Source organism: Episyrphus balteatus, chromosome 2 (assembly GCF_945859705.1).
Source record: "Episyrphus balteatus chromosome 2, idEpiBalt1.1, whole genome shotgun sequence".
Classification (NCBI taxonomy): domain Eukaryota; kingdom Metazoa; phylum Arthropoda; class Insecta; order Diptera; family Syrphidae; genus Episyrphus; species Episyrphus balteatus.
Window position 1 is genome coordinate 48,768,671 of NC_079135.1, and position 69,541 is coordinate 48,838,211.

General features: G+C 31.8%; 11 protein-coding genes across 12 annotated transcripts; 5 read left to right on the forward strand and 6 right to left on the reverse strand.

Moving 5' to 3' along the window:
* Positions 1-5,544: 5,544 nt before the first annotated feature.
* Positions 5,545-5,993, reverse strand: LOC129912410 (endocuticle structural protein SgAbd-6-like). The gene is made up of 2 exons (XM_055990624.1): positions 5,832-5,993; positions 5,545-5,772 (listed from the first exon to the last, which is right to left on the reverse strand). The coding sequence occupies exons 1-2, from the start codon at positions 5,957-5,959 to the stop codon at positions 5,604-5,606; spliced, it is 297 nt and encodes a 98-aa protein (XP_055846599.1). The 5' UTR covers positions 5,960-5,993; the 3' UTR covers positions 5,545-5,603.
* Positions 5,994-10,278: 4,285 nt separating this feature from the next.
* On the reverse strand, positions 10,279-10,950 carry LOC129912411 (larval cuticle protein 65Ag1-like). Its single transcript, XM_055990625.1, has 2 exons — positions 10,642-10,950; positions 10,279-10,543 (listed from the first exon to the last, which is right to left on the reverse strand). Exons 1-2 carry the CDS (start codon positions 10,764-10,766, stop codon positions 10,345-10,347), a joined length of 324 nt encoding a protein of 107 aa, XP_055846600.1. The 5' UTR covers positions 10,767-10,950; the 3' UTR covers positions 10,279-10,344.
* A 2,617-nt stretch (positions 10,951-13,567) lies between these two features.
* On the reverse strand, positions 13,568-14,141 carry LOC129912412 (larval cuticle protein 65Ag1-like). The gene is made up of 2 exons (XM_055990626.1): positions 13,927-14,141; positions 13,568-13,857 (listed from the first exon to the last, which is right to left on the reverse strand). Exons 1-2 carry the CDS (start codon positions 14,049-14,051, stop codon positions 13,659-13,661), a joined length of 324 nt encoding a protein of 107 aa, XP_055846601.1. The 5' UTR covers positions 14,052-14,141; the 3' UTR covers positions 13,568-13,658.
* Positions 14,142-18,153: 4,012 nt separating this feature from the next.
* On the reverse strand, positions 18,154-19,073 carry LOC129912415 (larval cuticle protein 65Ag1-like). Its single transcript, XM_055990631.1, has 2 exons — positions 18,522-19,073; positions 18,154-18,453 (listed from the first exon to the last, which is right to left on the reverse strand). Exons 1-2 carry the CDS (start codon positions 18,644-18,646, stop codon positions 18,255-18,257), a joined length of 324 nt encoding a protein of 107 aa, XP_055846606.1. The 5' UTR covers positions 18,647-19,073; the 3' UTR covers positions 18,154-18,254.
* A 4,435-nt stretch (positions 19,074-23,508) lies between these two features.
* On the reverse strand, positions 23,509-24,306 carry LOC129912414 (larval cuticle protein 65Ag1-like). Its single transcript, XM_055990630.1, has 2 exons — positions 23,917-24,306; positions 23,509-23,837 (listed from the first exon to the last, which is right to left on the reverse strand). Exons 1-2 carry the CDS (start codon positions 24,039-24,041, stop codon positions 23,639-23,641), a joined length of 324 nt encoding a protein of 107 aa, XP_055846605.1. The 5' UTR covers positions 24,042-24,306; the 3' UTR covers positions 23,509-23,638.
* A 3,295-nt stretch (positions 24,307-27,601) lies between these two features.
* Positions 27,602-28,072, forward strand: LOC129909428 (flexible cuticle protein 12-like). The gene is made up of 2 exons (XM_055986514.1): positions 27,602-27,799; positions 27,880-28,072. The coding sequence occupies exons 1-2, from the start codon at positions 27,672-27,674 to the stop codon at positions 28,070-28,072; spliced, it is 321 nt and encodes a 106-aa protein (XP_055842489.1). The 5' UTR covers positions 27,602-27,671.
* Positions 28,073-33,443: 5,371 nt separating this feature from the next.
* LOC129912413 (endocuticle structural protein SgAbd-6-like) lies at positions 33,444-34,438 on the reverse strand. Of its 2 annotated transcripts, XM_055990629.1 has the most exons (3): positions 34,154-34,438; positions 33,832-34,076; positions 33,444-33,731 (listed from the first exon to the last, which is right to left on the reverse strand). In XM_055990629.1, the coding sequence occupies exons 2-3, from the start codon at positions 33,972-33,974 to the stop codon at positions 33,536-33,538; spliced, it is 339 nt and encodes a 112-aa protein (XP_055846604.1). In that variant the 5' UTR covers positions 33,975-34,076; positions 34,154-34,438; the 3' UTR covers positions 33,444-33,535. The 2 variants fall into 2 exon arrangements, with proteins under 2 accessions (XP_055846604.1, XP_055846603.1); XM_055990628.1 differs by having other exon boundaries at positions 33,832-34,438.
* A 9,295-nt stretch (positions 34,439-43,733) lies between these two features.
* Positions 43,734-44,123, forward strand: LOC129912416 (larval cuticle protein 65Ag1-like). Its single transcript, XM_055990632.1, has 2 exons — positions 43,734-43,849; positions 43,925-44,123. Exons 1-2 carry the CDS (start codon positions 43,734-43,736, stop codon positions 44,121-44,123), a joined length of 315 nt encoding a protein of 104 aa, XP_055846607.1.
* Positions 44,124-51,225: 7,102 nt separating this feature from the next.
* LOC129912424 (larval cuticle protein 65Ag1-like) lies at positions 51,226-51,637 on the forward strand. Its single transcript, XM_055990640.1, has 2 exons — positions 51,226-51,359; positions 51,439-51,637. The coding sequence occupies exons 1-2, from the start codon at positions 51,244-51,246 to the stop codon at positions 51,635-51,637; spliced, it is 315 nt and encodes a 104-aa protein (XP_055846615.1). The 5' UTR covers positions 51,226-51,243.
* Positions 51,638-54,521: 2,884 nt separating this feature from the next.
* Positions 54,522-54,936, forward strand: LOC129912426 (larval cuticle protein 65Ag1-like). Its single transcript, XM_055990642.1, has 2 exons — positions 54,522-54,631; positions 54,703-54,936. The coding sequence occupies exons 1-2, from the start codon at positions 54,522-54,524 to the stop codon at positions 54,899-54,901; spliced, it is 309 nt and encodes a 102-aa protein (XP_055846617.1). The 3' UTR covers positions 54,902-54,936.
* Positions 54,937-68,698: 13,762 nt separating this feature from the next.
* LOC129912427 (larval cuticle protein 65Ag1-like) lies at positions 68,699-69,112 on the forward strand. Its single transcript, XM_055990643.1, has 2 exons — positions 68,699-68,838; positions 68,914-69,112. The coding sequence occupies exons 1-2, from the start codon at positions 68,714-68,716 to the stop codon at positions 69,110-69,112; spliced, it is 324 nt and encodes a 107-aa protein (XP_055846618.1). The 5' UTR covers positions 68,699-68,713.
* The last annotated feature ends 429 nt before the right edge of the window (positions 69,113-69,541 follow it).

Genomic DNA, 69,541 nt, shown 5'->3' on the forward strand with positions numbered 1-69,541 from the left:
CCGAAGATGTCCCGAGCATGTCCCGAAGATGTCCCGAGCATGTCCCGAAGATGTCCCGAAGATGTCCCGAAGATGTCCCGAGCATGTCCCGAAGATGTACCGAGCATGTCCCGAAGATGTCCCGAGCATGTCCTGAAGATGTCCGAGCATGTCCCGAAGATGTCCCGAGCATGTCCCGAAGATGTCCCCAAGGTGTCCCGAGCATGTCCCGAAGATATCCCGAACGTGTCCCGAAGATGTCCCGAAGATGTCCCGAGCATGTCCCGAAGATGTCCCGAGCATGTCCCGAAGATGTCCCGAAGATTTCCTGAGCATGTCCCGAAGATGTCCGAGCATGTCCCGAAGATGTCCCGAAGATGTACCGAGCATGTCCCGAAGATGTCCCCAAGGTGTCCCGAGCATGTCCCGAAGATATCCCGAACGTGTCCCGAAGATGTCCCGAAGATGTCCCGAAGATGTCCCGAGCATGTCCGAAGATGTCCCGAGCATGTCCCGAAGATTTCCCGAAGATATCCCGAGTATGTCCCGAAGATGTCCCGAGCATGTCCCGAAGATGTCCCGAGCATGTCCCGAAGATTTCCCGAGCATGTCCCGAGCATGTTCCGAGATGTCCCGAGCAAGTCCCGAAGTTGTCCCGAAGATGTCCCGAAGATGTCCCGAAGCTGTGCCGAGCATGTCCCGAAGGTGTCACGAAGATGTCCCGAAGATGTCCCGAAGATGTCCCGAAGATGTCCCGAAGATGTCCCGAAGAAGTCCCGAAGATGTCCCGAAGCTGTGCCGAGCATGTCCCGAAGGTGTCCCGAAGATGTCCCGAAGATGTCCCGCAGATGTCCCGAAGATGTCCCGAAGAGGTACCGAAGGTGTCCCGAAGATGTCCCGAGCATGTCCCGAAGATGTCCCGAACATGTCCCGAAGATGTCCCGAAGATGTCCCGAGCATGTCCTGAAGAAGTCCCGAAGATGTCGCGAAGATGTTCCGAGCATGTCCCGAAGATGTCCCGAAGATGTCCCGAAGATGTCCCGAAGATGTCCCGAAGATGTCCCGAGCATGTCCCGAAGATGTCCCGAGCATGTCCCGAAGATGTCCCGAAGCTGTGCCGAGCATGTCCCGAAGGTGTCCCGAAGATGTCCCGAAGATGTCCCGCAGATGTCCCGAAGATGTCCCGAAGATGTCCCGAAGATGTCCCGAAGATGTCCCGAAGATGTCCCGAAGATGTCCCGAAGATGTCCCGAAGATGTCCCGAAGATGTCCCGAAGATGTCCCGTAGCTGTGCCGAGCATGTCCCGAAGGTGTCCCGAAGATGTCCCGAAGATGTCCCGCAGATGTCCCGAAGATGTCCCGAAGAGGTACCGAAGGTGTCCCGAAGATGTCCCGAGCATGTCCCGAAGATGTCCCGAACATGTCCCGAAGATGTCCCGAAGATGTCCCGAGCATGTCCTGAAGAAGTCCCGAAGATGTCGCGAAGATGTTCCGAGCATGTCCCGAAGATGTCCCGAAGATGTCCCGAAGATGTCCCGAAGATGTCCCGAAGATGTCCCGAAGATGTCCCGAGCATGTCCCGAAGATGTCCCGAAGATGTCCCGAGCATGTCCCGAAGATGTCCGAGCATGTCCGAGCATGTCCCGAAGATGTCCCGAAGATGTCCCGAGCATGTCCCGAAGATGTCCCCAAGGTGTCCCGAGCATGTCCCGAAGATATCCCGAACGTGTCCCGAAGAAGTCCCGAAGATGTCCCCAAGGTGTCCCGAGCATGTCCCGAAGATGTCCCGAGCATGTCCCGAAGATGTCCCGATCATGTCCCGAAGATGTCCCGAGCATTTCCCGATGATGTCCCGAAGATGTCCCGAAGATGTCCCGAGCATGTCCCGAAGATGTCCCGAGCATGTCCCGAAGATGTCCCGAAGATGTTCCGAGCATGTCCCGAAGATGTCCCGAGCATGTCCCGAAGATTTCCCGAAGATGTCCCGAGTATGTCCCGAAGATGTATCGAGCATGTCCCGAAGATGTCCCGAGCATGTCCTGAAGATTTCCCGAGCATGTCCCGAAGATGTCCCGAAGATGTCCCGCAGATGTCCCGAAGATGTCCCGAAGATGTCCCGAAGATGTCCCGAAGATGTCCCGAAGATGTCCCGAAGAGGTACCGAAGATGTCCCGAAGATGTCCCGAGCATGTCCCGAAGATGTCCCGAACATGTCCCGAAGATGTCCCGAAGATGTCCCGAGCATGTCCCAAAGATGTCCCGAGCATGTCCCGAAGAGGTATCGAAGATGTCCCGAAGATGTCCCGAGCATGTCCCGAAGATGTCCCGAACATGTCCCGAAGATGTCCCGAAGATGTCCCGAGCATGTCCCGAAGATGTCCCAAAGATGTCCCGAAGCTGTGCCGAGCATGTCCCGAAGGTGTCCCGAAGATGTCCCGAAGATGTCCCGCAGATGTCCCGAAGATGTCCCGAAGATGTCCCGAAGATGTCCCGAAGATGTCCAGAAGATGTCCCGAAGATGTCCCGAAGATGTCTCGAGCATGTCCCGAAGATGTCCCCAAGATGTCCCGAAGATGTCCCGAGCATGTCCCGAAGATGTCCCGAGCATGTCCCGAAGATGTCCCGATCATGTCCCGAAGATTTCCCGAAGATGTCCCGAAGATGTCCCGAAGATGTCCCGAGCATGTCCCGAAGATGTCCCGAAGATGTCCCGAAGATGTCCCGAAGATGTCCCGAAGATGTCCCGAAGATGTCCCGAGCATGGCCCGAAGATGTCCTGAAGATGTCGCGAAGATGTCCCGAAGATGTCCACAGCATGTCCCGAAGATGTCCCGAGCCTGTCCCGAAGATGTCCCGTGCATGTCCCGAGCATGTCCCGAAGATGTCCCGAAGATGTCCCGAGCATGTCCCGAAGATGTCCCGAGCATGTCCCGAAGATTTCCCGAAGATGTCCCGAAGATGTCCCGAAGTATCCCGAAAATGTCCCGAGCATGTGCCGAAGGTGTCCCGAAGATGTCCCGAGCATGTCCCGAAGATTTCCCGAAGATGTCCCGAGCATGTCCCGAAGATGTCCAGACGATGTCCCGAAGATGGCCCGAGCATGTCCCGAAGATGTCCCGAGCATGTCCCGAAGATGTCCCGAAGATGTCCCAAAGATGTCTCGAAGAGGTCCCGAAGATGTCCCGAGCATGTCCCGAAGATGTCCCGAAGATGTCCCGAAGATGTCCCGAAGATGTCCCGAAGATGTCCCGAAGATGTCCCAAAGATGTACCGAAGATGTCCCGAGCATGTCCCGAAGATGTCCCTAACATGTCCCAAAGATGTCCCGAAGATGTCCCGAAGATGTCCCGAAGATGTCCCGAGCATGTCCCGAAGATGTCCCGAAGATGTCCCAAAGATGTCTCGAAGAGGTCCCGAAGATGTCCCGAGCATGTCCCGAAGATGTCCCGAGCATGTCCCGAAGATGTCCCGAAGATGTCCCGAGCATGTCCTGAAGAAGTCCCGAAGATGTCCCGAAGATGTTCCGAGCATGTCCCGAAGATGTCCCGAAGATGTCCCGAGCATGTCATGAAGATGTCACGAACATGTCCCGAAGATGTCCCGAAGATGTCCCGAGCATGTCCTGAAGAAGTCCCGAAGATGTCCCGAAGATGTTCCGAGCATGTCCCGAAGATGTCCCGAAGATGTCCCGAAGATGTCCCGAAGATGTCCCGAGCATGTCCCGAAGATGTCCCGAGCATGTCCCGAAGATGTCCCGAAGATGTCCCGAGCATGTCCCGAAGATGTCCGAGCATGTCCCGAAGATGTCCCGAAGATGTCCCGAGCATGTCCCGAAGATGTCCCGAGCATGTTCCCAAGATGTCCCAAAAAAGAAGATGCAAAAAAAAAAATTTGAAAACAAATTCATATTTTACTACGAAAAAGTTTGAATAAAAGCCATTTAAAATTCTTTAATAACATTTTTTTTTTTCAAAATCCTGAGTTGAGGACCATTCTCCAAAAACTCTTGATTAAATTCAGTGTATCTAAATTTTACAGAAAGAAACGAGATTCTGGCTTATTAAAAACGTGTATGTAAATATTATGGGTGTTGCCGTTGTGTCCAATATATTTTGTTTGTGTTTGAAGGCAGTTTCTAAGAAAATTGCATTTATCGCTTAAATGATGGAAGATTGTCTGTTACTCCCATATCTTTTTTTTCCTTAAATTACCTAGAGAACCTTTTTGGTTTCATTTATTTTATGAAATTTATGCAAAAAAAATTTTTATTAAAAAAAAAATTAATTTTAATTTTAAAAAACAATAGACACGTTCGGGACACATTCGGGACACTTTTGGAACTTATTCGGGGCACGTTAGGGAAACGTTCAGGACACGTTCGCAACACACTCGGGATACGTTCGGTACACATTCGGGACACATTTGGGACTTATTCGGGACACGTTCGCGACACATTCAGAACACCTTCGGGACACGTTCGGACACATTCGGGACACGTTCGCAACACACTCGGGACACACTCGGGACGCGTTTGGGACACTTTTGGAACACGGAAAATAAAACAATATCGGTTTCTGTGTCTGCTCTTTTGAGCTTTTATTAATGAAGAAAATTGTCACGAACGTGTGAACACACACGGTAGGTATTCATGTCGGTATTGAGGTGGTTTACAATTTGTGAAAAGTCCTGAAAAATTCTCCGTCCACTAGACCCGTTATTGTTTTTTATATTATAAGCTACTCTTCACAAATCCAAACCGATAATCTTAGTAAAATCTTTTGTAAAATGTGTGCCTTTGTTCAAAACGCGGAGTGTATGCATATTAGGGTGTGTCTATTTTGTATGGCCGAAAAAAAGTACTCTAATTTTGCAATCTAATAGTGGTCAAAACTTTTATTAGGGCATAAGGTTTAATAATATGTAAAAAAAATTATAATATCGTTCGCCTTTGGCTCGCTCAAATCGGTTGAAGTTGTTAAGAAAAAAACGATTTTTTATGAAAAAATGATGTTTTTTTTTCCTTCGCTTATTATTTCGAAGCTTCTTTACTAAGTGGTCAATTCCAACTAAAATAAGCTTAAAAGTCTTTTCTTGGAATTATCTTCCACGTGGAAAAAAAACATATATTTCAAAAATCTTTATAGGTACCTAAATACAAATTTCTTCGATTTATTCCTATATTTTGAGCGAGCCAAAGATATTAATTAAAATGAAATTTTTAAACCCAGGATTTAATTATAATAAGCAATGCAACTTTTAAAAGCTATTACATTTGAAAATTCCATACTTTACCATTTTGACACACACTAATGCATATGCATATATAAATTTATACGACCGACTATAAAAAAATCATCTAGTACCTACTAAGCCTCCGAGGCGATTTTAAAGAAAGTACTAATTTTAAAAAAATTGTAAATCACCTGTATAACAAAAATGATCCTTAAGGTTCCTTAAAAAAATCTATATTCTTACTGGGCTACTCAGAGTTTAAAGGCTTCACCTAAGGGATCACAACATAAATAAGAAAATTATTATTTTAAGCAATACGCTTACTTGCTTCTTTATTAAATTATAAAATACTAATTTTAAATCACAAATGTTTGTTGATTTGATTATTCAGCTTAAGCAATTGGATGGAATCCATTTTCATCAGCTGTGAATTTAAAGTTCACTGGAGTACCGTCTGGTGCTATCCATGAAGCATCTCCCGATACAGTGATAACATTAACTTCTCCAACTGGCTTCAAAACTCCAGCTTCATTACGATTAATGCCATTACTGGTCTCGAAACTATAAGAAATACATTTTTTAATCTTCGTTAAAAACTCAACAAAAATTTAGCGACTTACTTAAATTCGTAACCATTGATTCCATCGTTCTTACGATTATCACGGAGGACAGTAGCTTCTGCATCACTGGAAATAGCTGCTCCTGAGCAGACTGCAATCAAAGCAACGAAAACAATAACGAATTTCATGTTGATAGTGGAATGTTTGTTGGAACTAAATTGATATCTTCATCGAAGCAACTCTTCATATTTATATGATTTTTGTTTGGTTTTCACCAAAAAAATATGATGACTTCAAATAAAAATAATGTCAAAGTTTGACTAATAATTTCCAAAAGGTTATAATAAATGAGATAAGATTATTAAATGTTTTATTAATTTGTTTTTCATATTTTCTATACAAACAAAAAATAATAAAAGGAAAAACAAACAACCACAATGGCAAGTTAATGTTAAAAGACAAAGAAAAAAAAAACATATAATAGAAATACAAATTACCAAAAATTAAATATTTTTATTTTAATAAATAGCCAATGAATATATTTATTGATTGTCAAAAAATTGGTCATCGAAGAGACTTATTGCCTGTCTCGTATTAATAGAGTTTTATTGTTCTCTACCTGTGCAAAATTAATTTATGACTTTGTTTGAATTATTAAAAAGCTTTGATGCATTCGTTAGCGGTTTTTAAATTGAATGATGATTTGATGTATTTGGTTTCTGGTATTATTAAAAAAACCTTGACTTATTGAGTACGTAAAGAGAAGTTCTATTCTTCCGAAAATACTCAATTCAAAAGATTTTGTTGATGGGTTTAAGGTGTGCTTTAATCCAAGGCCATGTATGAAAGTATTTAAGGGAGATGATTTTACTTTACTCGGTATTCTGTGAAGGTTAGAACTAGACCCCCTTTTTGTCGATCTGCCGAAAAATATTGCAAAAATCCTTTTTTTTTCTTGCTTTTACGCTTTTATACTATTTTTGGTAAATTATTATTTTTACCATATAAGCCTTTGGTGCTTTTTGGCGTTGCAAAGGCATTTCTGGACGAAAAGTCATGAAATTTAGTACACTGAAACATATTAGTATGAAAAATACGAAAAAGCTTCTGTTCAAAATGGTGCTATTTAGTGGACAGAATAAGCGGGTATAGAATCTTTTTCGAAACTGTACATATATTAGCTAGAAATTTAGCTTATTTGATGTCAAAAAGATGTTCGATCTTGTATTTAAGTATAACTGATCATATTTAATGAAAACAAAAAATCAAAAATTTTGAAAATCAAAGTCCAAAAAGTGCCAAAGTAGTAAAAAGCACTTTTAGAACTTTAATTATGCTATTTCTTGGATTTTTATTTGAGTTAGCACAGTTTTTACCATCTTTCATCTTTTTTATCTCTGTTTTAAAACATAGTGGGAAACAATATATCACCAAAAAGCCAACTTTGTATGAAAATAAATAGGGAAAATGTCAAAAATTTTGCTAACTTGAACAAAAAAAAATAGAAGAGCATAATTAATAATTACGTCTAAAAGTGCTTAATTACTGCCACTTTTTGGACTATGTTTTAAGATTTTTTTTTTAATTTTTGTTTTAAGTAAACTTTTTTAAATTTCAAAATAATTCAATTAAGCCCTGATTTTTCAATCGTCAGTTACACTTTCAGAAGAATAAATGTCAATATAAAAACTTTTATTTGAAGATTTATAGGAAAAAGCCTTTTTTTAATTCTTAAATTCTCAATCAAGTTAACACAAAAAAGGTTACATTCTTTTAGTTTAAAATAATATTGAAATATAAGAATTGTTAATGCATCGTTCAGTGTGTAAAGGCCAAATTGATTTATATTTTTATTTTATATATAAAATATGTTGCTCTATTATTTTTCCTTAACCCTAGTTTACGGATTGGGGTTCGTGCGAACCCCCACGCATGTTTAAATGGTTATAACTTTTTTCTAAATCGTTTTTTCAACCTGGGATGAAAACTCAGTTAACGAAATTCATTTTTGTTTACGTTTTTTGTATTTTTTCCATAAAAGCGATTTTATATAATTTTCTGGAATTTTTTTCTGAAAAAAAGTCACAAACCAAACTTGGGGTTCATGCGAACCCCAAGACTTAAAATGGACTATTTTCAACAATTTTTATTATATTTTCTCAAAACCAAACACGTGTTATCATAAAAAGACACCGCAACTGTCACCTTAATCAATAACAGAAAGAGACAATGCATCAAATTGTTGAAAATGAACAATTAGAGGTGCATAAAAGCTTTGGGGTTCGCTCGAACCCCAAGTTTGGTTATTGCATTATTTTGCGTGCCGTAAACTAGGGTTAATGTTGAATATATGACCAATAGAACTCATAATACAAGATTTTAATCCAACAACTTCGAGATTTAGTTCGAGAGTTTTCAAACTATTCAAACTAACAAAAACTTGAATAAAAAACTCTCAAAATTGACTCGAAATTGTTGTTTTAAAAAGCTTATAGTTTGGGTTCTATTGGTTGCATATTCAAGATAAATTTCTTCAGGCTCAGGGAAAATGACAGAGCATCATATTTTGCACTTAAAACACTTATTCAAGTTACAACATTGCGACAATCTACATAAAATTTTAGATGCAATAATGCATTGTATCCGTTTCTGAAGAACGCCAGAAGGATAAAACTCTTGCACAACATTATGTAGGACTTAGTTACATCATAAAATAAAAAATTCATTTATGGCCGCGTAACGTCCACGTTCCATACAGATTTGACCATTCTCCTTTGTTTTTTTTTTTCTAAACGAACTAACAAAGAGAGTCCCTAACTCCGACATGAGATTTTTTTAGATTTTTGACATAAATTATAGAATATCCAAACAAACATAGAAACCAAAAAATTAGCCTATTTGAACTAATTCCAAGACTGTACGAGGATGTTTTTTAAGTGCATATCCTAAAATTTACCCTTTCTCCAAAAATACCATTTGTTCATAGATTTATATGTTTTTTCATTGCATTTTGTTTTGATTCTTAATGATAATGGATATGAAAACCCTCATGCAAAATTTGGTTCCTCTACCATAACTTTTAAGGGTTTTTTGGTAGTAGGTAAGATTGCAACTGTTATAATAATATAGGTTGACAGATGAAAAACAAATATAACTTTTTTCAGAGACGTTAGATTGCCTTGATTTTAGATATTGAAAATCTCTATTTCGCGCTTTGACCTTGAAAATCGCGACTTGCGGACATGAGATTTTTCTAGACTTTTGAGGTATGCTATAGAATGCTAACACGAAGGTATTGAGCAAGAAAAAAATTCTATTAGCATTAACTCCGAGGTTAACCTCTTTTATCACCTTATTTGACTGTATTATACAGGGTGTCCCACAGTCACCGCCCCAAATGAGAACCATGGATTCCTGAGGTAATTTTAAGTCGAAAAACTTAAGAGGTAATTTTCTCGTTTTCGTCCCGTTTTCGAGTTACCACGGTTTTTATGATTTTTGCTCTCTTGTCCTTTAACTGGCCTTATCTTTGCCAAACTACGTTTCATTCGAAAGATTTTTTTTACAACCAATCAAGAATTTATTACAGTTTTAGTTTGTCTCAAAACTTTTATTCTGCGGACAACCGTTTCTCCACAATTTTGCATCAAACACAATTTTCTTCGTTTTTTTCAGTTGTTTTTTACACTTTCATATCATTTTATTCAAAAAAACACGTTAATGAGTATTAATTTTTTGTGCTTTTTATTAAAGCCCAGTTTATTTTCAAAAAAAAAATAATTTTTATTTCATAAAAAAGTAACTGAAAAAAATAAACAAACTGAGTGAATTAAAAAAAAATAATTTTTAAATACAAAATTAATTTAAATGAATTAAAACTTTTTCTGAGCTTTATCTATTTGTTCTTTTCTTAACCACAATAGCTCAGAAAAAAGTTTTTAATTCATTTAAAATTAATTTTGTATTTAAAAATTATTTTTTTTTTTTAATTCACTCAGTTTGTTTACTTTTTTTAATTACTTTCAGTAGCCTTTTTTATGACATAAAACTTATTTTTTTATGAAAAAAAACTGGGCTTTAATAAAAAGCACACAAAATTAATACTCTTTAACGTGTTTTTTTTTTAATAAAATGATATGAAAGTGTAAAAAACAACTGAAAAAAACGAAGAAAATTGTGTTTGATGCAAAATTGTGGAGAAACGGTTGTCCGCAGAAAAAAAGTTTTGAGACAAACTAAAACTGTAATAAATTGAAATACTATTCAATATAGACATTAAGTGGCTTTCTTGTGTGCTGTGTAAACATATGCATATGTAACATCTTAAAATGAGAGAGTAGAGTGGCTAGCAAAGACTATACAATCTATTTATATATACCATAAAAACTATACCATAAAAACTGCACTACCCTTTAAATTAATAACGTCAATAGAAAAAACTTTGTACATTTTTTTTTAGATTTTTTTCATTTCATATTTCTTAAACTAGTTAACAATTTCATCATTGACCTTATCCTCAACAGAAAAGAGTCAACAATAATTAGGTGAAGATTTCAGAGGGAAGGATAATCACTTAAGCAGATGGGGCAACTGGCAAATGAGCACCTGAGGGTTGGAAACCGTTCTTGTCGGCGATGTAGCTGACGGAGTAAGTGACACCATCGTCACCGACGTAGCTGAATTGTCCCTTGACGGCAATAGCTTCATCTTCTGAGCCAATGTTCTCCAAGTGACCGTCTTCGCTGGCAGATTTGCCATCGCTGGTTTCAACACTGTTTTTGAAAAAAAAAAAAAAAGATTATAATTAATTTCAATTTTTAGAATTTTGACAAAGACTTAAAGTTAGAAGGTGACAGTTATGTTTACTTACGCGTATGAGTAGCTTTCAGGTCCTACTTCGGATTCTGAGCGGAGGACGGTAGCGTCAGCAGCAGATTGTGGTGGAGCGGCCAAAGCCAAACCGAAAAGGGCAACGAAAACAATGACGAATTTCATGTTGAGATTTTTGGGGTTTTTGGTAGTGCTAGACCGTTGAAAGCTAGAGACTGAGTGATTTGTAACTTCTAACACCGCATCAATTTATAGTCAAATGGCAAAAGTCATTGATGGTCAAAATCTATGGTGCGTAAGTATAGGCATAGGGTAAAATTAAAAATTATCACCTTATTAACAATGCAAATTTTGAGATTTTATTGGACCGGTATGTAAACTTTGAATTTATTTGGCTATAATGTGTAGGACTACATCACGCACAAAAAAACTAATTTTCTTTGTAAATTATGCGTGAAATATTGATGATATGTAGTTTATTTTTCTTGATTCTGGTTTGTATGTGATCTTCAAAGGCCTTTGGTTGTATCGATTTCATTAAAATCAATCAATTAGTTAAAGATTCACTTTTAATCCAGTTTATTTTATATCGATATAAATAAATCAACAATAATACCATTGTAATGATTTTTTTTGGAGTTACTAGGCGCACATTTTCGAACTTGAAACGTAAAAACCGGTCGCTGAGTTACAAATGCCTCAAACTATACAAGGGCAAGGCATTCTTGAGGTAGGCATGAGGAAAAGAGTTATAACTTTCCACTATAAAAGAACTAAAAATTTACTGTTTAAGTCCATTATTTCTTATTTCAGGAGTTGTTTCAACAAAGTAGAAATATATAACCATTCTTGAACTTTTTTGAGCAAAAAACTGATATGTTTTTTAATTAGATTTTTATTTAGCTACTCTGGCACGTGCAAAAAACTCTACCATTTAGTTTTTGGCAAAACAAGTTCTAGCAAGTTTTTTTTTAAGTTATCTTCTTAATATAGCTAAAGAAGTTGCAAAGTTATGTTCTAAGAATAAGTTTCCTTAAGTTTTATTTTTGTTTTGACAGATTTATTTATTTTTCTTGCATTTTACAAGAAGATTTTTAGCCACCGGTGTACAGGAATGAGTTTGGTATCAATGAAAGGCGGCGTTATGTAAGTGTCTACAACTCCAGACCCACATTCTTCAAGTAGGTGTCGGTTTCCTTATTCACGATAGTTCAACAAATTTACGCATCAAATTTCAAACCGTATAAAACATTTTGAGTTAGACGTTCGCCAGCCCTTAGTCTGGTAATAGTTCTTCAATAGGCAGAGAGCATTCTGCAGCACAAGTGAGGGTTAGAGATCAAAATTATAAATTTTTTTTTTTTAGTTTAGTCAAAAAAAGAACTACATATATATACTTTTTTTTGAGAACCATAATTCAATGCTTTATTAAAATTTTAAATCGAGTTATTTATTTCAAACCAAATGATTTCAATAAATTGGTTCTGAAATAATTAACTTATTCACATTAAATACCTTTTTGAAAACTATTTCTATGTCTTCTAGTTTTTTTAAATTTAAAAATTGAAAAAGTACATTTACATCGGAAAAGACTATACAACAAGCAAGCAGCATTTTTCAATTATCAACATATTTCTTAACCAAAAATATAAAAACAAAGTAATCCAAAAAATCCATCGAAAAAATATATTTATACGCCACAGTGTCTTATATTAACTATCAAATAGCCCATGAACTTTTTAGACTCTGTAGAGGATTTTGTTGATTTTAATTTTTGATAAAGTTATTCATAATAACGGTCAAATGAACATCCAAAGTTTTCGGATAAGAGTGTCAAACGCAACGTTGTCAAAACCGCAAATACGAAATAACTCGATTTTTTATTTTTAAAATGCTTTTTTCTGTTACGTCTTCAAAGTTAATATTAAAACATCCCTATTTCACTAATGGTTTCCAAAATAATATTTTACATGTTTTGTCAGTTTCGTCGAAATAAAAAAATAATCTCAGCAATTGCTTTGAAATGGTTTTTGAGTTATTGAATTTTCAGTCGAAATAAGTTTGAAGTTAGCGAACAAAATCTGAACTTATTACAAATTTAAATAGGTTTGGCTGACCTCCAAATTCGTAGCTTTTTAAATGTTTTTCAACTCCACAAACTTGGATATTCAAGGTTTTGTTAATATCAAAATTCAAAATCCAAAAAAATTTAAATTTCATCTTTTTAAACTTTAAATTGAAAAAGAAAATGACTGAGTGGAGTTACAAAATTAATTTTTGCTCAACAAATTTTGTTTTCCAAAGATACAATTTCGAGGAAAGAAAAAAATTTAATTCAAAATTCACTTCCTTTTTGCAACTAAAATATGGAATTCTCTGGCTTTAGGAAGCTGTTCTAGAGGAATTTCTACAGAGAACCCAATTCAAATTTATTCAACTCTTTCTTGCTAAAAATACTCGCGTCATAGTTACTTAATTGGCTATAAAATACTAAATTGTTAGTAAACTTCCAAACATTTTCACATTTAAAGGCGAATTTGTGGTTAAAAGATTTTTGTTTTTTAACTACTTTTTTTGTTTTGTTTTTGAATAAAATTTGCAGCTTATTTGAATATTCTTGAATAATAATTATAAAAGGGAATTGCGTATCAGATTTCGAATTGACTTCAACCTTGATCAAGGTTGAAGGGTTTTTGCAAAAATTCCCAAAGCTTGACTTCTTCGTCAAGACTTTGAGATTTCTGGTTTACTAAGCACATTAAGTTAATTAATTGTGAAGGTTAAGAACTGAAACTGATCCATGTTTCTATTATCTAAATTTTAATTTTTTAGTACCCGGATTTATAAAACAACATCAGAAGTGGAGCTTTTCATTGGACTAAGGTTTGGTGTATACTCTTGATTAATTTGAATTGAAAAACAAAAATTATACAATATTTTTCTTTATTTCACTAGGACTAGGCAACAAGTCTTATCATTGGTAATTTTCTCATTTGATGACAAAATATAACAATAAATAGTCAGGGTAAACAAATCACAAAAAGTCAATTTTTAAACTTAGACTTCTGGGGCAACTGGCAAATGAGCACCGGAGGGTTGGAAACCGTTCTTGTCGGCGATGTAGCTGACTTGGTAGGTGACACCATCATCACCGATGTAGCTGAATTGACCCTTGACTGCGATAGCCTCATCTTCGGCTCCAAGGTTTTCAATGTGACCTTCTTCGCTGGCAGACTTGCCATCGCTGGTTTCAACACTGTTCAAAAAAAAAATATATAAAATTAATTTCAAATGTCACAAGGACCAAAAGTTAAAGGTAACTTACGCGTAGTTGTAGCTTTGTGGTCCTACTTCAGAGTCTGAACGGACGATGGAAGCTTCTCCGGATGCGGATGGTGGAGCGGCCAAAGCCAAACCGAAAAGAGCAACGAAAACAATGACGAATTTCATGTTGAGATTGTTTGATTGGGGGTTGGATGCTTGCTGAAGTAAACCAAAGACTTGAATGACTTACAACAGGCAATCCCTCATCATTTTATAATCGCCAACATTAGGAAAAAAATTTCAAATGCAAATAACTAATGAGGAATTAATAATATTTTATTTGGCAGCTAATTCAACCGGTTAAGCTAGCCCTACTTGTGTATACATGTGCGCACGCATAATTTTTGCGAATTATTAGTGACGAATTTTGAAAAGGAGTGAAAGATATGAGAAGCATATAAGATAAATCTGTTTGGTTGTGTTTTTGTGCTGAATTGACAATTTTTTTTTGGAAGTCTCAAGGTCATTTGTTAGGTTCACATGATGATTGAAATGAAAACTTCATAAATTTAAGTTTTTGGACTACACTGAAATTATTTAGGCTTGCCATAATGAACAGAGATATGCACTATCTCATGTCGGATGTCGTTTTTTAAATTCATATTCCTCTTAAGGAAAAAAAAAAAAAACAACACAATTGTGCAGAGTTGTATACTCGCTTACAAACTGCTGAATCAAAATTGGTGTTTTTGCTATTAGTACAGGTAAAATAGGCATTTAAAAAATAAAAAATTGTTGCACTCATAAAACTTGGTAAAAAGTATGTTTTTGGGATAAGAACCAAGGATAAAAAAGTCTATACAAAAAAGTTGGGTGGAAGGGTTTTTGTTTTCGCGCACAAAAGGGGGGGAGGGACAAAAATATAGTGATCAAAAATGTTTTAGATGGAATATCATCATAGGTATGACATGTTTTTAAGGTATTTTTTTATGCTGAATCTAAGAACATAAAAATAAAGTCAATACGATTGCTTTAAGAAAAGTTATAGCCGATTAAAAACAAGGGTGCTTGCTATTCGATTTCAAGAGCTAAAATATAACCGAAATACATGCTACACTGATAAAATTCGGCATGAAGGTCCGATAAAATCAATGGTAGGTACATATAAAAGTTACCTTTACAAAATTTATTAAAAAAGTTATCCTTCCTATGGGACTTACGAATAAAATAAGTCTATACATTTTTTTCATGTGAAAGGGTGTTTGTTTTAGGTGTAGAGAAAATGTAAGTACATTTGAAAAAGTGATTAATACTAGTACCCTATTGAAATTTAGCAATTATGTTACTTTTGAGATAAGAAACAAGAATGTAAAGTGTCTTTACGAATATCATTGTTAAAAAGGTGTTTTTTTGAGTGAAAACAAAAATGATCGGCCACCCTTAGTGAAATTTAGTAAAAACATTGAATTTGGGATAGAAAGCAAGAATAGGGAGTTTTTATAAAAAAAAAAAATCAGGCAAAAGGGGGTTTTTTCGAAGAGACAGCAAAATCTGTAATTGGTCCCAAAAACCCCAAACCTTAAACGCCTCCTTCTTTTCCGCGAAAAAACACCCTTCCACACAACTTTTTTTATAGACTTTTTTATCCTTGGTTCTTAACCCAAAAACAGACTTTTTGCCAAGTTTTATTACTTATAGTTTAAGACATGTTGAAAATATGGACTCGTTTAAGCTCAAAGCACTCATTTATTTCCAAACACGATTAACTTTTTCTCAGCTTGAAACACTTAAAACATACATTGCACACATTTGACGTTTGGCTCTCTTTTGTTTGATGTGAATTCAGACACTTTTTTTTTTATTCGTCTATTGCTTTAACAATGTTACAATCAAAACATAAGTCCAAACAAACCTTAGATACAAAAAAAGAAAAACAAACAAGCAAAATAAACAATTTGCAAAAAAATAAAATGCACGACTGGGTCGCACGAACTTGCTCTTAGAGTTGAAGTTGCTTAATTTTTTAAGACTTTTTATATAGAAACTTGGGAAATGTAGGTACATAAAAACAAAAAAAAAAAAAACAAAAATAAAATAAAATTCATTTTTCAAAAAAAAAAAAACAATATCTGAAATTAAATCGCCCCACAAAACAAGTATGCAGTTTTATTTGATATATTAAGGTGCGTTTTTAGAAAAAAAATTTTCAAAATCGTTAGAGCCGTTTTTTTAAAAACTAATTTTTTATAAATAATTTTTTGAAAAAAAAGTTTAAAAATAAAACTGGTATGCCATTTTGTAGAAATAACTAATCAACATCTAAAAACAAAATTTCAAAAAAATTCAATGTCCCGTTTTCGAAAATTTGATTTTTCAAAAAAAAATTTTCAAAATTTTTTTAAAAATCCAAAAATTATTTTTTTCAAAATTTTATTTTTGGCTTATATTTAAACTATATAAATGCTTTTGTATAAAAAATTTCGTTGAAATACAATAAATAGTTTTGTAGAAAATCCGATTTGAAAACAGCGGTCCTATGGCAGGTACCGTTAATAACGATTTTTTAAAAAAAATTTTTTCTTCAAAAGATAGACATTGTTTAAAATCTAACATTTGAATTTTTTTAACAAAATCGTTGGAGCCGTTTTCGTGAAATTAAACTTTTCCGAAATTTTTGTATGACAGGTACCGTTATTTTTGGTCCGAAAAAATTAATTCCAAAAACCCCTCTGGAGAGTCTCCAAAAACTACTACATAGCAAGTTTGGAGTCAATCGGTCCATCCGTTTAGGCTCTAGTTCCTTATACAGACAGACAGACAGACTGACAGACTGACAGACTGACAGACTGACAGACTGACAGACTGACAGACTGACAGACTGACAGACTGACAGACTGACAGACTGACAGACTGACAGACTGACAGACTGACAGACTGACAGACTGACAGACTGACAGACTGACAGACTGACAGACTGACAGACTGACAGACTGACAGACTGACAGACTGACAGACTGACAGACTGACAGACTGACAGACTGACAGACTGACAGACTGACAGACTGACAGACTGACAGACTGACAGACTGACAGACTGACAGACTGACAGACTGACAGACTGACAGACTGACAGACTGACAGACTGACAGACTGACAGACTGACAGACTGACAGACTGACAGACTGACAGACTGACAGACTGACAGACTGACAGACTGACAGACAGACGGACAGACGGACTTCCGGGACCCACTTTTTTGGCATTGTCTATCATCGTAATGTCATGGAAAAATGTTATCTCAACTTTTTTTTTTGTACGAATGCATAACTTGATATATAGTACCTATATCGCAAGTAAAAATAACTCAAAACTCAGTTTTATTGAAATAAAATTAAATTAAACCACACACCAACAAGTCCCATTGGACAGACACCAACTAACGATTTCTCATTCGATGTTTCACCGCAGTGTTCTTTTAGATTTTGGAGCACTTTCTCCTCAAAGTGTTATAATGACCAATAGATAAATGTTAACAGAAGTTCATAATGCCAAAAAAAAAAACAAGCTTCGGCTCCAAATGAGCAATCCTTTTTTTTGTCAATGCGTACTTCTGTGAAGGGATTCAGAGGTATTTTTTTTTATTGTACGGTTTTATTAACTTCAGCTTTGGGAGTGGGTCAAAATTCTGACTTAAAAATTCTAATTTACAAAATTCTGCTTTTTCAAGAAAATTCTGTGTTTCAAAATTCTGCTTTTTTTCTATTCTGTCTTTCAAAACTCTACTTTTTATAAATCTGTTTTTCATAATTCTGTTTTACGAAATTCTGCCAAAAATTAAAAAAGGGGTTGGAAAATGTTAAATGCTTTTTAATATTTTCCAAACCATTTTTTAAAACTTCAGATCTGTTCCGTTTAAATAGCAAGCGTTTTGCGACTTTTAAAGTTAGACATCCTCTTTGGCGTTTGGCATTAAAAACTATCAAAGAGTCCGTTCTCATTCTAAAATTCTTTTTATTAATCGAGCTCCATTTTAAACACTCAAGACTCGAGAGTGATGCTGCAATAAAGGTTAATTTCAAAATAACCCCACAAACTAACATTTCTGAACTATGCGAGTTTTCTAGAATTGCCTCAGCAACGATTATGTATATTAAAAGTCCAAAAGTATATAATGTTATATTCTAATATTAAATCTAATTTTTTAGATAAAATTCTCATAACCCATTGAATGAAAAAATATTATTTTCGTAAAAAAAGATTTTTTTTTATTTAACTATGACTAGGCAACAAGTCTTATCATTGGTAATTCTTTCAGTGACTGATACGAATTTTCACAACAAATAGACAGAAACAGGCAGTTTAAACAGATCACAAGAAGTCAATTATAGCTTAAACTTCTGGGGCAACTGGCAAATGAGCACCTGAGGGTTGGAAACCGTTCTTGTCGGCGATGTAGCTGACTTGGTAGGTGACACCATCATCACCGATGTAGCTGAATTGACCCTTGACTGCGATAGCCTCATCTTCGGCTCCAAGGTTTTCAATGTGACCTTCTTCGCTGGCAGACTTGCCATCGCTGGTTTCAACACTGTTAAAAAAAAAATATTTTAAATTAATTCCAAATGTCACAAGGACCAAAAGTTTAAGGTAACTTACGCGTAGTTGTAGCTTTGTGGTCCTACTTCAGAGTCTGAACGGACGATGGAAGCTTCTCCGGATGCGGATGGTGGAGCGGCCAAAGCCAAACCGAAAAGAGCAACGAAAACAATGACGAATTTCATGTTGAGATTTTTTTGGTGTGTTTGGTAGTGCTAGACTGTTGAAAGCTAGAGACTTAATGACTTACAACTGCGATATCTCATCAATTTATAATCGGCAATAGTTAAACAAAATCTAATAAGAAATTCATAAATTTGGGAAGCTCATTGAACCGGTATTAGTGTGTGCACGCATAATTTTTGCAAATAAATAATCTTAACCAGTGACAAATTAAATATGCATGAACAAGCTATGAGGTTAATTCAAGTAGGTAGTCTCACTTTAGGTTGTTTGATAGTTGAAGATATGTATGTATAATTTTTCTTATTTATAAATTCGTTGTTAGATATTGTAAAAATATCTTTGATGTGTAACTTATGATTTGATGTGTGTCTTTTATTCACCAAAGTATCTTCTTAATGCATTTATGTATCTTTTTTTTATTTTTTGAATTAATTTATGGCATATACATAATTCTAAAACAATTTAAATAATGGTCCAATACTCAGATCTGTCATTAGAGGAAACAATTTATTTTGACAAAAACTACGAACTAATTAAATTTATTCAAAAATCAACAAGTTTTAAATTAGATACGCAAATAATACAAACAAGTCATTCGTATGTACATAACACCAACATAATCTAAGACGTGTTATAGACTTATTATTCTCCAAAGTCCAAAATAACTTGATATTCATAGGAAGATTAAAAATAACTATATAAATCGTATAAAATGGACAATATATCTATTTGTGTTGACTTTTATTTTTGTAATTGTTATATTATTAATTTTTTTGTGCGAAAATGCATTTTCTTGCATACTAATGAATGTAGAAATAAAAATTATTTGTTTGTTTTGATTTTTTTCCGTTTTTTTTTTGGGGGGGTTTTGCGATTTTGTTTTTTGTTTTGTCTTTTGTAGTTCAAATTGTAGATTTTCTAGATTTATAGATTTTTAGTATAGTAACTTTTTACATCAAACGGTGAGTTTCGTCTCGTATATCCGATTTTTGGCAGAGTTTTTTTAAATTATTATGGCTGAATGAAAATCCTTGTTGTATTCAATTTTTGGTGATTTTAGTCTGTAAAGACTAGTTGTTAACACAAATGATGTATCACAAGCCTACAAAATTTTCCTCTTAATGTTAACATAATGTTGGTTGTCGGATATGATCAATTTAGTTGAAATCGAGTAATTTTTATCTTCATTATATTGTTTTTAACACAACTAACCCGGTTAGTCGAAAATTTCGTCCATCAAAAATGTATGAATTTTGTTACATGTTGTTTGAATATTGACTTTTATAAAAACTGAAATTTTTCGACATCGAATGAGAACTCGATTTACCGTTTTGAATTCAAAATGAACAGAAGTCTTATAGTGGTAAGAGGCTTTTAGATTAAAGCAAAGTGCGTTTTTGGTCCCATAACACCTTTGTCCAAAATCAGAACTACCAGATTTAACGCACTGGCTTCCTTTACAGAAACAACAAAGTTACTGAACTATATTTGAGTCTTGCGGGATCATAGATGCTTCCAGAGCCAATTTGTGTTCTTCGGTTTTTCCAACATCCACGTAAGAATTCAGTTTTAAGTTGAAAAATTTGTATGGGAGGTACACACTTTTTAAGCGAGATATAAAAACAAAAACAACTTTCAGAATTCTATAAAAATCATCTGTACCAAATTTGAAGATAATCCGTGAAAACATGGACGCACAGACGGACGGACGAAATAGCGAGACCCACTTTTTTGGAGTTCTCCATCATCGTAATGTTGGTTTTGATTAAAACCTCAATTGTTTTTCGACACGAAACCAATACTTGCCCTGTAGAGCAAGTAAAAATACATACGTCGCATTTATCTTCTCTGTCTATTTCCTCTCACTCTCTTTTTCTTTTAAATCTAAATACCGTTTTTCATATGACCAAAACGAAAGCATCTTGTTCTTGCACTGTTCAGATAAGAAAAAAGTAGTTATAATTCATGTCATTTGGAAACGAAACCATTACAAATCGAATTGAAACAAATTTAACAGGTTGAACATTGTTAAAAAAAAAACATCAAATTTTTAACTTGATTTTACATTGCGTTTGTTTTTTCTCTGTGGCAAGTTTACAAAAAAAAAAAAAGCATGGCTTTTTCTGCCGTCAGGAGATCCAAAATTCGTTGTCCTCGTCTAATGTCCAGGGTTTGTTATATAAACATGTACATATTCGATACCTATCATTTACTGACCTACTTCTAACCGATGCACAGTGTGTCGAGCCCATACAAAAGTTTATCATAAATACTTGCAGCTAAGTTTTTGGAGTTTTAATATCTTTTTTTGTGTTTTTATGGCAGGAATAGAAAAAAACATTACAAATTAACAAATTAAACAACCTATTACTTTTTTTTTTGTATAATTTATGAAATTAACCTTTATTGAAGAAGCCACTTGTGAGCAAAATTAATGTCTGAAATGTCGTTTTTTAACAGTTTTTGAGGTAATGTTCTTGAACGTGGTGATTTATTTTAAATAAATTTGTGACAGTTTCTAAAAGAACTAAATGTTTTCTTTTAAAGCCCGTTTGAATCTTTTCAATATCTTTTTTCTACTTTGAGAAATCTTAAGTTGAAGTCAACTTGTTTTGTTTATCTTCTCTATACAAAAAAATCGTATGTTTATTTGCGTTTCATAGCAAATCTGGAATAGTTTTTTGACAATCGCTTTCAAATTTTGAAATAACGTTTTATTTGCATTTTCGTAAATTCTTATATCGGCGAGGTTGGTAAATACGCTATAATACACAGTAGAGCGTGGCCGGGTCAAGTAATTACATTAAAAATTTAGTATGCAGAAAAATATAATTTTTTTCTTGTTGAAAACAATATTTAAAATATTTTTAATTAGATAAACAGCTTTTTGTTACTTGTGTATGTCTAAAAACTATTAAAAACATCGATTTTTTCATTTTTGTGATCCCCTTGAAGATGTTTCTCAAAAAATGAATTATTTTGAGTACTTGACTCGTAGCAGATAAATGTGAATATCTCTGTTAATCGCAAACAGAAGCAGACCAAACTTTGCCAATATTAAGTATAGGCCTAAGGCAAAATAATATAAAAAAATTATCGATATGATTTTATATGTTTTTTTTTTTAGTTTAGTTTTTTTTTTTTTGCCATTTATCAAAGAAATTTTAATAACTCATATATAATTTTATAAATTTAATTTTTTTTGTTATTCGTTTTACAACAACACTCAAATAAACAAAATAACATTAACAAAATTTTTCAAACAATTACCAAACTCTCAAAGATTCCCATAAATTCCTCAAAATATTTTCGATTTCCGAGGTACTCATGCTTCGGAGCTTATTTTGAATACATAACCTGGGTTATTTTCTAAGATAAATATGTTTTCATATGAGTTGACACTTCTAAATTATATTTTAATAGCAAAAATATTAATTTTTAACAAAAAAAAAATTGATTTATCATAAGGGGACGACACACTGTGCGATGTCTTGGCACGCTAGGTCCTTTTATAAATCAAAGGAGTTTAGATAAGTAATGGCATGAGCAGTGGATATTTTTGAAGTTGTCATATATGTAGAAGCCACCCTTGATTTCAACTAGGATTTATAAGGTACCAAGCAAAAGTGATTTTGTTAATGTACTCCCTCGTCGTCATTCGTTTCAAATTTTACTAGTATTTTATTCATTGTAAGTTAGAATTTTATTCAAAACTAATTTTTAAAATTCTCAAAGCCACCTTTATTTGGAAGAAAATTTATTTTTCTACCAAAAGTGTCTTAAAACCATTTTCAAGTTATGCTTGGTTTTCAAAAAAAATTAAAAAAAATAAAACCAACCAGTGTTACCGTTTAATAAGAAATGCATTCATTTAGTAGCTTTTTTGCTCAAGCATTAAAAACTCTTATCCTTATTCATAGTCATCACTGGAGTCGAAATTTTTCTCAAGTGAAAGTCTGATTAGGCATTTTCACTTGAGGAAGTTTTTTTCAGTCAATTGACATTAAAACGCATGTTTCATTGCGAGCGTTTGTTTTTTGTATTTAAAAATTAAAATTTGTTTCAATTGTACAAGTGGGACGACGAATTCGACAAGTTTGTTGTTTTTTTGAAGACAGTTAATTCAAATTAGTAAAATTTTCGGGTGTGAGAAAAAATTTTCCTCAAAACAAAATTTTTCTTTACTCAAGTGACAGCCCTATTCCAATTCCCTTGTGCGATTGCTTAAAATTGGCACGTTCAGGAAATATTAGGGACTAGATATTTAGGCAACGCCATTTTCTGATCGGAAATAAAGGGGAATTGACTAAATTTGTTTGGATGTTTCATCATTGTCAAATATCGAAATTTACTTAAGATTTTTACAGATCACATGGGTCAGACACCAAATTTCACTATTCTTTATTAAACAAATAATATTAATTATAACCAATAAAGCACTTTTTATTCGTTTTTCAAACAAATAGATTTAATTTTGCTAACGTAATTCATTTATTAAAAATAATCAGCTGTCATGTTGACAAAAAAAACTTTCCTAAATGTTTAGGTAAAATTTTCTTGCCTAACTTTCCAGTCAGCTTTCCAATAAAATTACCTAAATTGGAAGGATTTTTTTTGACAGTTGACCAATCAGAGAGCGAGAAATTACCTAAATATTTAGGCCCTAACGTTTCTGAACCTGCATAATATTTCTCAACTTACTGGATTTGAAAGAGAGTTAAGACCCTGATTTTGTTTTTCAATCGCTCAAGCCTACTTGCATTTCAATCTCATTATCCTTATATACCACATTTTTGTTGGGGTGAGCCCTTTGCTTCAAAATAAGTTGTAAAAAACCATTAAATTTGTATAAAAGCTTTTCTTATATTTCGCTTAGACTAGTTAACAACATTTTTGTAGGTCTATCATTGGAATATCTTTCATTTTTGAGAGATAAACACAATAAATAGACAGAGATAGGCAGGATAAACAGATCAAAAAGATTCAACAAGTTAGACAGCTGGGGCAACTGGCAAATGAGCACCTGATGGTTGGAAACCGTTCCTGTCGGCGATGTAGCTGACGGAGTAAGTTTGACCATCATCACCAACGTAGCTGAATTGTCCCTTGACGGCAATAGCTTCATCTTCTGATCCAACGTTCTCCAAGTGACCTTCTTCGCTGGCAGACTTGCCATCGCTGGTTTCAACACTGTTTTTGAAAGAAAAAAAGGATTTTAACAAATTTCAAAATTAACAAAGGCTGAAAAGTAGAGGATAGGTATACTTACGCGTATTGGTAGCTTTCAGGTCCTACTTCAGAGTCTGAACGGACGATGACAGCATCGTTAGCAGATTGTGGTGGAGCGGCCAAAGCCAAACCGAAAAGGGCAACGAAAACAATGACGAATTTCATGTTGAGATTTTTGGTGGTGTTTGGTAGTGCTAGACTGTTGAATGCTAGAAACTTAATGACTTACAACTGCGCTATCTCATCAATTTATAATCGGCATCAATATACCAGAGATTGGAATTATGAATAGCTAATGACGAATTTTTTGGATTCGGGAAACCGTTTGAACCGGTATGGCAGTTCACACATTTTTATTTTATTGTCAAATAAAATAAAAACAACAAAAAAAAAAATATTTTTTTCAGTGACAAATTACAAAAAGCCTCCAAGATTGTTTAGATTGATAGAAATCTATTTTTAGATATTCACATGGCTGCTCTTCACCAAAGCTTGTTAACATATCTTTTTTTGTAGGTTTTTTTTTTGTGGTTATAGGTTTATTTACATTAAGATGCTGCGGGAGGTCATCAACTTTGCAATGTGTTACTTTTGTTTGGGCTAAGTTTAAATAAATCAAATAAAAGTGAAAACAAAAAAATGTGCACAAAAATTTATAAAAAGATTAAAAGAAAAGAACTCAGTTCTCGTTTGTGTTCACTTAAAAGTGAAAAAAGTGATATTTTCAACAAAACATTTTTTTTTTTTCTTTTACTTACACGCCAAAGCCGATATCTTCTGACCAAAGTCGCGTAACAAGTTTTGGTTTACAGATATGAGCAGTGGCGTATCCAGAAAAAAATTTGGAGGGGGCTGGAAAATTTTTCAAAAATTTTTTAGAGGGGTACGAAAAATTTGTCTCTCTAATTTATTCATCTTTGATCGAGAGTGAAGCGCAGTGCTGCGGTACTGAAAGAAGTATAGTAGCATTTAACTGCTCTTGACGTAGACAGCTTCGTACTACTGTCTCCTATTTTCAAAGTTCTTGTGTCCCAAACATTTTACACAAACAGCAAGAAGTTGAGTCAAATTGTCATGTGCTGTGTTTACAGATTTATTCCTATCACGGTGTAGTTTTTGAGCTATACTCATCACCATTTTCGATATGTTCCGCAATTCGACCGCAAGTTATTTGAAATCACTTTTCAATTTCACGTGAAATAAAATATCATATTCTTCATTTCGATCGATTTCGGAAACTTCGAAATTGCTTCGAACTGTCAAAACTGAAGGATCATCCACTTTTATTTTGTTTCTGAAGTTAAATTATTACTACTGGATGCAATTTTATCGGCAATTTTAATGGAAAAAAGGAAGAATTCAAAAGAAAAAATAAGAAGACACACATAAGTTTTGATAATATTTTGTCCAAAAATTACAGTAGGTACGTATTATACTAAAGAAGAGATCTGATGTATTCCGAATTGGACTTAAATTCGAAAAAAAACTACCCCAACCCCCAACTTCAGCTAAGGCTCTTACTCAAACAAACACAAATAGCCGTTTCAGAGTTTCGAGGGGGCTCGAGCATCTGAGCTGCTTTTAAATCTATAAGATTTACGAACAAGTTTCAGTCAAGCATATTCATTACTATGAAATTAGGTAAAAAATAACATGATCTTGAACGCTTGGGGGGGGGGGGCTTGAGCCCCCTGAGCCCCCCCTTCAATACGCCACTGGATATGAGTTCACAGTGAACAGGCCTTATGCATTCCGGTAAAAATTACGAATTTATTTTTTTCATATATTTGAGAAAAAATCAAGGTACCTTGCCAAAAAAAATCCATTTTTAAAAAATTCCTCCAAATCCATCAAGTGAGACATCAAAATAAAGGTCTCTTTAAGCTTTATTCATAACTGAAAACCAAAAGTTTCTTGGAGGTCTGGTTGCTGAGATAATTTCAACAAAACATACATATTTTTTTTTTCTTTTTCTTACACTCCGAAATCTTTTCACCAAAGTTTCGAAACAAGTTTTGGTTTACAGTAATGGGTTCATAGAGAACAGGCCTAGGCATTCCGGTAAAAAAAATTACGAATTTATTTTTTTCAGATGTTGGAGAAAAAATCAAGGTTAACCCCTTGCCAAAAAAAATCAATTTTTTAAAATTTCCTCCAAATCCATCGAGTGAGACATCAAAAGAAAGGTCTATTTAAGCTCTATTCATAACTGAAAACCAAAAGTTTCTTGGAGGTCTGGTTGCTTTTTTTTTTTTTTCTTTCTTTGTCGAACCAAGTTTTGGTTTACGGATTTGAATTCACAGTCTATGCATTCCGTTGGAAAAATTACGAATTAAATACGAAAAGAAAATCTTAGCTACGACTTAAAGTAGGTACCTATCAATGCACTTGTGCACGTACTATAATCACATTACAAATTACAATTCTGATAAGCCAAACACTTATGAAGTACTTATACTCAATTTCTCAATAGTTTTTTTGTTTTTGCAAAAACCACCCAACATACTCAAACATTATTAGCTAATTCGTTATACTGATTGCCATAGGTACCCATTACCCAAAGACTATCTCGATATGAAGTCAGCAAACTGGTTACAAAAATACTTCCAGTCCCCAAGTGTTAAATTATATATTTCTCACACAACAAACACTTAAAACTTTGTTGCAAATTTTACTCTCAAACAGCAAGCAACTTTTGAAGGTGTTAAATTACATATGCAAATATAGACATTGTTTTCCATCATGCCAACATGAGAAAAGTTCATACTGAACCACCCTCACGCATCATTACCTTTTAGCAAATTTGATCAAAAATCTTCAAATTCAAATAACACACCAAAGAATGTCATCGCATCATTCTACAACACCTCTGTTACCCAATCGTTTTCTGATATGCATTATGCTAAGGTATGAAGAAGTTCAATCTACCTCTTGAGCATTCAAAAACTTTGTTTTAATCAGCTGATAACTTTGGCCACTGACTGTGAGACGAGGTGCGTCAGCAACGATTTGATTCCATCAAAAAAGAAGACGAATTTGCATGTCAATGTGAGAGTCGTGAGATTAATTCCGAATTAAAACCCACATATTGATAATAAATTATTATACCAACTTGAGTGATGCCAATGCAGGTAATTTCGATGAAGAAGCTCACAATGATGATGGTCCAAAACGTCATTGGCATCCATTTACCACTCCGCAAGACTTGTTTATTGACTAAGGTCACCAACACGCGTGATGTTGCTGGCTTCTCTTCGACAAGCTCCATCAACACGACATGATATTATAATAATCCGTAAAGTCTTTCGTCTGTGTCGTGCTGTGCTGAGCTGTGGGACTGCGGGATCATGAAAACGCCTCAGGCTTGCACTTGCGCCAGTTTGCTGAACGCTCGCATGGAATATTCAAAAATTGATTTTTGGAGGTTAAACCGCCCATCAACCTTACCAAAAACCATTTTTTTAACCCAGAAAATAAAAAAGAATAAACAAACGATGGCATTTTAAGCTGCAGCATCTTTTGAGATGCGTGTTGTAATACAACTTGGTACCTACGATATGTTTGTTGGCAAGTAGGTAGGGTATACGTCAGGTCTGACTCAGAGAAGACTGCGTGTATCGTGAGTCTTGTTTGCATCTTCTTCTTTTGTGTGTTTTTTTTTAGGTTTTTTGTATTAGCTTGGTATAAAAGCTATCATCGATGGTTGACTAATACGCATAATCACGACTTCGGTCTTACAGTACACACACATTGCACTTCCAGGCAGTTAATTACAAAACAACCAATTCTTTCAATATGCAATTCGCCGTAGTTTTCATTGCTCTGTTCGCCGTGGTCTTGGCTGCTCCCATCGACGACTCAAAGAATGCACAAATTTTGAGATACGAAAGTGACAATATTGGGGTTGATGGATATAACTTTGCGTATGTTTTTCATTTTTGGAAATGGATTAGTTTTTCAAAGGATAGCTAACTGTGTTTTTCTTCTTCAAAATCTTTTACAGGTATGAAACAAGTGATGGTGTATCCCGTTCAGAAAGTGCTCAACTCAAAAATCCAGGAACAGAAAATGAAGCTATATCTGTTCGTGGTACTGTTTCTTGGGTTGCTGCCGATGGTCAAACATACACTTTGAATTATTTGGCTGATGAAAATGGTTTCCAACCTGAAGGTGCTCATTTGCCAGTTGCCGCTTAAGTATTAGAAATTCTTTGAAAACAAAAACTCATCATTGTTAATTAGTTTTTATAAAACTGCTTCCACTTGACTGTATTAATAATTAAAAAAAAAAAACACATAAGAAAACATTTAAAAGAAAATTTTCCAAACTTACTATAATATTTCGTTGTTTTATGAATTTGATATTACTTAAAAAGTCTATTTATGTGTGCCTTAAGCCACGGAAGTGAAAGCCAGATCATACTAGAATGGGATGTCCTCCTCTGGTGGAGTTGTGGTTTGTTATCAAATCCTTATCGAGTACATTTTTACATCATGTGCTTGAGAACCTTCAGTATTTATCATATCCCGAGAAGAGATTCTTCATTATCTTCTCATTTTGCAGAATTTAATTAACTGAGGTCTTCAATTTCATCAAGACACCTTTCCCCTTTTGTTGGGAAAGTACCAGTTGTTGAATATTTTTTCCAAGAAGAATTTTTCTGAATTGAATATACCGAACCCTTCCCGCTTTTATCGTAGGTGCCCAAAACAATCATGAATTATGAAACACATTAAATTTTTTTAAATTTGCAGTGTAGTATGGATTGCAATTTCATGTTAGAGGCCAAGTCAAATGACGTCAACTCAGACAAAATCTATTAAAGCTATTTGAAAGGTTATATCGTCGCGTCGGTCCAAAGGAAAACCTCACTAATTACATAGGATTTCAATAGCAGTTTTCTTTGAACCGACAATATCCTGAAAGGTGTTAACTGAAAATTCTAAAAACTCAATCACTAAATAGGGTAAAAGGGGTTAAAATGACTTGGTAAACAAGTGCTAAATCTAGTAAATTTTCAAATTAAATGAAAAATTACTAGACTAAGCACCACATACAAATGGAATAAAGGAGTCAGCTGATCGGATTGGCATCCGTGAAACAGTACTGTAACTCTAGCCATAAACACTTGGTGGTACCACCATCAAGATGTTGTTATTGTTCAAAGATTATAATGGATTTGACGGAATAAATAGCAGCCTAACTGCAAGTATGGAAACATACGAAAAAAGAAAACAGTTTCATTCTTTGGATTTTTTTTATTATTTAAGTGGTACAATTCCTTTGTAAGCTTTTTATATAAAAAAAAGAGAAAAAAAGGTATTTTTTCGCTTTTTTTTGTAAAATAAGATTGCCTTTAAAAAATTATTATTTTTGTTCTACAAATTGCACAGATATAAATAAGATGTTAATTTTTAGCTAAAATATCATACTATTATTATCTTATACATTTTTATGTAAAAAAATGATGAAAAAAAATTGAAATTTTCAATTAACGCTTTTTATCAAAAAAATTAAAAAAAAAAAAAATGGAATACAAAATGGACATGCTAAAAAACATCATTTATGTGTAGTGCTAAGAACAAGAATGATTTTCAATAATTAGAATGGGTCAAAAAAGAGAGTTCATTGTATTTCGAGGTTCCATTTTATTAAAAAAAAATGTTTGCTGCTCAGCTCTTTCGTTTTTAAAATCAACTGCATATTTTATGACTTTATGCTTTTGATTTATTATTTTTTTTCAATTAGGACGATTGAACTTCAAGTCGGGTTAAGTGATATCGTTTTGAATTACTTAATTTTTGAGAGAATCCATTTTATTCTTTTATTTCATTCCTTTCTATTTAATTTTTGTAAGGCGTAGTATTTACATACTTTCATATTTGGAAATTTGGTTGGTGTTTTTAAATCCCAAATGCGTTGATCATGTTTTACAAGTTACAACAGCATGTTTTGAAAAAAGCCTTTTATTTTGGATTTTTGATCTATTCGGATTTTATTAATACTTTCATTCAGGTATTGTACACTTTCTATAGTTTGCGAATAATATTTTTCTTGAATTTTTCGTCAATTGGTAGACATTTGATTTTTGAATATTGTTTGGAAATCACGCATACTTTATTTTAGTACAGGTTAAATAGGCTTTTAAAAAAAAAAAATGTTACACTCATGAAACTTGGCAAAAAGTTTGCTTTTTGGATAAGAACCAAGGACAAAAAAAGTCTATAAAAAAAATTTGGGTCGAAGGGTGTTTTTTCGCGGACAAGAGAGAGACTGAAAAAAATTGTTAGTCGAATATCATCATATGACACATGTTTTCAAAGCATTTTTTGATGCTGAATCTAATGACGTAAAAATAAAGTCAATACGATTGCTCTAAGAAAAGTTATTGCCGATTAAAAACAAGGGTGCTTGTTTTTTGACCTCAACAAGTAAAATATAACCGAAACCCATGTGAAAAACATGTTGCACTGATGAAATTCGGGATGAAGGTTTAAGATAAAGCAGGGACAAAGAATTCATAAAGTTCTTAAAAATATTTTTTGTGAAAGGGTGTTTTTTTGATAGGTTAAGTTGTGTGTGAGAAAGGTATCATAACAGCTAACTTATATTTTATTAATTTTTAAAACTTGGTGAAACAGTTTTAGTTGGTATAAGAATTAAGAATCTATAAAAAGTAAAAAAATATCTTGAGTGAAAGGGTGTTTTTTTTCAAGAAATGATTAAATTCGGAATTAGTACCACAAAAACTGGGAAAAAATTGTTACACCAATGAAAATTGGTAAAAATGTTTTATTTATAACAGAAACCAAGAACTCAAAAAGTCTATACAAATATTTTAGGTTAGAGGGTGTTTTTTTTTTGGGAAAATAGGGAAAATCAATGATATGAGAGGAACCCTCATGAAATTCAATAAATATGTTCTCTTTCTCATGGGGATTACGAATAAAAGAAATCTATAAATTTTTTTCATGTGAAAAGGTGTTTTTTTAGGTGTAGAGAAAATATGGGTATTTTTCAAAAAGTGTTTAATACTAGAGTAATATTAGTGGTACAACATCGAAATGTGAAATATGAAATATGCGACTCTCCAGAGGGGTTTTGGAATTAACTTTTTTGGAATTAAAATAACGGTACTTATCATATACCAATTTCAGTAAAGTTGAAATTGCTCAAAAACGGCTCTAACGATTTTGTTTAAAAAATTCAACTAGAAGTTTTAAGACATGGTCTAATGAAAAAATGTATTTTTGAAAATCATTATTAACGGTACTTCCAATAGAACCGTTTTTTTTTTTTAATCCGATTTGCTCCGAAACTGCTTATTCGATTTCAAATATCATTATTAACGGTACTTCCAATAGAACCGTTTTTTTTTTTTAATCCGATTTGCTCCGAAACTGCTTATTCGATTTCAACGAAACTTTTTGTGAAAAAGCATTTATATAATTTTAATATAAGCCAAAAATAAAATTTCGAAAAAAATAATTTTTGGATTTTTAAAAAATTTTGAAAATTTTTTTTTGAAAAATCAAATTTTCGAAAACGGGACATTGAATTTTTTTAAAATTTTGTTTTTAGATGTTGATTAGTGACTTCTACAAAATGGCATACCAATTTTATTTTAAAACTTTTTTTCCAAAAAATTATTTATGAAAAAATAGTTTTTTAAAAAAAGGCTCTAACGATTTTGAAAATTTTTTTTCTAAAAATGCATCTTAATATATCAATCAAAACTGCATACTTGTTTTGGAGGACAATTTGATTTCAGATTTTGTTTTATTTTTTTTTTACGAATTTGGTTTTTTTTTTATTTCATTTATTTTTCCCAAATTTATATATAAAAAGTCTTAAAAATTTAAGCAACTTGAACTCTAGGAGCAAGTTCGTGCGACCCAGTCATGCATTTTATTATTTGATATATATTTATTTCATTTTAGATTGTTAAGAGTTAATGTGATTTACATTGTGTATTGGGATTTTAAGGAGCCTGCATTGCAGTAAATTTGTTAATAAAACAAGCTCAGGTAAAAATATATATTATATATATTCTAAAGCTAAGTACGTGATCTTGTGCTTGTATCAACTTTCAAGATAGGTAATCATATAGGTCAAATCAAAATTTACTGCCCATCATAGAACAATTCATCGAAATGAATTTGTTCTAATAAAACCTTAAGATGACTCTTATAATGGACCTGCTATGATGTGGGTAATTCCATGAAAAAGTAGACAAGAATTTTGAACAAATTGTGCAGACTTTTTTACTTTTTCCAATAGTAAATTACTATTTACAAACGGCAACTCTGCAAGTTGCAAGATGGCTAGAAATTAAATTAAGAAAGCATAAATAATCTAAGAGCATTTTTAAAGCATAAGCTTGGCAACTACAGAAGAATTTCACATGATTGTGACGGAAAAACAAGCTCACAGAAAACAAGATGAATCTAAAAATGACAATATCCCTTCATGATTGCTAAAATGAATTAACATTTAAGCAAGCTTCGTTACACAATATTCGATTTTAAAAATACTTTAGTCAAAATGCATCTATTCTTTACTATTGCAACCACAAATCGCAGGTAACATGAGTTACCAAAATAAAGAAAAATGTTTTACTAAACTATGAAAGTAATAGTTATTCATGGGCAGTATTTTTGTATTAATTTATATTAAAATTGACAAAAAAATGTCTCGAAACTGACAAGATATTTTTGAATCCGGTTTTCTATTTTTGTTTAAAAATAAATAAGAGAATCGAATTTTAAAAACTAAATTAGTTCTTAAATGCATAAAATGTTGAAGAAAATTTTTTCAATTTTTTTTCAAAATTTTAATTTTTAAAATTAATTTTTCAAAAACTATGCCATAGAATGGTTTTGTTTAATTTTTGTAAAAGACTAGAGTTTTGGCTTTACAAAAAGGTATCGCACGTTATTGTAGGTGTAACCGTTGATTTTTAATATTTTTTTTTCCAAATTAAGTCAATTTTTTTTTGTAATTGTCCCTCCCTGCTAAACGAAGATAAATAGACCCCCCCCCCCCCTCCCAAACGATTTTTTTCTTGTCTCAATTCAACCTACACGCTCTAGCTTTTTGTCACATTAATCCTTAATCACCCTGAATTTATTGCTAACAGTAGATTCATAGCTTGGATATCGATGTTGTATGGTGGGACTCTTTACCTCCCCAATAAACTGTTCAATTCATAAATATTATAGTAAAAGAATACAAATAAATAATGTTCAAGACGTATTTAAATTATTCTTAATTTATCATTAGGTAGGTATAATATACGTGATTAGTTTCCATCTTTCAAAATTTATAATTTAAAGTAATATGAACTTTGTTGACTATTTTTTTTTTCTCCAGCCATTTCATTCCAATTGATATTCCTTGCGCTGAATTTTCTATAAAAACAGCAGCAAAACCAACAAACATGGTTAATTTGCCATTAACCGTCTTGGAGTAAAGTGGCCTGAAAGACTTTGAATAGTCCCATCCATAGAAATATAACAACAATTACTAACCCCTCGCTTATAAATTAAAAAAAAAAAAAGAAAACAATTTTTCAACAATTTTTGATCAACATTTATTAATCTTCACACAAAAACACACCACAGTCTACAGTCCCATTTATTTTGTTTTGTCTATTTTACTCAGTCGTCCAATTTAGGCAAATGGTCGCCTTCCGGTTGGTAACCATTCTCATCGGCTTTATAGGTTAGTTTATAAACCTGTCCATTAGCCGCAACCCAACTAACAGATCCCTCAACCGAAATCGATTCTTCGTCGGTGCCGATATTCTTCAAAATGGCGGTTTCCTTCCGTGATGTTCCATCGCTGGTAAGAAAACTAAACACACACAAACCACAATAATTTATAGGTAGTATTCAAAATGCAAATCAAAACTAAATCTATAATCTACGCATAATATTTGGAAAACAACACTCACGAGAACTTGTATCCATCCACACCGATGTTGTCATTGTCATATTCATTGATCACCGCACTCTTTGAATCGTCAATAGGTGCTGCGGTGACAGAAACTGTCACTGCTAGCAAAGCGATCAGACAAACAGCAGCTGTGAATTTCATGACAGTATATAGGTTCAGTGGATATGGTTGTGGAGCTGGGAGCGGGTGTGCTCAATGGAGGAGATCACGTCTAGAAATAAGACCCCACCTGGTCCTGGTAGTCTAAATATATAGAAAGACGGTTGTTTTCTTTTGACGTTCCACCCACTTGAATTGTGCTTGCGACAGCTATAGCCTACCAGTTAGATACGCCAAGTTTGTCTGACTAGATCAGTCGACTCGAATGGAGTTCTTGAAAAAATACAATCTGCAACAAAATAATTCTAATCATGAAGGGAATTCCTGTTTTTTTATTTTTATTTTTTTGTGGCTTGATAAAAATTTTTGTCAAATGTAAATACGGGTAGTATTGCCACCGGACGACTTTGGGAACAAAGTCATAAACAAAATTTTTGGATCTAAATAATTTATTTTTATTTTTTGATTTTTATTGATCGAAGTCAATTTGACGACCTTAAATGGATAAGTTTTTTTTTTTTTTTTGTTTTTGATAACTGTAAAAATAAATATTTAATCGGTACAAGATTTAATTAAAACGAACCAGTTCGAGGCGTTCGTTGCTCGTGTTATTAAAATACGAACAAGTTGTTTTTATCACTTAAGAAATTCTTTAGAGAGTGCTCGTTGACAGCAGATATTTACCTTTCCGGTCTGACATTGGTATTCATAAATTTATAAAAAAAAAAAAAAAATAATGAAAAATATATGTATCATTTATTTGTAGGGGAGACATAGGTAGGTTAAATTGGAATCGTTTAGAACCATTTGAATCTTATCTCTGCAAGTTATTCTTACTAGCTTTCTGAGCGAGGCTGAGATAAATATATTCCAAATGAAAGTAAAGGAATGTTTATAGTGGAAACAGCTGCTATGATTGAAATTTAGCGCCACAGTCGCATTACAAGATTGTGTTTTCGAAAAAAAAATCCCTAAAAGAAGCAAAACCATATTAAAAAATGGCTATTTAAATTTTATTGAGTTTGTATCTTTTTATATTTTGTTTTTGTTATATTTTAAAACTGGCGATGAAGAAGAATTAAATTTGATTCAATTATTGGGTGTAGTAGCACGTAAGCCAAAGTTGTAATTCACATTATTTTCACGTTGAGTTTCCCACGTTCACTCTGGCGTATACGTGCTCTGTTTTGTATTTATTTATTGGATTTTTTTTCCAAACCATATGATACATTAATATAAAGTATTTTAAAATGCTGAATGGATACGACAACTCTACACAAATTTATAATCCTTGTTATGAAACGATGAATATTTTTTGAGCAGGAGAGTGCGGGATTAGAAGTAGCAGCTAAAAAAATAATGTTCCTCTTAAAATTAAGAATAGTGTGAAAAAAAAGTGTTCATTTTTTCTATAGTTTTCGGTCTATCTTCTTCAGTTGCACATTAGATGATAGGAGGAAGTTCTTAAAGTGGTGCAAAATTTCTTTCTTTTTGAGTCCTTCTGTTTCGGCAGAATCATGCTGTAGTAGGCTTAACCCCATATATGTATAACACTCCTAAAATAGAAATTGTAAAATTATAGAGCTACTCGTCAAACGAACAAAAATAAAATGCACGACTGGGTCGCACGAACTTGCTCTTACAGTTAAAGTTGCTTAAATTTTTAAGACTTTTTATATAGAAATTTGGAAAAAAAAATAAATATCGTTTTAAAAAAAAATAAAATAAAATCTGAAATCAAATTGCCCTCCAAAGTAAGTATGCAGTTTTGATTGATATATTAAGATGCATTTTTAGAAAAAAAATTTTCAAAATCGTTATAGCCTTTTTTTAAAAAACTAATTTTTTATAAATAATTTTTTGGAAAAAAAGTTTCAATATAAAATTGGTATGCCATTTTGTGGAAATTATTAATCAACATCTTACAACAAAATTTGAAAAAAATTCAATGTCCCGTTTTCGAAAATTTGCTTTTTCAAAAAAAAAATTTGGAAATTTAATTCTTGGTTCATATTTAAATTATATAAATGCTTCTTCACAAAAAGTTTCGTTGAAATGGAATAAGCAGTTTCGGAGATAATCGGATTTGAAAAAAATGGTTCTATGGCAGGTACCGTTAATAATGATTTTCAAACAAAAATTTTTTCATTAGAATTAATTAAATTTTGTTTTTTTATTTGCTAATAGAAACACTAAGGTATAAAAATATACTCAAAAAGAAATAATTTCCTTGGAATATTTAATCTTTTAAAAATTCAAAAAAGAATATGTACTATGTAGAATAAATTTTACTATGTAGTTTTATTTTTAATTTGATTAAAATTTGATTAAAAAAGTATTAAAAACAAAAAGCAAATATACATTTTCAAATTTGAAAGCATCTCTTTGGTTTTAATTTGCCATGCCATTTAATTTCTTTTATAAAATGATTTTTTAGAAATCAAAAAAGAAATATTAATTGTAAAGTGAAAACAACGTCTCAATAAAAAAAGGATTTTTCTTATTGCTGTCTAATAATTATTACTTCAGAAAAGAATAAAAAAAAATTCTCCAACGCAACGGTTCAATTTTTTTTCCTTTTAATGCATCCAATTAAAATAAATCATGTTGAGTACTATATTTCATTTAAAAAGTTGTTATTTTTGTGTAGAACGAATTTAACTTGTGTTAGATTAAAGGACAGATATATTAAAAAGAAAACCTAGATCTGATATTTTTATTTTATTTACTACTTTATGATAAACTACTTTGAAAGTATTTCAAAAGTTTAAAATTACTAAAACAAAAATGAAACAGTTTAAATTTAAAACCAAAAACTATTAAGACTCTCGACTCATTTTACAAAAATAAACAAAATATAAGAATACTTTTCTCGCCACTTAGTACGTTTAGTATGGCTTGTTGAACATAGTAATTTGCATACCTATTTGTAATTTTTTAATTTACTTCCAACTGGATTTAGGGTAATTTTTTTTTTTTTGAGGACCTTCAGCCATTCAAAAAATTCTTCCTTTGTCATTTTTCAACAACGATACGGCCTAGATTTGAAAACAAAACTTTATAAATATTTTTCTCAATCAATTTTCAACCGATTTTCTTCATAAATACTTTGAATAGTCCATTTCCATTTTTCATCCGAAAATCTTTGTTTATCAAAAGATTTACTATATAGCTTGTGTCTAGATATAGAGTCTCACACGCCACACAGTGCGGCACTCTTTGGACAAAAAGAAGAAAAAATATGTGCGATTTTTACAAAAGTAACGGTTACATCATATAGTCTAATAAACCAAACCATTGTAAAACAAAACTTTTTTCTCATTGGGCAGAATAGTTTTTCGGCAAAGTCTGTTGCAACTATGCATTGGCAACAAGAAAAAATTTATTTTAGTCAGTCTGGTTTGGTAAGTCCGAACGATTATTTTTCTTAACAAGTACGTCTAACAGTTAAACAGTTTTTTTTGGGTTATCAAGAAGGTATAATGTTTTATTATATAAAACATTTTGGAAATCAATTGGAGGTTTTTAAAATTTTTTTTTAAATTTTTAAAATAACCATTTAAATTGCTTTTTTTTGGAAAAGTTCAGAAGCTTTGAATAGACGTTTAAAATTAGCGGCTCAAAATATCCTGTAATTTGTACAGAAACGCATACACTATATTATTAAATTAAAAAAGTTCGGCCAACAAGACTGTTAATAAATTAATGAAAAAAAATGAAAAAGTCAATAAAACGCCTTATAGTCTTGTTTGATTTTAAATTTTGTATTGATGACGCGTTTCGGCTAAACAGCCATCCTCGTATCACAATCGACTTTGATTTCAAAATAATAAAATAATAAACAAAAATGTTATAGGTACACAAGTTTAACAAAAAACTTATATGTACATTTTATGATACTTAGGAAAACCTGCACCAGGAAAAATCTTATTTTTTTATTAAGTCTTAAAATGTTAAGAAAAAAATGTTTTTTTGTTGTTTGAGATAATTTTTATTTAAAGTGCAGTTACAAAAAATATTTAAAGTCCCTTCCTTGATTTGGTAAAAGTTATGTCAAAACATTGCATTTATAAGTTGCCATGAGAGTTTTCAAATTCTGAGAGCCTTATTTATAACTACTCTTTGAACATAATACTTCAGGGTAAAAGCATAGACTATATAACCACACGAGTTTTGCGGTAAATATGCAGCATTATGTTATTCTATATTGCAAAAACTTGAGTCAGTATAAATTTTTAAAGATATTCAATAAAGCAAGGAACATGATTTTTTTGCGGCATCCCTTGGACAAAAGTAGCGGCCTTTTTGCTATAGTAATTAAACCAAAAAAGAAAAAAACACTGTTTTAGCAATGAACCAAACAGTATTGGCACAAAATCAACTGCAACTGCATAAGCCAAACAAAAGGAAAATAATAACTTAGGTTATCCCTCATCAGAGAAGAATTTCCGTATTTTAAAAATATTTATGAAATCAAAATTTGTGTTTTATCTTAAGAAATTCTATGCTAAGCTAATTTTGTACAAATAAATAGTGAAATGTACCTATAAATTGAAGAAAATGAAAAAATTTTTGTCCAAATTTTCTTCAAAAGGCCGCAATGTGCGCCATCCCTAACGTCTAAATATAGTATTTGACACCCCTAAATAAAAATTTGTTTTTTTAAGGTATTTTTTCATTAATTTTTTTAGTGTAGGTACCTTAGTTCTCTATGTAAACCCCAAACCTTTAAAGTCTGCCATTGTTTGGAGACAGTTGACCACTGACATCATGCCTTAATCTAAATATTTATAGTATCCCTTTGAATCACGCTCTGAACGCATGAATTCACCCTATTAACACACAAATCACAAATTCTTATTCTAATAAACTTGTATCCGCACGCAAATTTCTAATTAAATATCATAACTTTAATCCAAAATAATTAAAATCTAGTAAGACTGGTTTTCACTTTTAAATTTGTTATTTATCTACATTTTTGTGTGAATAAATAGAATACGAATATAAATACAAAAATAGCATTTAAATTTTATGCAAATGAACATAAGAAATCAAAATCTTAGTTCTGTAATATCTATAAATTGAAGATTCTTTATTTACATAAATAAATACAAATTTGATTTTACTTTTTATAGCTCATGTTTATTAAAATACCAAAAATAGATGAATAAAAGTAAAAACAAAAACATAGTCAAGAATATTTTAACATGTTTTAGTTATCTTTCAAGTTGTTTTCTTATCGAAAAAAAAACTTGCTACTTCAAGATTTATTGAAAGAAAATTTTAATTTAGATTTTCGTATGCATTATGTAAAATTATTCTTCACGGTTAAGTTTTATTTGAACAAAGATAAATAAAATAACCTTTCAAGGTTAATATCTGGTCAATGACACTTAGTTTGGATTTAAGACTTAGAACGATTGAAAGATTAAGGATATGTATAATTTGTTCACATGTCGTTTTCGTTTGAGAAATTTGGTAAATAAATTTGGATGCTTAATATAGTCAAGGTAGTAAGTATTGGCGCCTGGATGACAAACAAAGTGATTTTATCTAGACATTATAGTTATGTTTTTAGAATAGTAAAGTAATCTATTAACTTAATTAATGCGACCTGGTTTCATCTACCCTAGCCAGATTAGAATTAAAGTTGTTTTTTTTTTCTGAAATCTTTGTTAGCATTTTAAAGTGAATTAATCATTATACACATTATTTATTTTAAAAATTAATTATTTTAAAAATTAAAGCAAACCACAAACTGAATGCTTTTATACCAACAGATACTATTCGATCATGAAATTTTTTTTGAGAAATTGGGGCAAAAATGGCCCGTAGATGTGCAACAATAGGCTTGTTCATAAATAAAGTAATTTAATTAATGATACTTTTTATTACTACACTAAATAATAATAATAATAATATTAATTATAATTTTATATTGCCTTCACATAACAGTGGTCAGTGAACAGTGGTCCAAAAAATTTTTTTTAGATTTTTCGGCTGGCCACCCTACAAAACTTGTTCCACTTATCTATAACATTAACGTTGTGAAATCAAATCATGGTTCAATGTTTCGGATTTGTACGTAATCTTAATTTTTTGTTCAGTTTTTTTTTTTTGAAAAGTAAATGTTTTGTTTCAATTTTCCTTGTCTTATAAAATATTTTTTTCGAAAAAAATTTTAACAAATTAATTATCATTTATATAAGAAAAAATTTCAAATAAAAACTACTCAACAAACAGTCGTGTGTTCTGTTGATGAAATTTACCTAAAAGTGGCACGAGGAATTATTATTTCGATGTTATTTTTTCAGAACAAGCACAACAAGAAATTTTTAACTTATTTCAAAAAAAAAAAAATACAATTTTTCAAAATCGATCAGCACCCCAATAGAATGTGGAATGTGGGCCACCTACACTACACGATTTTCATAAGAAATTCAAACCGAAACCATGTTTGTGATTTCAAATATCTCAAGGAAATACAAATTTAAAAGTAAGATAGGTATAGGAAAAAGGCATGCTGATGCTCCTCTTACTTGAGCTCACTTTAGTTGATGCGATTTTTGGTTCCAATATATGCAAAGTAAGTATGTAATTAAATTTGTGCCCATTACCGTATAAAAGCACATATGCAAACCTCTCTCAACAATGGGTAACAAATTGTGAACAACAGAACTTGACCTCTTTGCAACAAAATATAAAATTCCACGATAAGACCCTCGAGGAACCATTGATAGAAGGATATCCTTTGGGTTTCCGACTCCTTTCTCAGGCGAAGTCAAGTTTCTATAGGTCTTATTTTGGATAGGAAATCAAACTGAAAAACCAGTATACCTATGTAAGAAAGAATAAGAAAAGCCACGGTGACACTCTTCTCCTGCAAAAAAAACCTTTTGGGAATAAATGGGAACTGTCCCCCAAAAATAAATTACTGGCTATATACAGCGGTTGTCAGATCTATTCTAACTTAAGGGGTGCAGTTTAGTGGTCCAGCTAAGTCCAACATTTATTCCGTAGGTATGTGTATCAGCGGAGCTCTACGTTTGACAACGTCTGGGAAATTGCGAAGCAGGTGAATTTACTAGGAAAGGAAAAAAATTACCAAATTTACCTAAAGTGGTAGTAAACATTTGTTTACTAATCGCAACGTGCAAACTCATGCCTAAGCTAAAAAGCTCTTGTCCTTCTTTTTCCAGTAGACGTAAATTATACTTAGAAAAATAGTTTCTAGAGGGTTAAAAATGATCTTATCAACACAGACATCTTTAGCCTTTCGAACCCAAGCTATGAAAATCAATATTAAAAAATGTTTTTTCAGTAGGTATTATCGTGTCAAAAACGTCACAACTAAGAAATATGAATAGTAAAAATTTATTTTCCAAAATAATAGCTAAATAGAAAAACTAATGTGTTACTCTCATGTTACATGTACAAATGTAACATGCATGACCAAAAAAATTTGGACAACTGAGAAAATAACTTTTTATGGAACAATAATAATGTATGCTACCTCTTCTAAGCCAAAAAACAAAACACTTTCTAGATTAACATTTTTTATATCTTTTTTCAAAATTATGGCCATAAATAAAAAAAAATTGAAAAAAATGTGAATGTCAGTCCCTTTTTCGGTAAAAAAAAATTTTTAAGTATAATAATTGACCAACTTTTTGTAATAATCCAGTAACTAGGTGTTATTATCTTTCAATTAAGCCATCGAAACCTAAAAACTTACTTAATGGAATATTTTGTATGAATTTTTTTAAAATATGTTACAAGAGAGTAACGCTGGGTCTGAAAGGGTAAACTAAAGGGCTCAATTAGTGTGGAAATTCTCTGCAATATTATGATTTCACAACGGACTAATAAGTGGTAACCAATAATAACACATATGGAGTCGGACCTAAGACATAAAATATTTAAAATTTTAAGCTGAATAATTTTTGAATGTAAACTTTATTATCTGATCAACAAAAATTAAAATAATTTCAATAGAAAGTAAAAAAAAAATAGAATGGATAATGAGGAGGGGCCTACAAATTACATTTACCTTTAAGTTTGATGCTTAGATAGCATCTTTAATGTTTGAACTTAAAAAAAATGAGTTTCGGAAACTTTGCCGCCCTCTATCTCCTGAAGCACTGAAGCATGAAACTAATTTAATCTTTCAAAAAGAACTTAAAAAAATACATATTATTTACTTTTCATATCACGCAACCATCGTTTTAAAAGGTTTTGACCTCCGAATGAAGTATGGTCTTTGATTTATTATATAACAAAAATTTAAAAAAAAAATTAAAAAATAAGTTTTTAAAACTAAATTCTTCAAAAATTAAAAAAAAAGTTGGTATGCTATTAAAAGCAATAATCAAAAGACACAAAAAAAAAAAAACAAAATTTCAATAATTTTGATAGCAGCGTTTTCAAAAAATAAAAAGTATTTTAGTAGGTATTAATACTAGATCGCAGCTCGCCGTTATTATAATTTTGAATGCACATTTATTAATTTTGGTAGACAATGGTCCACAAACATCAATAAATTCACTTTATATATATTCAGTGATGACTGATGAATTTGTTACTATTTTTTTTCGGTTTAACTTAGTGGGTCACTGTGGTGTATTCGTAATTTGTTTTAATTTAAATTATTCTATTTTTAACCATTTACTCAATAACCTTTTTCGAACAAAGTTTTGCATATGAGATAAAGCATATAGCATGTCATAATGCGATCGGTTAATATATCAGAAAAAAAAGTTTAACGAACTCATTTGGTTTCAATCAATATCAAAAGTTGAGTTAAAATTAGTAAAATGTATATGAAATGATTATTTTGTGCACCTATGAATAGAAAAATAAATTAAATATTTGATCAATCAGCCAACACCATGTAAGTGTGTTGATAAATCATTGACCGACTAGTATGTACAAAAAACCACATTGTTAAAAACTTGTAGTTACATTTATTTAGACCAATTTAAACCTGATATCACACTTTACACCTTGTCGATATTGCATCAGAAATATTTATTTTTTCTAAATAGTTTCGCTTTCAGTTGAAAACGACACTTTTTATACAAATTTATGTAAATTTTTTACCGATTCTACCGGCCTAACAGGCCTATGAACCATAAAATATGTCTTTAAATTATATATCTATCTCATTAATTTTTTTTCCATTGAAGGTTTGACTTAGTCAAACAAACAATATAAAAAATCGAAACCATAGAGATCGCCCCTTTCGGCAAGGTTACCTACTAAAATCCCATACATAGAAACACGTGTTCCGAAATATCGGAACAGCAGCTTCCAAAATGTGGTTTTATGAAGTTCAAGTTTAGACGGAAACTATCAAGCAAACAAAGAAACTATTTATCTCTGCTTTAATCGATGGCAAAGGTTAACAACACAGATGGGTCATTGGCGTCTTAAGAAAAGTGAATTCATATGTAAATTAATAATTTATTTATTCTTTTAAAGACAAATACAAAATAATGGAAGAAAAAAAAAGAATAATGTCCAAGCTGATTGAATAAATTTTGTCAAAACAAAAGCCTATATTTGATATCTTGGGTGGCTTAGAAAACCTTTGTGTGCGTGTTGTCGCACAAAAAATGCGTAGATATTCATATTTTTTACACAAAAATTAGCATTTTCAATGTGACAAGTTTTATCACAGAATTCTAATGGGAGGAGGCTCTAACACGTTCTTGGACGGATATTTGTTGGTTATAAATTTGACAGACCCCAACCACTAACCATCAGTTTCCTCACGGTTAACAACAAACTAACAATATCAACATGAAATTCGTCATTGTTCTCGTTGCCCTTTTCGGTTTGGCTTTGGCCGCCCCAGCTGAAGAAGCTAGCATCGTCCGTTCAGAAAGCAATGTCCTTGCTGATGGATACCAATTCGCGTAAGTTTGAAGAAAACTTTTTTGAAAAATGAAAAATAAATTAAATGCCTATCATCTTTTTGTTTTACTTAACAGTGTTGAGACCAGTGATGGTAAAGCTCACTCCGAATCAGGTCAATTGAAGAACATTGGTGCTGAAGATGAAGCTATTGTCGTCAAGGGTCAATACAGCTACGTTGGTGATGATGGTGTCACTTATTCCGTCAGCTACATCGCCGATGAGAACGGTTTCCAACCCTCAGGTGCTCATTTGCCAGTTGCCCCAGTTGCTTAAGTTAATCTAATCCAGTCAAGAAATCCACCTACCTACCTTAATAATTATTATTGATCCTACCTACCTATGTTAATATCCTATTTCCCCTCTCCCAAAAAACAAAACAAATTAAGTTGAAAATATTGTTAGCTAGTTTAAGAAAAAATACAGAAAGCATTTAAAGAAAAAATTTAAATATTTTGAACTTCTTATTATTCTTCTCTATGAATCGAAACATAATTCTTATACAACAAAAATATAGATTCTATTAATTGCGATGATCTCACCAAAATGGATATAACGCACAGGATGAATAGTGAGGAGACTACAAAACACTAGAATTTCACTCCCCATAAGCTGTGTCTATGAATTCAGCACCGTTTATAATATTGACTTTTGAGAATAACATGAATGAAGCGGAAAGACCTTTCCTTTCGATATAAAAACATATGAAACTATAAATATTTTGGCTATATTTTCACTATTTTTCCAAAAAGTTTTAGTACACCGAAAAAAAAATTTGATAATAACAGCTATCAAATTAACATTTTTCAGTGACAAAAGTCGTCCAACAATTAAAATATCAATTTTGATATATTTTATCATATCATTTTGACATTTTTTAATTTCAGGTGGGATAGTGAAAATTTCACTTGGGCAATTAAAATATCATTTTGACATTTTTTTAAGTTTAATGTCGTTTTCGATTGGACGTCCAGAAGCGTTCGGAAGCGTTTGGAAGTCTTCTGAAACCGTTTTATTGAATTTTAATTCAATAAAACGGTTTCAGAATGACAGCAAGAACGCTTCTCAGAAGAGAAATTCTCTTCTCGATTTAAAATCAGAATCAAATCCAGAAGCACTAATACATGAATATTTAAAAGTCAAAATAATCACTCAATCACTAATTTTTTTGGTTTTTCATTCAAAATGTTATTTTATCTGTAATTAAACAAATAAACGCATTATATACTTACTTAAAATATTCTGCAAACCAACTGTCCCATTTATTAGCTGAATATTACCGTTTTTGAAAATTAATTTGTAATATTTCATTTGAAGGAAAAAAAATTTAATTTATATTTGACATTCAAAATTTCACAGAATAACTAACACAAACACAAAAAACAGAATTGAGTGGAAGTGATTCAAACTGTTTTATTGGATTTCAGAATGAGTGAATCCTTGAGTGGTTCCAATCGAAAACGACATAAGTGGATAGTGAAAATTTCACTTTGACAGTTAAAATATCAATGTTGACTAGATTTTACGTTTTAATTTATTATAATGAAACCTATTTCTTTCTTTTTCGTTTTTATTATTTTAAGAATTTTCTTTCTTTTTTCAAAACATTACTGAAAGAATATATTCTTTACAAAATAATGGTGATATTATTTTTTCTATTATAGGTGATATAATTGTTTTGTTATTTTCTCCCAAACTTTGTGAACTAAAATTTTAGTGCCGATCAAATTTTCTCAGTAAATCATACATTTTACTTCGAAAAAACACAAAGCGCCTTTAAATTAATACACATTAAGAATTTTTTATTTAATATTTTTCAATAATTTGGAATGAGAAATTGATATGAAAAAATGATAATAAAATATCAAAAAAAAATTCCAAAATGTGACATTTAAATATCATCCTGATAATAAAAATGTTGTTTTAACATTTTAAATATCATAAAACACATTTTATAGAGCATTTTTGGCTGATATTTAAAAAATGTTAATTTGATATTTAAAAAATGTTAAATTGTTATTGGTTTTTTTTTTTCGGTGTAGGCTAGGAAAATATTACTTCCAACTTCTCAGTAACGACTGCTTTCTCGAATCGTTTTCCATCAAGTTTGACATTCTAAACTATGTACTTGTGTACCAAAAATACTCCTGACAAAAAAACATTACATTCAAAGTATTTTTTTTTTTGACGAATATCATGATCTTGAATGGGACCAAAATCCTCCCACTTGTCTACTTCACCATTGCACCGTATATGTGAATTATAATGAAACCTAATGAGTTTCGGGAGACAACTTCAAATTTTCATATTTCTCAAAAACAAAAGCACATATCGTTAAGCAAATTCTGGAGTCCTCGAAAGAAGTCCGCAAGAAAGGATTTAGTGTAACAGGGGCTTTCCATGTTCCATCGTAAGGAAGATGAAATGTTTGCATATTTTTCGGTGTTTGCAATAGATTTTAAGTGCCGTTTTTAGATCGATTTGATGAAAAGTTTTGCTGGCTGAGTATCAATTTGGAAGTTAAGTTCCAAATTTTTTTTAAGTCTTGACAAATAGTTATCTGCCTCAAAAGAAGTTTCACATTTTTCATGGAATGCCTCAATAATGGTTTGAATCTGTTGAACTAGAGATTTCTCGTTTCAATATGTTTTTACTTTTGATAAATGTAGGAACTATAGAGCAGGCTTAGGACTGGAAAAAAAATAGAACTCTACTACTACTACTGAATTTATTTGCTTAAAACTTGTGGTATTTCAGAGATTTGGGTGTTTCCCTAGGGAAATTAAATTTAAAAATAAAAAATTAACGGCACCTGTAACATGTGATCAAAATGAAAAAGGTTGTTTCCTCAAAAACGAGTCAAATGGTTTTTAAAAATATATGCGTACTGTGGAAACTAGTGTCCCACTTTTGAAATAAAAAAAAATTATCGTAAAGTTATTCACGGTACCTGCCCTAGAAGCGTTTTCTTTGATTTCTATTTAATGACTTAATATATATGTCACTTCAATTTCATATCCTAAGTGATCGTGTTCTTTTGAAATCTTGCCCTTCCAAATTCTAATTTCCAATGCAAAGGGAAACTTTCGTGAAGTGGCTAGATGAGATAAATAAAAGAATAATTAGCAAACAAAGGAATAAAAGAAAAAGTTTCGTCTAATTTGTAATATTTGTAGTGTTAGTTGTTGATTGATGTTTTTTTTTGTTTGAGGATTCTGATCAAGACTACAGACAAATATCCGAAAATAGATCTTGCCACTTTTGAACATTTTCAAATATATATTTGTAAAAATTATAATTCTCGAAAAAAAACATTTATTAACTATTTATACTATAAATATGTATAGATATAGGCAAATTATAATATAAAATTTATATTAATTTTCCAACAAATTTAGTTTTTGTTTTCTTTCAACTTTACTGGTACCTATTTTTTTTCCATTTACGTTTACGTTCAATAACATTTTTGACATGCCCTTAAAAAAGAAACTTTGCACCTGACGATGTATAATTGCATGATTTTCATTTAATTCAACTTTTAAAGTGACTTGATATTTTGCTCATCTTTACCATAAAGCCTAAACCAATCACAAGAAAGTATACAAAACAGTGAAATATTCAAAACACGGGGTCATGACCCCCGAAAAAAATGTTTGGTATACAAACCAAACCAACTATTTACCATATTTCGGGGATGTGGTCATATTTTTAGCGAACACTATGCTGGATCAGGATTATTTTCATTCGTTCGACAACACTGGCCAACACATACAAATTTTCCAGATTGTTGTTTATCATTACTTACTAAATTTAGGGTGCTGATTCCGAAAACAACATTAGTTTTTTTCTAGCAGCTCTAGTTCTTGAGTTTTTCATACATGAAAAGGCATAGAAATTCATAAAAAATTTTTAAATACAAAATTCTGGATTTTCTGTAAATACAAAATTCTGGATTTCAAAATTCTGTTTTTCTAAATTCTGTAAATGATAAAAGAAAAATTTTTCATTATCAAAACAATTTTTCTTTCATCATTTACAGAATTTTGAGTACAGATTTTTGGTATTTTCTTTGAAGAAAATGTTGAAGTAATAAAGTACCTCCCCAATTTATTAGCATATAACTTACAGCTACAGCCGTTTTACCAAACGGCTTTTATATACTGTTATACTTAATTTCTTAATTGAATACAAATTGTTTAACAGGAATAACCTAAAGGTATAGGTGTTAAATATACAGAATTCCAAGAAGCAGAATAATGGATTTCCAGAGTTTTGAAACCAGAATTTTGGATTTACAGAATTTTGAAATGCAGAATAATAGAAAAGCAGAATAATGGATGGAATAATGGATACAGAATTTTTTATTGAAATACAGAATTATGGTCATACAGAATAACGACCCGTTCCCATTTTTTTTTATTTAAATTTTTTTTTTGTATTTTTATTTTACTTACTGAACCAAAAAAAAAAATACATTCAAAATAAATTTTTCCAGCAAAACTTAAAAAACGCTTGTAATAATAAAATCTAAAAAAAAAAAAATTGTATGAAATCACCCTAAAATGTGAAAAATTAAAATATCTAAAAAACTAGAGCTCCTAGAAAGCAACCAGTGTGATTTTTAAGCTTAGCTTTTTAAGCTTAATGCAATAGGTTCGACAAAAAATTTTCTGGAAAATCTTAACAAACATTTAAAATAAGCATAACTCTAAGATTAGTACGAAATTACCCCCAAAATGTGAAAAACTTAAATATTTCAAAAAATAGAGCTCCTAGAAATAAATGAATATGATTTTTAGGTTAACTGACCCTTAATACATTAAGTTTAATATAAATTTTTCTGGAAAATTCGAATAAACGCTCAAAATAAGGAAAACCAAAAAATTAGTATGAATATTCCCCAAATATGAAAAATGTTGTAGAGTTTTTTACGGATCTAATGTCCGTACAATTATTATATTCAAAGGTCAAAGCTTTTAAAAAGAAATTGAATCAGGTACACAGAGAAAAATATGACCCGCTAAAAACTAACAGATTGCCATATTGTTTTACCGTCCATACATTTCATAAGGAAATCTTATTAAAATCAACGATAAATAAGGTTTTTTTAAGGAGATTTCTTATTATTTTTATAAAGAAAATCTTATTAAAATTTGACTGAAAAGTTGATTTTTTTTGCAACTTAGTACTAGAACAAAAATCGTGATCAATATTTTCATGGCAGGTTGGTTCAGGTGGTAAGGTGGGCGACTAATGATTTGAAGTCTCAAGTTCGATTCCCAGCCTGGTCATCGTTTTTTTTATTTTTTTGCAGATTTTAAAACAATAAGGAAAACCCGATTGTTTTAATAAGGTTTCCTTCTTGGATGAAAACCATAGAGAAATCTTATTGTTTTTGTTCTATTTTATGTGGTCTATTTTTCTCTGTGTAGGTACATACAAATCATCTCTTAAGGAAAAGTCGCTGCTTACCAGCAAATACAAAAATCAGCCATATCTATAAAGTAATCTTAAAAGTTGTTTATCTTTTACTTCCCCTTAAAGAATTTCCACATATAAGCAACGTTGATTAATGATCATTAAATCTTTGCCGCAAGGTATAAAGGACATAAGTCTCAAAATTTCAATTTTCGGGTTTTGATCAAATAAGAATAAGATGTGTATTCTCCTTCATTGCGTTTTAAAAACATAAATTTAGAGCAACTCTTGCCTATAGAAATAGTCGGATCAATGCTCAAAAACTCATCGATTTTCATACATTATTCAAGCTTCAATCGCATTTTCTGGCAAACTATCTATTATGATAGTTTTGCATAGAGCCATTTTATAATAATTGATTTCGATACAAACTTCAAGTTTTTGGAGTTTTCCCAAAAGAACTTTTAACTACTAAGTTTTGTGCATAAACAGTTGGAACTATATTTGATTATTATGATGAAGTGAATAAAATATGTATTAGACAAGCTTTCTGTGGGGCATTTTGTTGATAAATCTGTGGACTTACTGATTGACAAGGTCAGTTTTGTTGATGATATTCGTCATCTATTTTCAATACATTAGTCTGGTCAAACTTTGATAAATACCTGAAAGCTGAAGAAATCCGAGCTGAATTTTATAAAATACTCAATAAATGATCTAAAGCATTTCGTTCAAAAATAATTTTGCCGTTTTAAATTTCCAAAATAGCTACCCTAAAACTAGCATAATTGTGTTCAATATTTTCTGTTACTTATTATTGTTATTTTGACAGAGGTATTTGAATAAAAAATTTTCTTTAACATTGTGCCGGTGTTGGGTTTTATGGAAACTGCATTAAATTTGAATTTCTTGTAAGAAAATTGTCCCCCCTCGTCATTAAAGTAATAAAACTATTTTTTTAAAAAATTATACATATTTTCAAATGCATTTTTTTACAAAAGCTTGTCACTCGTCTGCCTGAGCCTGAGGTTAGCCATACACAAACCTTTCTCTTTCTGCTCATCTCCCTCTTTGTATACGAACAAATAAATTATTATTGTTGTCATACGAATAGAGTTGGAGAAAAAGAGAAAGAAACCGAATGAACAACAACAGACTTGTGTGAGCTAATAAAAATGAAAATGCTAGTCGGTTCAAGTAAACTTGATATCTGGAAAACCTATTCGGGATAATGATCTCACAAGTAGTGGCAATTTTCAAAAATAATTGAACATAAGCGACTTATCATCACTGAAAGGAGTCTGATGATCGGGTTGGTCCCCGTGAAATAGCTATAACTCCAGACTATAATGAAAACAATCGGAAAACAATACAGAGTTGTTTTAAGGCAACACTTTTTTAAAAAAAAATTTGGTATTTTTGCACTGAAAATGATTAAAGAAAACGTTAGATTTCACCCATCATTCCCTGTCAATTGATTCTGATACGAGTTGATTAGTTGAGAACAAACTATTAAACAAAATTTACCTACATCTCACGTATCAACATCTTCATGTTTTAAAATTACAAAACACCTATTAGATGAAATTAAAAAATCCAAAATGTATGCAAAATTGCTAGATTAGATGGTAAAATTATGTATAATCCAAATGAATAAATTTTGCGAAGATATTACCTAAATAAGATTCGACTTGACTTCTTGAAGAACAACTTCGAAGACTTTTACTTTTGGTGTAGAGGTATGCGTGAATGCGAATAAAATGCGTGAATCTACTTTTTTGCAAACAAATTTGCAATGTAAATGTGATACATTATGTTTATAGGCACAAAATTCCTGATCTAATATATGAACTCTGCTGGATAGTTTGAACTTGAGAATTTGTGATTTACTATATAAAGTAGTACGATATCCCTCACAAAGTATCCACTAAGTTTTCAGTTTCCTTACGGTTAACAACAAACAAACAAACTTATCAACATGAAATTCGCCATTGTTTTCGTTGCCCTTTTCGGTTTGGCTTTGGCCGCCCCAGCTGAAGAAGCTTCAATCGTCCGCTCAATCAGCAATGTCAATGCTGATGGATACCAATTCGCGTAAGTTTTTTTTTTACAAACAGTTCTTGAAAGTTTAAAAAACTAAATATCATTTTTTTTTTTTATTTTATATAAACAGTGTTGAGACCAGTGATGGCAAAGCTCACTCCGAAGAAGGTCAAATTAAGAACCCTGGATCTGAAGATGAAGCTATTTCCGTCAAGGGACAATACAGCTACATTGGTGATGATGGTGTCACTTACTCTGTCAGCTACATCGCCGATGAGAACGGTTTCCAACCCCAAGGTGCTCATTTGCCAGTTGCCCCAATTGCCTAAGTTTTAAAAAATATTGTTGACTAGTTTAAGTGAAAATACAAAAAGCATGGAAAAAATCAAAGTATTCTTCTTTTCAATATTTTTTTCTTAATAATATTATACAGCCAAGCATTCTAAGACATAAGCCGAGAGCTCTTCCGACAAAAAAAAAAAAATTTTGAAATTTTTTCAGGACTAAAAAGACTTCACAAGAATATAATTCAAACATAGCTGCTTTCGAAGCATAGGTTGAAGAAGCGATTTTAAAGTTCAACAGGAATATCATTCTTCTCATCACATCGAACTAACAGCAAGTCGAGGAACCATATTGAATTAGCTCTATGAAAATGGATCATCCTTCCGTATTAAACTAGTCTAATCAAAATTTTTGCTTAAGTTTCACCCTATTTGAGGGAATACCTCTCTCTCTCTCTCTCTCTCTCTCTCTCTCTCTCTCTCTCTCTCTCTCTCTCTCTCTCTCTCTCTCTCTATCCTTACAGGATCTGGGAAATTTAGTTAATCCAGCAACATACAGCCTTTAGGTTCGAGGATGTTTCTTCTCGAAAGATAACTTTACTTGCATTTGTACAAAAAGAAACAGTTGAGATAACAATCAAACATGACATTACGATAATATAGTGGTTGAGACTGAGATGTAGCAGTATTTGGATCTTGTATAGAGAGAATTTTGGACGAAAAACAAACGTTACCTGTCATATAAGTACCAATTTTGGAAAAGTTTAATTTTCTCAAAAATAGGTTTTGATAAAAAAAATTCGAGTATCAGTTTTAAGACAAGGTCTTTCAAAAATCTTTATTAACGATTGAAAAATCGAATTTTCGAAAGCGGGACATTGTTTTTTTTTTAAATTTTGGTTTTAAGTGTTGATTAATTAAATTGCTTCAAAATGACACCAACTTTATTTTAAAACTTTTTTTCAAAAAATTATTTATACAAAATTAATTTTTTATAAATCGATTCAAACGATTTTGATATTTTTTGTTTAGCTCATTTTATTTAAAAGTTGTTTTTTTTTTCATTTGAAGAACTAATTTTTTGTTTTGTTTTTTATTTTCATATAAATTTCGCAAATTTGTACAAAAAAAAAGTCTTAAATATTTTAGTAATTTGAATTCCAAGAGTAAGTCTGTATTAATAACACAGGTAAGACAAAAATAAAAATATTTTTTGTGCTTGGGTTTAATTTGCACTTTTTGGGTTCATTGTAAACCAAAACAATAGATAATCAGCCTTTCCCCTCCTAAGATTTGCTTTTGTAGTGTTGGGAGCAAAAATACAATTTTCATACCCTGTGCAAGAACGGTGCATTGTACAAAAAAAACTGTTAAGATCTTAAATGTAGATAATTTAAAGCTTTACATTTTTGCCAAAGCTCTTTATTCGACTTAAATTATAAGAGAAAAGTTATGATGAATACAAGGTTTTTTTGAGTTCAAACTGTAATATTTTTTTTTTTATCTAACTTCAACTTTGGAAAATTTTATACTTTTTTGAAAACTGCAATACCGGGACAAGTTTTAAAAATAATAAACCAGATTCACACAATACAAATTTTTTTGGTCTTGTTGCTCTGAAATAAAAGTAAGAAATTGAGTTTTTATGAAACTCGGAACTGTTAATTAATTTGCAAAAAAATGGCGTATGAAATAAAAAATATTTTTATTAGTTAATTGTTTCTTTTTGTTAGGCAATGTTTTAGTGAAAGAATTGTAAAAAACAAAAATCAATTATGGGCAGAAGAAGTAAAATACTGTTGCAAAGTAGAGATTTGTTCGAAATTTCACAAGAACTGTAAATATTTGGGATGAACAAGTTACAAAATTCTGAGAGATCTTAAGTTAGCCTATCAAATTGTAAATCCCTTCTATTCTTGCAAATTAATTACAAGCACACAGGAATAGTTGAGAGTTGTTAGTCACAAGACCTTGCTCTTTCACGAGTGCCGCATGTTTATTTAACTTAATCACTCGTTATCAGCACCAAGTGAAACGAATTACCAGAAGAAGTGCTGATGAGATTAATTTCACAAGGAAACTCTTGTTTGATGAAGAATGCAAGCAGGCATATCCTTATGCTTTAAGCATAAAGTCTGTGAATCTATAAAAAGAGAGTATCACCTATTTTTGAGAAATTAGAAGAGACATTAAAACAAGCAAGTAGAAAAGATTTATATAGGTTGTTATGATAGCTATGTATATTGAAATCTGTCAGTATGAGAGAATAGAACAACATTATAATTATGAACAGAACAGACTTAGATTCTAAGTCCTTTTAAACCATAAAATTTTACGCAAGAATAATTATGTTTTTTCCCTATTTTTCAGCTTAAACAGTAACAAAATGGCATATATGTACATCAATCTGTTTCAAATATGAATAAAAACAAACAATAGGAAATCTCTTGAGACTTGATAAATTGTAATTATGTTTGAGCATACAAACTCACTAATTTTTTTAACGCTAAGTTTTGTGATTTATTTGAATTTAATTCAGATGATATTTTCAGTCTCTAAGTAAAAGAAATCAAAACTGATACTTATAATTGGCTATAATATTTATGGTTTGAATTTAAATCTGTCAATAAATCAATAAACAAGACTTTTCGTTGTTAAAAAACAACTTTAGGTTGCTCTGTCTATTTTTATGCGTAGACTACCTATAGTCTCAAGATGTGTACAGTTTTTGTTTTACAGACAAAATTTGCATTTTAAATGTGACAAATCAAATTCCTTGTCTCGTACGACTTCTACTGGATAGATTTGAACTTGAAGACCAAAATGATATTTATTTTGTTTGAACTATAAATACTTTAGATGACAATTACTAAGCATTCACTAAGTTTTCAGTTTTCTTACGGTTAACAACAAACTAACAAATATCAATATGAAATTCGTCATTGTTTTCGTTGCCCTTTTCGGTTTGGCTTTGGCTGCTGAAGAAGCTACCGTTGTCCGTTCAGACAGCAATGTCGGTCCTGAAGGATACCAATTCGCGTTAGTTTTCTAAAAAAAAATGTTCTTAGTGTTCAAATCAATAAAAATATTTCAATCCTATTCAATTACAGTGTTGAAACCAGTGATGGTAAAGCTCACTCCGAGGAAGGTCAATTGAAGAACATTGGATCAGAAGATGAAGCTATTGTAGTCAAGGGTCAATACAGCTATGTCGGTGATGATGGTGTCACTTACTCTGTCAGCTACATCGCCGATGAGAACGGTTTCCAACCACAAGGTGCTCATTTGCCAGTTGCCCCAGTTGTTTAAGTTTATAATATCTAGTCAAGAAATCCACCTACCTATCCTGAATCATTTTAATTGATCCTACCTACCTCAAAACAAAATGTTGATACAAAATATTATTAAATTAGTCTAAGATAAAATACAGAAAGCATTAAAAAAAAAAAAAAAATTCTTTGATTATAATTATCAAATCTCAACTTAGAAATTCCATTAAAAGACCAACAAAATTTAACAAGCACCTGTATCAAACCTTTAATGTGGAAACTTTTCACTGATTTGAATGATTTGGGTAACACATCAAAACTAACATAGAGAGAGTTATTTTTATTTTGGTATCGCGTTAGTGCAATGATATACATAGATCAAATGTGTTTTATCAATAGGAACAAAGCGCTCATTTTCCAATTACTTATACTCAACTTATACCTACAAATATATAGCAATAAATTCTGCAAATTATTATACTTCTTAAAAAATAATTCCCTTCCCCCTTCAAGGTAAAATAGCTACTGTTCTCCTTATTCAAAAATAACTTTTTAAGCAATTACAAGCAGGTTAGCCAAAACATAGTTTGAAATATAAAAGTATTTAAATAGAGAACTCAGAAAAAAAAGTTCACTACGGTGTATACGTAATGTTTTTTTCCAAATTTAGGATATAAGGCATCGAAATGTTAAATATAAAAAATTTGTGAACATTTAGAAAAGAGTGATTTCATGTTTCAAATATACACCGAAAAAAAAATTTGATAATAACAGCTATCAAATTAACATTTTTCAGTGACAAAAGTCGTCCAACAATTAAAATTAGACCAGTGCCGATGCCTTCAAAAACATTAAAAAGTACAAAAAAAATCATAGTAGGATGAAACCCATTGGAAAAGGAGGAGAATATGATGAAAATGAAAGGAAAAATAAATTACGGGCGAGCCGAGTTCGGGAAGTGGGTGGGTTGAGTTTTTAATGGTAAAAAATGGTATATCTCGATTTCCGGCAAAACTACAAATCCTATAGAAAAAAGTTGTATGGCAAAGTTGTAGGTAATAAAAAGATCTACATAACTTTTTATCAACAATTTTTCCACATTACCTCAAAATTAATGTGAAAAATTCAAAAAACCGAGTTTTTGGTTTTTTATTTTTATCTTTTTCAAAAACAAAAATTTTTCTACGAAATTTGGTGAAAACTTACCTTATTATGTCCCAAATACACTGTAATTTATTTGATTCAAAATATCAGCTTTTTTCAAAAAGTCGGTGAGCATGACGTTCGTTAAAATGTCTATTTTCTGATGGTGTAAAAAAAAATTTACATTAGTATACTATAGAACATGTTCTAGTAAAATTCAAAAAATTAAAAAAGCTTGAATTCGAAAAACATTTTTTATCATTGTTTACAATTTTGGCCTATTTATTCAAATTTACACTTTAATTACTCAAAAAACGTAAGAGTTCATGTAACATTGATTAATCTTACGTTTTTTGAGTAATTAAAGTGTAAATTTGAATAAATAGGCCAAAATTGTAAACAATGATAAAAATTTTTTTTCGAATTCAAGCTTTTTTCATTTTTTGAATTTTACTAGAACATGTTCTATAGTATACTAATGTAAAATTTTTTCTACACCATCAGAAAATAGACATTTTAACGAACGTCATGCTCACCAACTTTTTGAAAAAAGCTGATATTTTGACACGTGAATTTTCGATTGAAAATTAGGGTGTTTTTTTGGTATTAAGTCAGAATAAGGTGAACAAATTAATATTTTAAATTTTTTTTTTTTTTTTTTTTTTTTGACGGGAGGAAATCTTCAAAAGACACTTGGCAGTATTCGACACCAAGTAGTGTGGGACTCTTAACCACTAAAACCACCTCTTTATCAGGACCAATCTTGAGAGATCGACATCAGATTTTTCTTTCTTAACTTTGTAAAATCACTTTGGGGGAAGTTTAAACTTTTAATACTTTCCCATGTTTTTTTAGACCATAAGCTCATGAGGCTTGGTTCTTCTTAATCTCCGAACATGGTTTCTTGTATTCAAGACGGACACCATTTGGTGGTATGACTTTGCAGTCTCTGATTATGCGATACAGCGTATTTTTTAACAACTTCTGTAACCGTTTCTATTTGTAGGTCACGATGTAGATCGCTATTTCTTATGTACCAAGGTGCATTAACTATTCCACGAAGGACTTTGTTTTGGAATTTTTGGATGATTTCGGTATTTGATTTTTTTGTACAGCCCCATAATTGGATACCATAGGTCCAAACAGGCTTTAGTACTTGATTATACAGCATTATTTTGTTTTGGGTTGATAAATCAGAGTTGTTACCAAGTAACCAGTACATTTTTCTATATTTCAAGTTTAGTTCTTCTCTTTTCTTTTTGATGTGCTCTTTCCACTTTAGCTTTGCATCCAAAGTCATTCCAAGGTATTTGGCCGTATTGGCGTAAGGTACAGCTTGATTATTAATGAATATTGGAATATTGTTTATCTTTTTATTTGTAAAGTTTATATGTGAAGATTTTGTTTCATTGAGTTTGATACGCCATTTTTCGGTCCAATCTCTGACTGTGTCGACGGCATATTGCAGCTTTACTGCTCCCCTAGAGACACATTTGTCGGGTACCAAAATTGCGGTATCATCTGCAAAAGTAGCCATTATGGTGTGATTCCCAACTGGGATATCCCTTGTGTATAGTAAATACAGGGTAGGACCTAGGACACTTCCTTGTGGTACACCGGCTTCTATTTTCTTCAATTCCGAATATTCTTGATCGTACCTTACTCTAAACAATCGGTCTGAGATGTACGATTTTAATATTTCATAGTACTGTCTGGGAAGATCCCTTTGCAGTTTGTACTCAAGTCCCTCATGCCAAACCTTGTCAAAGGATTGAGCAACATCTAAGAAAATAGCTGAACATACTTGTTTTTCTTCTAATGCTTTTTCTATTACATCCGTTATTCTATGAACTTGGTCTATCGTGGAATGTTTATTTCTAAAGCCAAACTGATGATTTGGGATTAACCTTCTTTCTTCTATAATTTTGCTAAGTCTCTTCAGAAGCAGTTTTTCAAAAACTTTTGCCATAATTGGTATAAGCGATATTGGTCTGTAAGACGTCACTTCTGTAGGTGGCTTACCTTGCTTGGGTATGACAATAACTTCAGCAATTTTCCAATGGTGTGGGACATACCGTTGCTTAAGGCATGCATTTATTATATATTGGAGTTTTATGAAGGCTTTCAAAGGCATTTCTTTCATAACCTGGGCAGTAATTAGATCGTAACCTGGTGATTTTTTATTTGATAGTTGATGTAAACACATACTTTTTATTTCTTTTAATCTTACAATTGGTATTTCACTTTCATCTATCTTATCAACTAACTGTAAGCTATTTTCAGCCGCGTTTGTTGGGTATGGCTTAATTTTAAATCAAATAAATTACAGTGTATTTGAGACATAATAAGGTAAGTTTTCAATAAATTTCGTAGAAAAATTTTTGTTTTTGAAAAAGATAAAAATAAAAAACCAAAAACTCGGTTTTTTGAATTTTTCACATAAATTTTGAGGTTATTTGAAAAAATTGTTGATAAAAAGTTGTAGATCTTTTTATTACCTACAACTTTGCCATACAACTTTTTTCTATAGGATTTGTAGTTTTGCCGGAAATCGAGATATACCATTTTTTACCATTAAAAACACAACCCACCCACTTCCCGAACTCGGCTCGCCCGTAATTTATTTTTCCTTTCATTTTCATCATATTCACCTCCTTTTCCAATGGGTTTCATTCTACTATGATTTTTTTTGGTTTCAAAAATTATCGACCCTGGTCTAAATATCAATTTTGATATTTTATCATATCATTTTGACATTTTTTAATTTCATGTGGGATAGTGAAAATTTCACTTTGACAATTAAAATATCATTTTGACATTTTTTTAAGTTTAAGTGGATAGTGAAAATTTCACTTTGACAATTAAAATATCAATGTTGACTAGATTTTACGTTTAAGTTTATTATAATGAAACCTATTTCTTTCCTTTTCATTTTTATTATTTTTATTAGTTTAAGAATTTTCTTTCTTTTTTCATAACATTACTGAAAGGGAATATTCTTTACAAGATAATGGTGATATTATTTTTTCTATTAAAGGTGATATAATTGTTTTGTTATTTTCTCCCAAACTATGTGAAGTAAAATCTTAGTGCCGATCAAATTTTCTCAGTAAATCATACATTTTACTTCAAAAAAACACAAAGCGCCTTTAAATTAGTACACATTAAGAATTTTTTATTTAATATTTTTCAATAATTTGGAATGAGAAATTGATATGAAAAAATGATAATAAAATATCAAAAAAAATTTCCAAAATGTGACATTTAAATATCATCCTGATAATAAAAATAATGTTTTAACATTTTAAATATCATAAAACACATTTTATAGAGCATTTTTGGCTGATATTTAAAAAATGTTAATTTGATATTTAAAAAATGTTAAATTGATATTGTTTTTTTTTTTTTTGGTGTATATATAGAAATAATCTTGGGATGGTTTTGTAGCCCATAGTTTTTTGTTTCTATTGAGCTTTTATGCCTGCCAAAATCTCAATTGTAGTGAAACTCTTTATGTTTAATTATGTAATTAATTTTTGTGGTAAATTTTTCAAAACAAAAAATATTTGTATTGTCTGTCTATCGTCTGTCTATCGTCTGTCTGTATATAGAGCTGCAGCCAAACTACTGATGCGTTTTGCTTCAATCTGGGTAGTAAAGAGTTTTAGGTAATTTCCTATTCTATTTTTATTTTGTTTTATCCTTTGCATTCGAATAAAATGGAAAAGGTTATATTTCTCAAAAACGAATCTAACGATTTTGTTAAAAAAAAACACGTGTACTGTGGCAAATAAAATCCTACTTTGGAAATACAAACATAATTTCCTTGAACAAACGGTAACTGTCATATAACCGTTTTCTTGATTTCTGACCTTCTCATAAACGACTGAGCCAATTTCAATGAAAATTATTTCTATACAGAACCGTTTAAATTAAATAAATATTAAAATATCTAAAAAATTTTCAAATCATCTAGATTTTGATATCAAAAAAAATTTTCAAAATTTTGTTTTGAAAAAATTGGTTTTTCAAAACAAAATTTTGAAATTTTTTTAATAGTTGTTTTAATAGTTGTTTTGAAATTTTATTTTTATGTGTTAAACAGTAAATTTTTTCATAAAAGCATCCAAAGTTTTTTTTGAAAAATTTTGATTTTTTTTTAGTAAAAAAGAAATACATGCATTCCAAGTTTTTGTTTTGTTTTTGAAAAATGATAAAGTTTTTTATTATAAAAATAAATACATAATTAAATAAAAAACACGATTTTTACAATTTCAAAAAAAAATTAAAAAAATTCTTTGTTATACAAACCATCAACAAACCAAATGGCATCTCAGATCAAAGATTATAAAAATTCAAAAGGATGTTTTCGTAGTAAAAAAAAGAGGTTGTCTGTAAAGCCGGACACGGACGATGATTTTACGTGATAACGTCGTAAGAAAACAGGTTGTGTGCTTTTAAAATGAGTCAATTAAAGCGTTTATTTATTTCAAACAATCATAATTTACAAGAAAAAATTAAAAAAAAATTACCTTTTTTCTTTTCTCATTATATTAATTTTTTTTATTTTAAAAGCTTACAAAAAAAAAAACAGTGTGTGTACACATGTACACGCGACTGAAGTTATACTTCTCATTCAGTATATGTAAATGAATTTCATTTGATATTTTTAACTTCTATTATTAAATTAATTAATCCACAATTCGTTTTTTTACATTTTTATCAAGTGAACAATAAATTAATTCTTTCATCCTCCTTGCGTCCATGTAGTTTTCAATTTATTCTGTGAAATTTACTCATGTTGTGCGGTTCAGAACGCACGGTATACCTATGGTTAACGAAAGTAAATGAATTGCGCATAAAATGTGCCATATGGTAATTTTATGAGAATTGTGTGTGCTTCAGCACTAGTAGTAGCAATATGGAACTTGCAGGGTTGCTACAAAGCTCAAAAGTTAGCTGAGCTCAGCTCACAGCTCAGCTCAAATTTTGAGCTAGCTCACTTTTGAGCTATGTACCATAGCTCAGCTCATTTGAGCTGAGCTGAAAGTGAGCTGAGCTGATGGTTGAGCTGAGCTGTTGGGTGAGCTGAGCTGTCGGTGAGCTGAGCTGAGCTGTTGGGTGAGCTAAGGTAAAGTGAGCTGAGCTGAGCTGTGATGGGTGAGAGGATACATTGATTTTTATTTGGAAAGTATAATGAAATATGAAGATATTTTAAACTTTTATAAAACACCATAGCTTAAGATGTTTGGTTCTAGTTATTAATGGAATTATTTTAACACATGGATATTTTTATAAATAAGACAGATAATTTTTCGTGACCTTTTCTCTTGGTTTTTTTTAATAGTAAATATATTTCTATTTTTTTAGTAAAATATTTCTTTTTTTATCATAAAAAAAAAATTCCGGTACAATCCGGTTTTTCGATTTTTTTCAAAATTCCGAGAAAATCGCGTTTGAAAGTTGGGGTAAATTTTTTTTTTCGAAAAATCCCCGTATCTTTGAACGCTCCTGGAAGCTAAACCGCTTCAGAGCAATTTTTAGGAGTGATGCTTAATGATAGCTTGTGTCATGGGCCTACGCTTTACACATTGTCAGATTTTTAAAAAATAGCCTTCCATGTTAAACCACCACAGCATGCCTATTTTTTCAGAATCGTGCCTATTTTTTTTACTTTTAAGTTCTCCCGGTTTGAGAACGCGTGGACCTACAGGGATGGGAGTTGTACCCAAATGTAGGTTAGAGTCCCCGCTACCTTTTGGCATCAAAAATTTTATTATCATTTTCTTTAAAATTCCGCGATATAGGCGTTGGAAGTTGGGGGCGCGAAAACTTCTGGGAGCTGAACGCTTTGATCTAGAGACAGGGAAGTGGTGCCATATGAAAGCTTATATTCTCAGCTAGCCGATAGTGGTATAATCCGGTTTTTCGCTTGCACATTTTCAGATTTTTAAAAAATCGCCTTCCATGTTAAACCGCCACATCATGCCTATTTTTTCAGAATCGTGCCTATTTTTTTTTTTTACTTTTAAGTTCTCCCGGTTTGAGAACACGTAGACCTACAGGGATGAGAGTTGTACCCAAATGTAGGTTAGAGTCCCCGCTACCTTTTGGCATCAAAAATTTTATTTTCATTTTCTTCAAAATTCCGCGATATAGGCGTTGGAACGCTTTGATCTAGAGACAGGGGAGTGGTGCCATATGAAAGGTTATATTCTCAGCTAGCCGATAGTGGTATAATCCGGTTTTTCGATTTTTTTCAAAATTCCGAGAAAATCGCGTTTGAAAGTTGGGGTAAATTTTTTTTTCGAAAAATCCCCGAATCTTTGAACGCTCCTGGAAGCTAAACCGCTTAAGAGCAATTTTTAGGAGCAATGCTAAATGATAGCTTGTGTCATGGGCCTACGCTTTGCACATTGTCAGATTTTTAAAAAATCGCCTTCCATGTTAAACCGCCACATCATGCCTATTTTTTCAGAATCGTGCCTATTTTTTTTTTTACTTTTAAGTTCTCCCGGTTTGAGAACGCGTAGACCTACAGGGATGAGAGTTGTACCCAAATGTAGGTTAGAGTCCCCGCTACCTTTTGGCATCAAAAATTTTATTTTCATTTTCTTCAAAATTCCGCGATATAGGCGTTGGAACGCTTTGATCTAGAGACAGGGGAGTGGTGCCATATGAAAGGTTATATTCTCAGCTAGCCGATAGTGGTATAATCCGGTTTTTCGATTTTTTTTCAAAATTCCGAGAAAATCGCGTTTGAAAGTTGGGGTAAAATTTTTTTCGAAAAATCCCCGAATCTTTGAACGCTCCTGGAAGCTAAACCGCTTGAGAGCAATTTTTGGGAGCGATGCTAAATGATAGCTTGTGTCATGGGCCTACGCTTTGCACATTGTCAGATTTTTAAAAAATCGCCTTCCATGTTAAACCGCCACATCATGCCTATTTTTTCAGAAACGTGCCTATTTTTTTTTTTACTTTTAAGTTCTCCCGGTTTGAGAACGCGTGGACCTACAGGGATGAGAGTTGTACCCAAATGTAGGTTAGAGTCCCCGCTACCTTTTGGCATCAAAATTTTTTTTTTTTATTTTCTTCAAAATTCTGAGATATAGGCGTTGGAAGTTGGGGCGCTCACTTTCAGCTAAGCTCAAATGAGCTAAGCTATGGTACCTAGCTCAAATTTGAGCTGAGCTGTGAGCTGAGCTGAAATGTGAGCTTTTTGCAACCCTGGCAACTTGCCACATGGAAATTACCACATGCAACTTGCCACATGCAACTTGCCACATGTAACTTGCCACATGCAACTTGCCACAAGCAACTTGCCACAGGCAACTTGCCACATGCAACTTGCCACATACAACTTGCCACATGCAACTTGCCACATGCAACTTGCCACATGTAACTTGCCACATGCAACTTGCCACATGAAACATGTTACTTGCAACGTGTTGTGTGTTTTATGTTTGCCGTACTGCGGCGTACTGCATTTTTAAATACTAAAGTACTGCCTACTCTAAAGGTGAAACGACAGCCCTGCTACCCAGGGTGATCGCGTCATAACCCCTTTGACATTCTTGTCAAAAAGTAAATTTTCATACCCACCCTCCCATAAGAAGTATAACTTCAAAAATTATACCATTAAAAAGCCAAATATTTCTTCTCAATAATAAAACCATTTTTAAATTTTTACAATGCGCAAAAAGTATTAAAATAATTTATTAAAAACAATCATTTCTTGTGAAAAAAGTGAAAAAAATCATTTCCATCACCAAAAAATTAATTTTTTTTGATATAACAACCTATAATAAATCTTATACCACCTTAAAGCTTATTGCTTCAGCTCAAAATATATATATCGATCATGTCTATTAGGCATCTCCAAAAAGAGCTAGAATTTTTTGAACTCGATCAATTTTCATCAAAAGAAAGGTAACTTTATCAGGATGCTTAATAAAGTTAAATCAAATTTGTATTTGCTTTAGATCAAAAGATAGAACCTGTTGTGTTTTTATTTCACCGTTATCTCAAAATTGTGACTACAAAATTGATTGAAATTTTGCACAAATATATTCCTGTCTATTATCTATCTACAATGTAAATTTCATTCATTTATCTGTTGAAGAAAAAAAGATAAAAATAAAAAACAGTTAAAAAAGGTAAAAAAAAACTTGAGACAACAAATCTGGTTTTTCCCGTTATTCGATCAAAAACCATTTTATAATACCAATTTTTTGCACATGTATGCGTCATAGACTACATGTTCTATATGCTTTAGATTTTTTGAACGCTACAAAAAATTTAAAAAAATAAAAAATCACCCAAGAATACCTCAAAATAAGTAGGTGTTTTTCAAAAATTCATATTTCGAAACGCAGAGACTTAAAAAAAAATCCGTATTAGACCCCTAATTTTTTTTTAATTATCTTTCGAATGACGTTTTTCAAATTGTCAAAAAAAATTTTCCCTACCTATAATCACTACTTTGTCAAAGGTCTACCTCAAGTTTTAGTTTTAGAAAACCATTAATAGCTTGGTTTTGAAATTTTTTAGAATTTTTTCAATACCATTGTCAGTTTTGCAATAAATTTATCTATTGATTAAAAAAAAAATTCAACTCTTTACATTGTCGCGTTTAGAAAATAGCTAATTTTTTGAAATTTTGTTTTACTCCTATTTATCCTATTAAAAGATGGAATTTTTTAAAATCCTTCAAATGTATTTAACTTCAGGTTATTATCTTTCAAATGAGCTATAGAAGATTTTTGTATCTTTAATAGTTTATTTTAAATTTTAAATTGAAATTTTTGCCGCACTGCTAAAAATTTTAAGTGGAACGTTAGAAAATGGCGTCACTTTTTCGTGGTGGCTCCCATGGTTCATCGATTTATAAGACGTTTTCACGTCAAAAAAAAAAAACCTTTTCACATTTCTTATAAAATTAATGAACAAATTAAATTAAAATTCTTGTTTAATGATTATTATAACATACTTTAACTTTTACCATAAGAGCAAGTACGTGCGACCCAGTCCTGCATTATATTTATCTTCTTCTAGATTTTTCAAGCAGAAAATATTTTTGAAATCGATTTGATTTTGCCTCAACATTTCTGTCAATAAACACTTATACCAAAACCTTTTTAAAATTGTTCCCCAAATAAAAAAAGGAAAACTTAAATTGTGATTCTTGGTTATTTTTTAAGAAAAAATTGTTTTACAGTACCGCTCTAAATGTAATAGGTACCATGTAGCGGTTATTTAAGAAAACCCATACCTTAGTATGACTTAACATATATAAATGCATAAAGGCCCCAACCCATAGAATCCGTTGCGTCCGTTCCGTCAATCCATCCGTTGAAGTTGAAGGATGGGACAGAAAGGGGTGACCCATAGAAAACGTCGTACGACGGATTGCTTTTTGACAGCTCACTTCAAATTCCGAGGTGTGTTCGATATTTTATCGCTGAATAAGCACTAAGGAAGTTCTGATGCAAGAAATTTTTAACTTTTATTGTTGTTCTTTTTTTTAATAAAATAAAATGCACGACTAGATTTCCTGTAGGTACTTGCTCTTCAGTTAAAAACAATTTTTTATAACAAATTATGAGTTGTAGGTATGACTTTGGCATAGTAAAATTGAACTTTACAACAGAATTTGAGTATTTAATTGATATAATTTATTAGAAAATTGGTCAAGGTCTTTATTTTAAGAAGAAATGCTCTTTGCGAATGTGTTTAAAAATTTTTTGATTATTCAGGTATTAATTTATAAAGCTGTTCCTTTATTCTTGCTCAAGATAATTTTTTAGGCCATTTTTCTTCAAAATATATGTGATTCTATGTTAACCACACATATTTCTTTGTTTCATTCACAAGTTTACTGGAAAACTCAAAGTTTTTATGTCTTAAAAGGCTAAGAATAAAATATTGTTCGTTGTTTAAGTTAATTTTTTTATTTTAAGACACATTTACAACAAATATTTGAAGGGTCTTCCTTGAGTTTGTAGATCCAGTTGTTTAGATTTTATTGAGAATATAAATTGATTCAACTTTGCAGATACAGCTTAACAGTACAACATTTGTTTTCTTAAAATATGTGCCCATGATTATGAAAGTGGACTAAGTCACTTTTTGCATTGTTTAAAGAAAAACTTACATAATAATTTTTTTATAAAGATTTAATTATATTTCTTTTATGAAGAAGTTTATTTACTTCAATTTCGCTTTCAAGTAAACTTTACCCCTTAAATAATAATCACAACAATAACATTACTGTTAAAAAAGGAGCCAAGTTCTCCTATGTTGAAGTTATGCTGGCACAAAAAGTACTGAAATGTAAAAGTGTACCAAGTTCTAAAGCTTGGCTTTAAATTTGTACAGATAAAATGTTGATTGTTCTCTTGAATTTTTTTCTTTTAATTACCGATTTTTAAAGCTATTTGAAAAATTGCCAAGCAAACAATCAACATTTTATTTATACAAAGTTAAAGCCAAGCTTTAGAACTTGGTACACTTTTACATTTCAGTACTTTTTGTGCCAGCATAACTTCAACATAGGAGAACTTGGCTCCTTTTTTAACAGTAATGTTTTTGTTGTGATTTCACTACTTTTTGCAAGGTATTGCTGTAGAACTTAAAATCTCTATAACTGATGAACACTCAGAGAAAATGGGCGGTTACCACGCCCCTTGTCTAAAATTCTCAAATTTTAATTTTTTTCTTTTATTTAAACTACCAGGTTTACCATTTTACCAAATTTTAAGGTTCTACGACAGTTAGAAATGCTCTATAATATTTGATGAAAATTCAGCAGAAATGGGCCGTTGCCACGCCCCCTATCCAAAATTCTCCAATTTTAAATTTTTTCCTTGGTATAACTTACTAGCTTTACCATTCTATCAAGTTTCAAAATTCTACGATAATCAGAAGTGCTCTAAAAAATTTGATGAAATTTAGTGAAAATGGGCAGCTGCCACGCCCCCTGGCTAAAATTTAAAATTTTTCCCTTTGTATAAACCGCCAGCTCTATCATTCTACCAAGTTTCAAGATTCTACGATAGTTAGAAGTGCTCTAAAATAATTGATGACAATTCAGCGAAAATGGGCGGTTACCACGCCCCCTGAATTGAAAATCTCAAATTTTCGATTTTTTCCTTTGTATGCACCTCAATCCCCATCACTGTGCCAAATTACAAGTTTCTACGATAACGGGAAGTTCTCCATAATTTTTATGATCTGTCAGTGAGTGAATCAGTCAGTCAGTCAGTCAGTCAGTCAGTTACGGTTTTTGAGATTTTCGGAGCCCTATATCTCAGGAACTACTCATCCTAGGCAGCAGAAATTTCGTAAGGAGTTTTTTTTTCGACCAGTTCATACAAATGGAGCGAGTTTGAAATTTCTGACATATTTGGTATAGTAGTTGGAGGGGGGTCGAAAATGGCCTGAGTTGTTTCCTGTAAATAAGGTTGTAGTGCCAAAGTTGCTAGAGAACTTGGCTGGGCACTACCGTGCCCCTTGATTATTTTAAGGCTACCTAGATTTGATGCCTTTCTTAGGAGTGACTTAGTCCACTTTCATAATTAAGGGCACATATGTATAACCAACCAATAAACACACCATAATTTAGTGTTATCTTGTTCCAGGACAACCTCTTTTTCTACAACTTTCATAAAATCCCAATTTGAGTAAAAGCTAGACGATCGATTTTCCAGAATTCAATCATTTATTGTCTCTTACATGCCAATAAAAACAAAATCATCCAGTCCGTGTTTCGCTGCACAAGATCTGATTCCTTTTACCAGCTTATTAGAGCTAAACTATGTTATTTAAAATTTGATAAATTGAGGTGAACTTCTAGAAATGATTTTGTTTTCCTATCTATCTACGCTAACTCTTGCATATTTGTTCAAAACTAGTTATTTCAATTATTAAAACAAACAAAATAAATTCAAATTAAAGAAAATCAAATCACTTATCATTTTGATTGACGATCATCAAATAATTTAAAGTTTAATTTCGCACATGTGAACTCCACAGCATTAACATAACTTGAAATTCAAGCATGCACAGTGCGTATTTCGGGTAATATTTTTGATGGCAACGACAAAAAATTCTTCAAACTTAATACCGGTATTTAATTTTATAGATTTAGTTTTAATTTGCACGCAACTTTTTTGGTTGCTACCGAATAAAATATGTAACAAGACTATGAAGGGTTGCTTTGCTTACATTTGATAATTTTTTTTGTCATCAAATTGGTATATCAGTGAGACCTTGATACAAATATATCTTACACCTTAGCAAAGGTGTGGATCTGAATGACTTTGATGTTAGTTAAAAAGGGCATTTATTGTTTTTATCATATTTTAAATGCAAATGATTGACTTTGATCCAATCGACTTGTGGCGGACATGATAGAATAATCATTAAATATCTGTGGCCACGACTTAGCCAAATGCGTGTGCGTGTGATTTAGATTGAAAAAAAAAGTTGATACATTAAAGATGCGTACCGGTTCGATAAAATTCTAATTTGCATCAATTATTTCGTGTTTTAACTTTACTCGTTTATTCCTGATTTGTAACACATTTTCGATGCTTGATTTAATTTCGAGGCTAGAAAACAGCGTTTGAGTATAAAAGGCAAATTCACTGATAATTCTTCATCCACTTAGTTTCCTCCGGTTAACAAGCAGACAACCTTTTATCTCAACATGAAATTCGTCATTGTTTTCGTTGCCCTTTTCGGTTTGGCTTTGGCCGCTCCACCACAATCTAATGCTGAGGCTACCGTCCTCCGTCAGGACTCCAACGTTGGTGCTGAAGGATACCAATTCTCGTAAGTTTACAAATACCTATTGCTTTGGTAAATCAAATCTAATAACTTCTTGTTCTTCTAATAATTAAAATATAGTGTTGAGACCAGTGATGGCAAATCTCACTCCGAAGAAGGTCAATTGAAGAACATTGGAACTGAAAACGAAGCCCTCTCCGTCCGTGGATCATTCACTTACTTGGGAGATGATGGTGTCACCTACTCCGTCAGCTACGTCGCCGATGAGAACGGTTTCCAACCCAGTGCCGCTCATTTGCCAGTTGCCCCAGTTGCCTAAGTGATTTGATAATGAAGTTTGCCTGCCCTATGTATTGCTGATTATTGTGTTCTGTTCAATTTCTATACCCCGGATTGATAAACATGATAATTGTTGTTAACTAATATATTAAATTAAAAAAGATAATACTCTAAAAAACGGTTTTTTTTCTCTTTTCTTTCGATACTACAACGTCTATGAATTTTCAGCTCACATAGAACGCAGCTCATAAATTGGCTATTGTAGCTAATTTTGTCATATTTTTGAAGTGAAAACTTCTTTAGTATCGTAGTGATTTGAAACAAGATGAAAGGAAAAAGCGACACGAAAAATCAATTGATCATAATTTTTTTGTTTTAATAGATAGATAAATGAAATTTATACAGTAGAAAGGTAATTAAATAAATTATGATTATGATTTCATATTCAAAATTCTGAGATAACGGTGAA

Coding starts and splice junctions, on each gene's coding strand:
- LOC129912410 (XM_055990624.1), bottom strand. CDS start 5,959: ATGAAATTCGTTATTGTTTTCGTTGCTTTGATTGCAGTCTGCTCAGGA. Junction 5,773..5,831: donor ATCAATGGTTACGAATTTAA/GTAAGTCGCTAA, acceptor TATTTCTTATAG/TTTCGAGACCAGTAATGGCA.
- LOC129912411 (XM_055990625.1), bottom strand. CDS start 10,766: ATGAAATTCGTCATTGTTTTCGTTGCCCTTTTCGGTTTGGCTTTGGCC. Junction 10,544..10,641: donor CCTGAAAGCTACTCATACGC/GTAAGTAAACAT, acceptor TTTCAAAAACAG/TGTTGAAACCAGCGATGGCA.
- LOC129912412 (XM_055990626.1), bottom strand. CDS start 14,051: ATGAAATTCGTCATTGTTTTCGTTGCTCTTTTCGGTTTGGCTTTGGCC. Junction 13,858..13,926: donor CCACAAAGCTACAACTACGC/GTAAGTTACCTT, acceptor TTTTTTGAACAG/TGTTGAAACCAGCGATGGCA.
- LOC129912415 (XM_055990631.1), bottom strand. CDS start 18,646: ATGAAATTCGTCATTGTTTTCGTTGCTCTTTTCGGTTTGGCTTTGGCC. Junction 18,454..18,521: donor CCACAAAGCTACAACTACGC/GTAAGTTACCTT, acceptor TTTTTTTAACAG/TGTTGAAACCAGCGATGGCA.
- LOC129912414 (XM_055990630.1), bottom strand. CDS start 24,041: ATGAAATTCGTCATTGTTTTCGTTGCCCTTTTCGGTTTGGCTTTGGCC. Junction 23,838..23,916: donor CCTGAAAGCTACCAATACGC/GTAAGTATACCT, acceptor TTTCAAAAACAG/TGTTGAAACCAGCGATGGCA.
- LOC129909428 (XM_055986514.1), top strand. CDS start 27,672: ATGCAATTCGCCGTAGTTTTCATTGCTCTGTTCGCCGTGGTCTTGGCT. Junction 27,800..27,879: donor GTTGATGGATATAACTTTGC/GTATGTTTTTCA, acceptor AATCTTTTACAG/GTATGAAACAAGTGATGGTG.
- LOC129912413 (XM_055990629.1), bottom strand. CDS start 33,974: ATGAAATTCACAGCTGCTGTTTGTCTGATCGCTTTGCTAGCAGTGACA. Junction 33,732..33,831: donor GTGGATGGATACAAGTTCTC/GTGAGTGTTGTT, acceptor GTGTGTGTTTAG/TTTTCTTACCAGCGATGGAA.
- LOC129912416 (XM_055990632.1), top strand. CDS start 43,734: ATGAAATTCGTCATTGTTCTCGTTGCCCTTTTCGGTTTGGCTTTGGCC. Junction 43,850..43,924: donor GCTGATGGATACCAATTCGC/GTAAGTTTGAAG, acceptor TTTACTTAACAG/TGTTGAGACCAGTGATGGTA.
- LOC129912424 (XM_055990640.1), top strand. CDS start 51,244: ATGAAATTCGCCATTGTTTTCGTTGCCCTTTTCGGTTTGGCTTTGGCC. Junction 51,360..51,438: donor GCTGATGGATACCAATTCGC/GTAAGTTTTTTT, acceptor TTATATAAACAG/TGTTGAGACCAGTGATGGCA.
- LOC129912426 (XM_055990642.1), top strand. CDS start 54,522: ATGAAATTCGTCATTGTTTTCGTTGCCCTTTTCGGTTTGGCTTTGGCT. Junction 54,632..54,702: donor CCTGAAGGATACCAATTCGC/GTTAGTTTTCTA, acceptor ATTCAATTACAG/TGTTGAAACCAGTGATGGTA.
- LOC129912427 (XM_055990643.1), top strand. CDS start 68,714: ATGAAATTCGTCATTGTTTTCGTTGCCCTTTTCGGTTTGGCTTTGGCC. Junction 68,839..68,913: donor GCTGAAGGATACCAATTCTC/GTAAGTTTACAA, acceptor ATTAAAATATAG/TGTTGAGACCAGTGATGGCA.